Source organism: Opisthocomus hoazin, chromosome 8, assembly GCF_030867145.1.
Source record: "Opisthocomus hoazin isolate bOpiHoa1 chromosome 8, bOpiHoa1.hap1, whole genome shotgun sequence".
Classification (NCBI taxonomy): Eukaryota; Metazoa; Chordata; class Aves; order Opisthocomiformes; family Opisthocomidae; genus Opisthocomus; species Opisthocomus hoazin.
The window spans coordinates 23,936,091-24,007,716 of record NC_134421.1 but is presented as its reverse complement, the minus strand read 5'-3'; the positions used below and the strand labels follow the sequence as shown (position 1 = coordinate 24,007,716).

At 47.8% G+C, this 71,626-nt stretch overlaps 1 protein-coding gene across 1 annotated transcript; it reads right to left on the bottom strand.

Annotated features, from left to right (window-relative positions):
• Positions 1–43,801: 43,801 nt before the first annotated feature.
• Positions 43,802–71,143, bottom strand: EPYC (epiphycan). The gene is made up of 7 exons (XM_075428666.1): positions 70,879–71,143; positions 68,571–68,751; positions 55,402–55,552; positions 52,497–52,655; positions 47,526–47,728; positions 45,906–46,001; positions 43,802–44,355 (listed from the first exon to the last, which is right to left on the bottom strand). The coding sequence occupies exons 2-7, from the start codon at positions 68,736–68,738 to the stop codon at positions 44,185–44,187; spliced, it is 948 nt and encodes a 315-aa protein (XP_075284781.1). The 5' UTR covers positions 68,739–68,751; positions 70,879–71,143; the 3' UTR covers positions 43,802–44,184.
• Between the last annotated feature and the right edge of the window lie 483 nt (positions 71,144–71,626).

The window sequence follows — 71,626 nt, the reverse complement described above, 5'->3', positions numbered from 1 at the left end:
GTCACAAACAGGCCCCGCTGGTTCCACCAGGCAGGGTGGCAGGCAGCCTGTCACTTGGCCCCCAGCCCACCTCAGGTGAAGACCCTCTGCGGGACCGCAAGGTGTCAGCATGGGGCGGGCAAGCTACAAGGCTCCAACCCAGCCCTCCCAGGTAAACGGCCCCCACGGGAACAGGGATGCTGTCCTCGCTGCAGAGCCAGACCCCAGCAGGAGAGGAGACCGCCCCTGGCACAGCCCGTCCAGCCACACCACACCGCCGGCCGCGGTCACTCCTGCGCAGCACGAGGAGGCACAGCAAGCGGAGGGCGGTGGGAACCGGCAAGGGCAGCGGCGGCAGCTGCAGCCAGAGAACAGGCCCCGCTTGCTCCATCGGCACAACAGGGCTGGCAGGAGACAAAGACGACGGCAGCGACAGCAGCGCAGGAGAAAATGGTGTATCAACAGAAAGGACAAGCTCGGGCAACAGGAGAGAGAGAAAGACCTCACGGATCAGGACACTCGTGCGCCTTCCTCCAACGGCTGTGGGAGGCAGCATGGCCAGCCGAAGTGTCCTGTGCATGGGCAACTACAACAAAAACGCACCAAGGTCCTCCACCAAGACCAGGCCAGTGGCCAAGAGGAAACGCTGCTCTGGAACGTGAAGAAGGGCTGCTGGGTCACAACCCTGTGCATGCCGGCAGCGATGCTGAGAGAGGCAAGCGTGCGCCTCCGCCCCATGAACATGGCAGGGTACTGCTTGCCAGGGATGTGCACGCCCCACAACACCAGCCAGTACATCATGGACCAGCATGAGAACGTGGGGTGGAATGTAGAGGAAGCAGCAGCGGCAATGTGCGGGGGAAGCAGAAACTGCAGCACTCCAGTTGAAGACCTCCTTCTCACAGGTCCTGTCCCTTCCATGGCCCAGGAGAGTGAAGGTGCATCTCCAGAGGAGGAAGAGGAGGAGAGCACACAGCCTGCCCGCCAAGACTAGAAGTGCCAAGACGATATTTACCCTGAAACCTAAAGCGGAGTGACAGCACAAGGAAAGCATCTGACTTGTAACACCATCAGCTATTAAGAGCAGGCAAGCTCTTGACATTCAATTTCCTAAATAAATATGTATCTTCTCTTCTAACTCGGCTGCCTACTGCCTAGTGATTCACACACACTGAGACAGGCTGGCAGAATAAGAAGCAGACAACCAAAAAGGTTAGCATTGCTTATGCCAAAGTGCTCAAAATTGCTACCCCAGAGATTTGTATTTTAGAGACCCTCTGCTCCGCTCAAGTACATATGTCCTATTCTGGAAGCCTTTTGAGTACGTTACTATGTTCTACTGAAAACAGAGGGCCTTACTAGACCATTTATACCAAAAACCCCCAACATATATTTAAGCACACTTTCGAATGAAGGCTGTTTTTGGACACAGAAAAAAGAAAGAGTATTTGTTAGGTGAATATACTTTTTGATATAAACAGACACTAAAACATGCTTATCCATGGCTAAAGTGTGAATTAGCATATATACGTATATACATTGTATAATAGAAGCAAAATAAATGCAGTTCCAAAATAGGAGAAAAAGCACAAAAAATCCTATTTGGGGCACAGCAGTCCAGTCACAGACCACACACCTCGACCTGTCGTGAATGCTCGTGCCATTTTCCTTTAACCAAAGGTCAGGAAGAGAAAGGGGGTTGCTGATATCCCCTAGCTTCACTTTTTAAGGTGACTGGAACTACAGCCATGGGAACCTTCACGAATATACTAGTATTTACATCTCAGGGTGAAAGAATCATATATGTCTACTAGCAGTCACAAGAGAAAAGCAGTATTCAAAAACTCTTGGCTTACGAGGCTGCTTAAGAGAGAATGATACTGACGTGGGTAGGGATTTTAAAGGTGGAGAAGACAAAATAGAGTTAGTAGGAAAGGCTGTGTCTCTGACCTTTATAATTGTGTGTCCTGGGGTTGGCCAGGACAGGGTTAATTTTCGCCAGAATCCATGAAGGGACACAGCTGGGCGGGCTGACCCCACCTGGCCAAACAGAGCAGGGTATACCACACCATGTGCCGTCGACGATGCTGGGTTCTGGTTGGGGGGGAGCTGGGCAGCGGGAACTCACTCGCGGCTCAGGCAGTGAGAGTTCTGTGTTCCACTGTTTTGTTTTGTGTATTCTCCTTATCTGTATCGTTGTTGTTACTTTTCCCTTTGTCTGCTGTTCTGTTAAACTGCCCTTATCCCGACCCACCAGTTTCTGCCTGTTTCTTTCCATTCTCCTCCGCACCCTGGCGGGGGGAGGGGCGGCCGTGTGGCAATTTGTTGCCGGCCGCAGCCAAACCATAACATTAAATTTGGCGTCCAAGCGTGGGGCGGGGAAAACAGCAGGGCTGAGCTGCGTGTGTTAAAACAGCTTTCTTAGATTTTGTTAAATTTTGTTATATGCATTTACTGTGTTAGTTAAATAGTCGCCAGTAAAAATGTTTCTGACTTTGATCAAATGTCTGTGCTACGTAAACTCTTACTTGCTGTATGTGTTCGTTGCTGTGCTCTTTATTACCTCGGGGAAAAAGATCAGGATGACGATTTTGCTGTAGGAACCTCCTGGACCGTGCATGTCTAGCTGTGTGGTCTTCCCAGCTGATGTCAGGGTGGTTGAAGTCCCCCATGAGAACCAGGGCCTGTGACTGTGAGGCTGCTTGCAGCTGCCTGTAGAAGGCCTCATCAACTTCCTCCTCCTGGTCAGGTGGCCTGTAGTACACACCCACAGTATCACACAGAATCACAGAATCACAGAATGGTAGGGGTTGGAAGGGACCTCTGTGGGTCATCTAGTCCAACCCTCCTGCCGAAGCAGGGTCACCTACAATAGGTTGTAGAGGACCTTGTCCAGGCGGGTCTCGAATATCTCCAGAGAAGGAGACTCCACCACCTCCCTGGGCAGCCTGTTCCAGTGCTCCGTCACCCTCAGAGTGAAGAAATTCTTCCTCATATTCAGACGGAACTTCCTGTGCTTCAGTTTGTGCCCATTGCCCCTTGTCCTGTCGCTGGGCATCACTGAAAAGAGCTTGGCCCCATCCTCCTGACGCACACCCTTCAGATATTTGTAAGCATTTATAAGGTGCCCTCGCAGCCTTCTCTTCTTCAGGCTGAACAAGCCCATCTCCCTCAGTCTCTCCTCATAGGAGAGATCTTCCAGTCCCCTCACCATCCTTGTAGCCCTCCGCTGGACTCTCTCCAGTAGCTCTTCATCTTTCTTGCACTGGGGAGGCCAGAACTGGACACAGTACTCCAGATGAGGCCTCACTAGGGCAGTGTAGAGGGGAAGGAGAACCTCCCTCCACCTGCTGGCCACACTCCTCTTGATGCATCCCAGAATGCCATTGGCCTTCTTGGCAGCCAGGGCACACTGCTGGCTCATGGTTAACCTGTCGTCCACTAGGACACCCAGGTCCCTCTCCGCACAGCTGCTCTCCAGCAAGTCCGCCCCAAGCCTGTACTGAGGCATGGGCTTGTTCCTCCCCTGTGCAGGACCCTGCATTTGCCCTTGTTGAACCTCATCAGGTTCCTCTCTGCCCAACCCTCCAGCCTGTCCAGGTCACGCTGAATGGCAGCACAGCCTGCTGGTGTATCCACCACACCTCCCATTTGGGTGTCATCAGCAAACTTGCTGAGGGTACACTCTGACTCTTCATCCATGTCGTTGATGAAGAAGTTGAACAAGGCTGGGCCCAGTACTGACCCTTGGGGGACACCACTAGTTACCGGCCTCCAACTAGACTCAGCGCCGCTGATGACAACCCTCTGAGCTCTGCCATTCAGCCAGTTCTCAATCCACCTCACCGACCACTCATCCAGCCCACACTTCCTGAGCTTCCCTAGGAGGATATCATGGGAGACTGTGTCGAAAGCCTTGCTGAAGTCTAGATAGACAACATCTGCGGCTCTCCCTTCACCTACCCAGCCAGTCATGTCATCATAGAAAGCTATCAGATTGGTCAGGCATGATTTCCCCTTGGTGAATCCATGCTGACTACTCCTGATAACCTTCTTTTCCTCCACTTGCTTGTTGATGACCTCCAGGATAAGCTGCTCCATCACCTTTCCTGGGATGGAGGTGAGGCTAACCGGCCTGTAGTTCCCTGGGTCCTCCTTCTTGCCCTTTTTGAAGATTGGAGTGACATTGGCCTTTCTCCAGTCCTCAGGCACCTCTCCTGTCCTCCAGGACCTCTCAAAGATGATGGAGAGTGGCTCAGCAATGACATCCGCCAGCTCCCTCAGCACTCGTGGGTGCATTCCATTGGGGCCCATGGACTTGTGGACGTCCAGATCGCTTAAGCGATCCCTCACACAGTCCTCCTCGACCAAGGCAAAGTCATCCTCTCTGTGGGCCTCCTCTCTTATCTCCGGGGCCTGGGATTCCTGAGGGCCTGCCTTGGCACTGAAGACTGAAGCAAAGAAGGCATTCAGTAGCTCTGCCTTCTCTGCATCCTCCGTCGCCAGGACACCCGCCTCATTCAGCAGCGGCCCCACATTGTCCCTAGCCTTCCTTTTGCTGCTGATGTAGTTGAAGAAGCCCTTCTTGTTGTTTTTGACATCCCCTGCCAGCTTCAATTCCAGGTGGGCCTTGGCCTTCCTCGTCGCATCCCTGCATGCTCTGACCACATTCCTGTATTCTTCCCAAGTGGCCTGCCCCTCTTTCCACATTCCATGGACCTTTCTCTTCCACCTGATCTCTGCTAGAAGCTCCTTGTTTAACCATGCAGGTCTCCTGCCTCCTTTGCTCCATTTCTTTCTCAGGGGGATGCACCGCTCCTGAGCATGGAGGAAGTGACGTTTAAAGAGCGACCAGAACCCTTGAACCCCCCTGCCTTCGAGAGCCCTGGCCCACGGGATTTCTGCCAGTAGCTCCTTGAAGAGGCCAAAGTTAGCCCTCCTGAGGTCCAAGGTTTTGATCCTGCTTATCGCCATGCTTCCTCCACGCAGGATCCTGAACTCGACCATTTCGTGGTCACTGCAGCCGAGTCTACCTCCGACCTTCACATCCTCCACCAGTCCCTCCTTGTTTGTTAATACAAGGTCCAGCAGCACGCCTTTCCTTGTTGGTTCCTCCACCACTTGCATCAGAAAGTTATCATCGATGCTCTGTAGGAACCTCCTGGATAGCGCCTGCCTAGCTGTGTGGTCTTCCCAGCTGATGTCAGGGTGGTTGAAGTCTCCCATGAGAACCAGGGCCTGTGACTGTGAGGCTGCTTGCAGCTGCCTGTAGAAGGCCTCATCAACCTCCTCCTCCTGGTCAGGTGGCCTGTAGTACACACCCACCGTAATGTCACCTGTATGAACCTGTCCCTTTATTCTAACCCACAAGCTCTCAACGTGTTCCTTATCTGCGCCCAGGCCAAGCTCAATGCATTCCAGTTGCTCCCTCACATACAGAGAAACTCCACCACCTCTCCTTGTTGGCCTGTCTTTCCTAAAGTGTCTGTAGCCATCCATGAGAGCATGCCAGTCATGCGAGTTGTCCCACCACGTTTCTGTGACAGCGACCAAGTCGTAGCCGTCCTGCTGTACAATGGCTTCCAGCTCCTCCTGTTTATTGCCCACGCTACGTGCGTTGGTAAAGACACACTTGAGCTGGGCTGTCAATCTCACCCCTGACCCTGGCACGCCAAGCCTGGGCTCATCCCTAGTGAGGTGGGCGATGTCCCCTTCCCCCTTCGAACCTAGTTTAAAGCCCTCTCAATGAGCCCAGCCAGCTCGTGGCCAAGAATCCTTTTTCCCCTTTGAGATAGCTGCACTCCGCCTGTCGCCAGCAGGCCCGGTGCTGTGTACACCTCCCCATGATCAAAGAAGCCAAAATTTGACCGATGGCACCAGTCCCTGAACCATCGGTTAACCAGGTGAGTTTTCCTGCCCCTTTCAGTGCTGTTCCCTGCCACTGATGGGATGAAGGAAAACACCACCTGTGCCCCTGATCCCTCAACCAGTCGCCCCAGTGCCCTGAAGTCCCTTTTGATGGCCTTGGGACTTCTCTCTGCAATCTCGTCCCCGCCAACCTGCATTACCAAGAGGGGGTAATAATCAGAAGGCCGCACCAGACCAGGGAGCTTCTTAGCAACATGCCTAACCCGGGCCCCAGGGAGGCAGCGGACTTCCCTGTGGGATGGGTCCGGTCGGCAGATCGGGCCCTCTGTTCCCCTCAGAAGGGAATCGCCTGTGACAATTACCCTCCTTTTTTTCTTAGCCGAGGCAGTCATAATACATGGGGCTCACTGACTCGTCCTAGGCAACCCCCTGGATGGAGCTTCACCCATGTCTTCTGTGGCCAGTCCCTCACATTCCAGAGCCCCGTATCTGTTGCTTAAGGGTAATGGGGCAGGTGAGGGAGGCCGGGAGGGGATTTGCTTGCCACCCCGAGCAGGGACCCGTTTCCATTCCCCCCCATCTCTGAGGGCCCCTCTTTCTGCTCGGTGGCAAGAGGGTAGGGGGTTCTCTGCTTCTCGTGGAGCCGCCTCCTGCTGCCTCTGCCTCTGCCTCTGCCTCTGCCTCAGGGAGGGCAGGGTGCGGCTCCACCAGCCCATCTCGCTCTCACACTACTGGATGCTCCTCAACCTCTCCACTTCCTCTTTCAGCTCTGCCACCAGGCCGAGCAGATCATTCACCTGCTCGCACCGAACACAGCTGCTCTCTCTGCTGTCCTCCGGTACGAGTGCCAGGCTCAGGCACTCCCTGCAGCAGAGACCTGGACACGGGTGTCCTTGGGCGGGGCCTCCGTCTGGGTCCCCACACTCCTTCGAGCAACAGCTTTCCCACGAGCAGTAACCGCAGTTAGAATATCTCCTGGATGGGCGATGCCCACCACTTCAGCAGCCCGGAGGGGGGGCAGCGCCCTGCCCGCTCGCCTTCCCCGCGCGAGCCGCCCGCGCGAGCTGCCGCGCCGCTCCCCGGCTGCTGCGCCGCCTCTGTCCGCCCGCGCTCGCCGGGGGCCGCTCTTTCACGCGGGGGTTTGGCCGCTGTCGCACTCGACTCCGCCCGGCTGAGTCAGAGCTGCCGCTCGCCGGCAACTCCCGCTTCCCCGCTCGGGGGGCGCGGCGGCGGGGCTGGGGTCTGCTGTCTCTCTCGGCGCTTTTGCCGCCTCGCCGCTGCGGGGTTGCCACCGGAGAAAGGGTCCCTCGGCGCGAGCCTCCGCTCCAGAGCCCTTCGCCTGCAGTGGCTTCAACACCTGTCTTCAACCTAGTTGTCTTTTATAAAGCTTTTTCTCTCGCTTTAGCGGACTATTTCTTTATTTATTTGTTCTGTAGCCCCGGAAGCCAACAGCAGAGATGCTACAAACAGCACCTGCTGTGATGTAAGTACAGGACGTATAGAAAGTGAATCTTGAGATAGGCCTGCTATCCATCTTGCTACCTTTCACAACAAAAGGACAGGAATGAATTTCAACAGATGATGTGAAGGACTGGATGCAGGATTTTGAGTCAGGAGAGCGAGAAAGGCTTTTTGGCCATGCTGACTTTCTGTGCGAGCTTGTGAAAGTTGCTTAGTCCCTCTGCATCTTTCTCTGCCACGTGGCTAGAATAACACTCACTCACTTTTACCAGGTGCTTTGAGGCAAGCGAAAATTAGGACTGACTGACACTGAAGCTAGACCTGGCCTGGGGCCTGGGCTTATGCAGGCGAGAGGCAGAGATGCGCTCTGTCCCCCCTGCTGGCTGAGGTCACAAAGGCTGGTTGCCTTGTCACAGCCACCACGCCCGTGTCACAAACAGGCCCCGCTGGTTCCACCAGGCAGGGTGGCAGGCAGCCTGTCACTTGGCCCCCAGCCCACCTCAGGTGAAGACCCTCTGCGGGACCGCAAGGTGTCAGCATGGGGCGGGCAAGCTACAAGGCTCCAACCCAGCCCTCCCAGGTAAACGGCCCCCACGGGAACAGGGATGCTGTCCTCGCTGCAGAGCCAGACCCCAGCAGGAGAGGAGACCGCCCCTGGCACAGCCCGTCCAGCCACACCACACCGCCGGCCGCGGTCACTCCTGCGCAGCACGAGGAGGCACAGCAAGCGGAGGGCGGTGGGAACCGGCAAGGGCAGCGGCGGCAGCTGCAGCCAGAGAACAGGCCCCGCTTGCTCCATCGGCACAACAGGGCTGGCAGGAGACAAAGACGACGGCAGCGACAGCAGCACAGGAGAAAATGGTGTATCAACAGAAAGGACAAGCTCGGGCAACAGGAGAGAGAGAAAGACCTCACGGATCAGGACACTCGTGCGCCTTCCTCCAACGGCTGTGGGAGGCAGCATGGCCAGCCGAAGTGTCCTGTGCATGGGCAACTACAACAAAAACGCACCAAGGTCCTCCACCAAGACCAGGCCAGTGGCCAAGAGGAAACGCTGCTCTGGAACGTGAAGAAGGGCTGCTGGGTCACAACCCTGTGCATGCCGGCAGCGATGCTGAGAGAGGCAAGCGTGCGCCTCCGCCCCATGAACATGGCAGGGTACTGCTTGCCAGGGATGTGCACGCCCCACAACACCAGCCAGTACATCATGGACCAGCATGAGAACGTGGGGTGAAATGTAGAGGAAGAAGCAGCGGCAATGTGCGGGGGAAGCAGAAACTGCAGCACTCCAGTTGAAGACCTCCTTCTCACAGGTCCTGTCCCTTCCATGGCCCAGGAGAGTGAAGGTGCATCTCCAGAGGAGGAAGAGGAGGAGAGCACACAGCCTGCCCGCCAAGACTAGAAGTGCCAAGACGATATTTACCCTGAAACCTAAAGCGGAGTGACAGCACAAAGAAAGCATCTGACTTGTAACACCATCAGCTATTAAGAGCAGGCAAGCTCTTGACATTCAATTTCCTAAATAAATATGTATCTTCTCTTCTAACTCGGCTGCCTACTGCCTAGTGATTCACACACACTGAGACAGGCTGGCAGAATAAGAAGCAGACAACCAAAAAGGTTAGCATTGCTTATGCCAAAGTGCTCAAAATTGCTACCCCAGAGATTTGTATTTTAGAGACCCTCTGCTCCGCTCAAGTACATATGTCCTATTCTGAAAGCCTTTTGAGTACGTTACTATGTTCTACTGAAAACAGAGGGCCTTACTAGACCATTTATACCAAAAACCCCCAACATATATTTAAGCACACTTTCGAATGAAGGCTGTTTTTGGACACAGAAAAAAGAAAGAGTATTTGTTAGGTGAATATACTTTTTGATATAAACAGACACTAAAACATGCTTATCCATGGCTAAAGTGTGAATTAGCATATATACGTATATACATTGTATAATAGAAGCAAAATAAATGCAGTTCCAAAATAGGAGAAAAAGCACAAAAAATCCTATTTGGGGCACAGCAGTCCAGTCACAGACCACACACCTCGACCTGTCGTGAATGCTCGTGCCATTTTCCTTTAACCAAAGGTCAGGAAGAGAAAGGGGGTTGCTGATATCCCCTAGCTTCACTTTTTAAGGTGACTGGAACTACAGCCATGGGAACCTTCACGAATATACTAGTATTTACATCTCAGGGTGAAAGAATCATATATGTCTACTAGCAGTCACAAGAGAAAAGCAGTATTCAAAAACTCTTGGCTTACGAGGCTGCTTAAGAGAGAATGATACTGACGTGGGTAGGGATTTTAAAGGTGGAGAAGACAAAATAGAGTTAGTAGGAAAGGCTGTGTCTCTGACCTTTATAATTGTGTGTCCTGGGGTTGGCCAGGACAGGGTTAATTTTTGCCAGAATCCATGAAGGGACACAGCTGGGCGGGCTGACCCCACCTGGCCAAACAGAGCAGGGTATTCCATACCATGTGCCGTCGACGATGCTGGGTTCTGGTTGGGGGGGAGCTGGGCAGCGGGAACTCACTCGCGGCTCAGGCAGTGAGAGTTCTGTGTTCCACTGTTTTGTTTTGTGTATTCTCCTTATCTGTATCGTTGTTGTTACTTTTCCCTTTGTCTGCTGTTCTGTTAAACTGCCCTTATCCCGACCCACCAGTTTCTGCCTGTTTCTTTCCATTCTCCTCCGCACCCTGGCGGGGGGAGGGGCGGCCGTGTGGCAATTTGTTGCCGGCCGCAGCCAAACCATAACATTAAATTTGGCGTCCAAGCGTGGGGCGGGGAAAACAGCAGGGCTGAGCTGCGTGTGTTAAAACAGCTTTCTTAGATTTTGTTAAATTTTGTTATATGCATTTACTGTGTTAGTTAAATAGTCACCAGTAAAAATGTTTCTGACTTTGATCAAATGTCTGTGCTACGTAAACTCTTACTTGCTGTATGTGTTCGCTGCCGTGCTCTTTATTACCTCGGGGAAAAAGATCAGGATGACGATTTTGCTGTAGGAACCTCCTGGACTGTGCATGCCTAGCTGTGTGGTCTTCCCAGCTGATGTCAGGGTGGTTGAAGTCCCCCATGAGAACCAGGGCCTGTGACTGTGAGGCTGCTTGCAGCTGCCTGTAGAAGGCCTCATCAACTTCCTCCTCCTGGTCAGGTGGCCTGTAGTACACACCCACAGTATCACACAGAATCACAGAATCACAGAATGGTAGGGGTTGGAAGGGACCTCTGTGGGTCATCTAGTCCAACCCTCCTGCCGAAGCAGGGTCACCTACAATGGGTTGTAGAGGACCTTGTCCAGGCGGGTCTCGAATATCTCCAGAGAAGGAGACTCCACCACCTCCCTGGGCAGCCTGTTCCAGTGCTCCGTCACCCTCAGAGTGAAGAAATTCTTCCTCATATTCAGACGGAACTTCCTGTGCTTCAGTTTGTGCCCATTGCCCCTTGTCCTGTCGCTGGGCATCACTGAAAAGAGCTTGGCCCCATCCTCCTGACGCACACCCTTCAGATATTTGTAAGCATTTATAAGGTGCCCTCGCAGCCTTCTCTTCTTCAGGCTGAACAAGCCCATCTCCCTCAGTCTCTCCTCATAGGAGAGATCTTCCAGTCCCCTCACCATCCTTGTAGCCCTCCGCTGGACTCTCTCCAGTAGCTCTTCATCTTTCTTGCACTGGGGAGCCCAGAACTGGACACAGTACTCCAGATGAGGCCTCACTAGGGCAGTGTAGAGGGGAAGGAGAACCTCCCTCCACCTGCTGGCCACACTCCTCTTGATGCATCCCAGAATGCCATTGGCCTTCTTGGCAGCCAGGGCACACTGCTGGCTCATGGTTAACCTGTCGTCCACTAGGACACCCAGGTCCCTCTCCGCACAGCTGCTCTCCAGCAAGTCCGCCCCAAGCCTGTACTGAGGCATGGGCTTGTTCCTCCCCTGTGCAGGACCCTGCATTTGCCCTTGTTGAACCTCATCAGGTTCCTCTCTGCCCAACTCTCCAGCCTGTCCAGGTCACGCTGAATGGCAGCACAGCCTGCTGGTGTATCCACCACACCTCCCATTTGGGTGTCATCAGCAAACTTGCTGAGGGTACACTCTGACTCTTCATCCATGTCGTTGATGAAGAAGTTGAACAAGGCTGGGCCCAGTACTGACCCTTGGGGGACACCACTAGTTACCGGCCTCCAACTAGACTCAGCGCCGCTGATGACAACCCTCTGAGCTCTGCCATTCAGCCAGTTCTCAATCCACCTCACCGACCACTCATCCAGCCCACACTTCCTGAGCTTCCCTAGGAGCATATCATGGGAGACTGTGTCGAAAGCCTTGCTGAAGTCTAGATAGACAACATCTGCGGCTCTCCCTTCACCTACCCAGCCAGTCATGTCATCATAGAAAGCTATCAGATTGGTCAGGCATGATTTCCCCTTGGTGAATCCATGCTGACTACTCCTGATAACCTTCTTTTCCTCCACTTGCTTGTTGATGACCTCCAGGATAAGCTGCTCCATCACCTTTCCTGGGATGGAGGTGAGGCTAACCGGCCTCTAGTTCCCTGGGTCCTCCTTCTTGCCCTTTTTGAAGATTGGAGTGACATTGGCCTTTCTCCAGTCCTCAGGCACCTCTCCTGTCCTCCAGGACCTCTCAAAGATGATGGAGAGTGGCTCAGCAATGACATCCGCCAGCTCCCTCAGCACTCGTGGGTGCATTCCATTGGGGCCCATGGACTTGTGGACGTCCAGATCGCTTAAGCGATCCCTCACACAGTCCTCCTTGACCAAGGCAAAGTCATCCTCTCTGTGGGCCTCCTCTCTTATCTCCGGGGCCTGGGATTCCTGAGGGCCTGCCTTGGCACTGAAGACTGAAGCAAAGAAGGCATTCAGTAGTTCTGCCTTCTCTGCATCCTCCGTCACCAGGACACCCGCCTCATTCAGCAGCGGCCCCACATTGTCCCTAGCCTTCCTTTTGCTGCTGATGTAGTTGAAGAAGCCCTTCTTGTTGTTTTTGACATCCCCTGCCAGCTTCAATTCCAGGTGGGCCTTGGCCTTCCTCGTCGCATCCCTGCATGCTCTGACCACATTCCTGTATTCTTCCCAAGTGGCCTGCCCTTCTTTCCACATTCCATGGACCTTTCTCTTCCACCTGATCTCTGCTAGAAGCTCCTTGTTTAACCATGCAGGTCTCCTGCCTCCTTTGCTCCATTTCTTTCTCAGGGGGATGCACCGCTCCTGAGCATGGAGGAAGTGACGTTTAAAGAGCGACCAGAACCCTTGAACCCCCCTGCCTTCGAGAGCCCTGGCCCACGGGATTTCTGCCAGTAGCTCCTTGAAGAGGCCAAAGTTAGCCCTCCTGAGGTCCAAGGTTTTGATCCTGCTTATCGCCCTGCTTCCTCCACGCAGGATCCTGAACTCGACCATTTCGTGGTCACTGCAGCCGAGTCTACCTCCGACCTTCACATCCTCCACCAGTCCCTCCTTGTTTGTTAATACAAGGTCCAGCAGCACGCCTTTCCTTGTTGGTTCCTCCACCACTTGCATCAGAAAGTTATCATCGATGCTCTGTAGGAACCTCCTGGATAGCGCCTGCCTAGCTGTGTGGTCTTCCCAGCTGATGTCAGGGTGGTTGAAGTCTCCCATGAGAACCAGGGCCTGTGACTGTGAGGCTGCTTGCAGCTGCCTGTAGAAGGCCTCATCAACCTCCTCCTCCTGGTCAGGTGGCCTGTAGTACACACCCACCGTAATGTCACCCTTGTGAGGCTGTCCCTTAATTCTAACCCATAAGCTCTCAACTCCTTCTTCATCTGCCCCCAGGCAAAGCTCAATGCATTGCAGTTGCTCCTTCACAAATAGAGCAACTCCACCACCTCTCCTTGTTGGCCTGTCTTTCCTAAAGAGTCTGTAGCCATCCATGAGAGCATGCCAGTCATGCGAGTTGTCCCACCACGTTTCTGTGACAGTGACCAAGTCGTAGCCGTCCTGCTGTAAAATGGCATCCAGCTCCTCCTGTTTATTGCCCATGCTACGTGCGTTGGTAAAGACACACTTGAGCTGGGCTGTCAATCTCACCCCTGACCCTGGCACGCCAGGCCTGGGCTCATCCCTAGTGAGGTGGGCGATGTCCCCTTCCCCCTTCGAACCTAGTTTAAAGCCCTCTCAATGAGCCCTGCCAGCTCGTGGCCAAGAATCCTTTTTCCCCTTTGAGATAGCTGCACTCCGCCTGTCGCCAGCAGGCCCGGTGCTGTGTACACCTCCCCGTGATCAAAGAAGCCAAAATTCGACCGATGGCACCAGTCCCTGAGCCATCGGTTAACCAGGTGAGTTTTCCTGCCCCTTTCAGTGCTGTTCCCTGCCACTGATGGGATGAAGGAAAACACCACCTGTGCCCCTGATCCCTCAACCAGTCGCCCCAGTGCCCTGAAGTCCCTTTTGATGGCCTTGGGACTTCTCTCTGCGATCTCGTCCCCGCCAACCTGCATTACCAAGAGGGGGTAATAATCAGAAGGCCGCACCAGACCAGGGAGCTTCTTAGCAACATGCCTAACCCGGGCCCCAGGGAGGCAGCGGACTTCCCTGTGGGATGGGTCCGGTCGGCAGATCGGGCCCTCTGTTCCCCTCAGAAGGGAATCGCCTGTGACAATTACCCTCCTTTTTTTCTTAGCCGAGGCAGTCATAATACATGGGGCTGACTGACTCGTCCCAGGCAACCCCCTGGATGGAGCTTCACCCATGTCTTCTGTGGCCAGTCCCTCACATTCCAGAGCCCCGTATCTGTTGCTTAAGGGTAATGGGGCAGGTGAGGGAGGCCGGGAGGGGATTTGCTTGCCACCCCGAGCAGGGACCCGTTTCCATTCCCCCCCATCTCTGAGGGCCCCTCTTTCTGCTCGGTGGCAAGAGGGTAGGGGGTTCTGTGCTTCTCGTGGAGCCGCCTCCTGCTGCCTCTGCCTCTGCCTCTGCCTCAGGGAGGGCAGGGTGCGGCTCCACCAGCCCATCTCGCTCTCACACTCCTGGATGCTCCTCAACCTCTCCACTTCCTCTTTCAGCTCTGCCACCAGGCCGAGTAGATCATTCACCTGCTCGCACCGAACACAGCTGCTCTCTCTGCTGTCCTCCGGTACGAGTGCCAGGCTCAGGCACTCCCTGCAGCAGAGACCTGGACACCGGTGTCCTTGGGCGGGGCCTCCGTCTGGGTCCCCACACTCCTTCGAGCAACAGCTTTCCCACGAGCAGTAACCGCAGTTAGAATATCTCCTGGATGGGCGATGCCCACCACTTCAGCAGCCCGGAGGGGGGGCAGCGCCCTGCCCGCTCGCCTTCCCCGCGCGAGCCGCCCGCGCGAGCTGCCGCGCCGCTCCCCGGCTGCTGCGCCGCCTCTGTCCGCCCGCGCTCGCCGGGGGCCGCTCTTTCACGCGGGGGTTTGGCCGCTGTCGCACTCGACTCCGCCCGGCTGAGTCAGAGCTGCCGCTCGCCGGCAACTCCCGCTTCCCCGCTCGGGGGGCGCGGCGGCGGGGCTGGGGTCTGCTGTCTCTCTCGGCGCTTTTGCCGCCTCGCTGCTGCGGGGTTGCCACCGGAGAAAGGGTCCCTCGATGCGAGCCTCCGCTCCAGAGCCCTTCGCCTGCAGTGGCTTCAACACCTGTCTTCAACCTAGTTGTCTTTTATAAGGCTTTTTCTCTCACTTTAGCGGACTATTTCTTTATTTATTTATTCTGTAGCCCCGGAAGCCAACAGCAGAGATGCTACAAACAGCACCTGCTGTGATGTAAGTACAGGACGTATAGAAAGTGAATCTTGAGATAGGCCTGCTATCCATCTTGCTACCTTTCACAACAAAAGGACAGGAATGAATTTCAACAGATGATGTGAAGGACTGGATGCAGGATTTTGAGTCAGGAGAGCGAGAAAGGCTTTTTGGCCATGCTGACTTTCTGTGCGAGCTTGTGAAAGTTGCTTAGTCCCTCTGCATCTTTCTCTGCCACGTGGCTAGAATAACACTCACTCACTTTTACCAGGTGCTTTGAGGCAAGCAAAAATTAGGACTGACTGACACTGAAGCTAGACCTGGCCTGGGGCCTGGGCTTATGCAGGCGAGAGGCAGAGATGCGCTCTGTCCCCCCTGCTGGCTGAGGTCACAAAGGCTGGTTGCCTTGTCACAGCCACCACGCCCGTGTCACAAACAGGCCCCGCTGGTTCCACCAGGCAGGGTGGCAGGCAGCCTGTCACTTGGCCCCCAGCCCACCTCAGGTGAAGACCCTCTGCGGGACCGCAAGGTGTCAGCATGGGGCGGGCAAGCTACAAGGCTCCAACCCAGCCCTCCCAGGTAAACGGCCCCCACGGGAACAGGGATGCTGTCCTCGCTGCAGAGCCAGACCCCAGCAGGAGAGGAGACCGCCCCTGGCACAGCCCGTCCAGCCACACCACACCGCCGGCCGCGGTCACTCCTGCGCAGCACGAGGAGGCACAGCAAGCGGAGGGCGGTGGGAACCGGCAAGGGCAGCGGCGGCAGCTGCAGCCAGAGAACAGGCCCCGCTTGCTCCATCGGCACAACAGGGCTGGCAGGAGACAAAGACGACGGCAGCGACAGCAGCGCAGGAGAAAATGGTGTATCAACAGAAAGGACAAGCTCGGGCAACAGGAGAGAGAGAAAGACCTCACGGATCAGGACACTCGTGCGCCTTCCTCCAACGGCTGTGGGAGGCAGCATGGCCAGCCGAAGTGTCCTGTGCATGGGCAACTACAACAAAAACGCACCAAGGTCCTCCACCAAGACCAGGCCAGTGGCCAAGAGGAAACGCTGCTCTGGAACGTGAAGAAGGGCTGCTGGGTCACAACCCTGTGCATGCCGGCAGCGATGCTGAGAGAGGCAAGCGTGCGCCTCCGCCCCATGAACATGGCAGGGTACTGCTTGCCAGGGATGTGCACGCCCCACAACACCAGCCAGTACATCATGGACCAGCATGAGAACGTGGGGTGGAATGTAGAGGAAGCAGCAGCGGCAATGTGCGGGGGAAGCAGAAACTGCAGCACTCCAGTTGAAGACCTCCTTCTCACAGGTCCTGTCCCTTCCATGGCCCAGGAGAGTGAAGGTGCATCTCCAGAGGAGGAAGAGGAGGAGAGCACACAGCCTGCCCGCCAAGACTAGAAGTGCCAAGACGATATTTACCCTGAAACCTAAAGCGGAGTGACAGCACAAGGAAAGCATCTGACTTGTAACACCATCAGCTATTAAGAGCAGGCAAGCTCTTGACATTCAATTTCCTAAATAAATATGTATCTTCTCTTCTAACTCGGCTGCCTACTGCCTAGTGATTCACACACACTGAGACAGGCTGGCAGAATAAGAAGCAGACAACCAAAAAGGTTAGCATTGCTTATGCCAAAGTGCTCAAAATTGCTACCCCAGAGATTTGTATTTTAGAGACCCTCTGCTCCGCTCAAGTACATATGTCCTATTCTGGAAGCCTTTTGAGTACGTTACTATGTTCTACTGAAAACAGAGGGCCTTACTAGACCATTTATACCAAAAACCCCCAACATATATTTAAGCACACTTTCGAATGAAGGCTGTTTTTGGACACAGAAAAAAGAAAGAGTATTTGTTAGGTGAATATACTTTTTGATATAAACAGACACTAAAACATGCTTATCCATGGCTAAAGTGTGAATTAGCATATATACGTATATACATTGTATAATAGAAGCAAAATAAATGCAGTTCCAAAATAGGAGAAAAAGCACAAAAAATCCTATTTGGGGCACAGCAGTCCAGTCACAGACCACACACCTCGACCTGTCGTGAATGCTCGTGCCATTTTCCTTTAACCAAAGGTCAGGAAGAGAAAGGGGGTTGCTGATATCCCCTAGCTTCACTTTTTAAGGTGACTGGAACTACAGCCATGGGAACCTTCACGAATATACTAGTATTTACATCTCAGGGTGAAAGAATCATATATGTCTACTAGCAGTCACAAGAGAAAAGCAGTATTCAAAAACTCTTGGCTTACGAGGCTGCTTAAGAGAGAATGATACTGACGTGGGTAGGGATTTTAAAGGTGGAGAAGACAAAATAGAGTTAGTAGGAAAGGCTGTGTCTCTGACCTTTATAATTGTGTGTCCTGGGGTTGGCCAGGACAGGGTTAATTTTCGCCAGAATCCATGAAGGGACACAGCTGGGCGGGCTGACCCCACCTGGCCAAACAGAGCAGGGTATTCCATACCATGTGCCGTCGACGATGCTGGGTTCTGGTTGGGGGGGAGCTGGGCAGCGGGAACTCACTCGCGGCTCAGGCAGTGAGAGTTCTGTGTTCCACTGTTTTGTTTTGTGTATTCTCCTTATCTGTATCGTTGTTGTTACTTTTCCCTTTGTCTGCTGTTCTGTTAAACTGCCCTTATCCCGACCCACCAGTTTCTGCCTGTTTCTTTCCATTCTCCTCCGCACCCTGGCGGGGGGAGGGGCGGCCGTGTGGCAATTTGTTGCCGGCCGCAGCCAAACCATAACATTAAATTTGGCGTCCAAGCGTGGGGCGGGGAAAACAGCAGGGCTGAGCTGCGTGTGTTAAAACAGCTTTCTTAGATTTTGTTAAATTTTGTTATATGCATTTACTGTGTTAGTTAAATAGTCGCCAGTAAAAATGTTTCTGACTTTGATCAAATGTCTGTGCTACGTAAACTCTTACTTGCTGTATGTGTTCGTTGCTGTGCTCTTTATTACCTCGGGGAAAAAGATCAGGATGACGATTTTGCTGTAGGAACCTCCTGGACCGTGCATGTCTAGCTGTGTGGTCTTCCCAGCTGATGTCAGGGTGGTTGAAGTCCCCCATGAGAACCAGGGCCTGTGACTGTGAGGCTGCTTGCAGCTGCCTGTAGAAGGCCTCATCAACTTCCTCCTCCTGGTCAGGTGGCCTGTAGTACACACCCACAGTATCACACAGAATCACAGAATCACAGAATGGTAGGGGTTGGAAGGGACCTCTGTGGGTCATCTAGTCCAACCCTCCTGCCGAAGCAGGGTCACCTACAATAGGTTGTAGAGGACCTTGTCCAGGCGGGTCTCGAATATCTCCAGAGAAGGAGACTCCACCACCTCCCTGGGCAGCCTGTTCCAGTGCTCCGTCACCCTCAGAGTGAAGAAATTCTTCCTCATATTCAGACGGAACTTCCTGTGCTTCAGTTTGTGCCCATTGCCCCTTGTCCTGTCGCTGGGCATCACTGAAAAGAGCTTGGCCCCATCCTCCTGACGCACACCCTTCAGATATTTGTAAGCATTTATAAGGTGCCCTCGCAGCCTTCTCTTCTTCAGGCTGAACAAGCCCATCTCCCTCAGTCTCTCCTCATAGGAGAGATCTTCCAGTCCCCTCACCATCCTTGTAGCCCTCCGCTGGACTCTCTCCAGTAGCTCTTCATCTTTCTTGAACTGGGGAGCCCAGAACTGGACACAGTACTCCAGATGAGGCCTCACTAGGGCAGTGTAGAGGGGAAGGAGAACCTCCCTCCACCTGCTGGCCACACTCCTCTTGATGCATCCCAGAATGCCATTGGCCTTCTTGGCAGCCAGGGCACACTGCTGGCTCATGGTTAACCTGTCGTCCACTAGGACACCCAGGTCCCTCTCCGCACAGCTGCTCTCCAGCAAGTCCGCCCCAAGCCTGTACTGAGGCATGGGCTTGTTCCTCCCCTGTGCAGGACCCTGCATTTGCCCTTGTTGAACCTCATCAGGTTCCTCTCTGCCCAACTCTCCAGCCTGTCCAGGTCACGCTGAATGGCAGCACAGCCTGCTGGTGTATCCACCACACCTCCCATTTGGGTGTCAGAAGCAAACTTGCTGAGGGTACACTCTGACTCTTCATCCATGTCGTTGATGAAGAAGTTGAACAAGGCTGGGCCCAGTACTGACCCTTGGGGGACACCACTAGTTACCGGCCTCCAACTAGACTCAGCGCCGCTGATGACAACCCTCTGAGCTCTGCCATTCAGCCAGTTCTCAATCCACCTCACCGACCACTCATCCAGCCCACACTTCCTGAGCTTCCCTAGGAGGATATCATGGGAGACTGTGTCGAAAGCCTTGCTGAAGTCTAGATAGACAACATCTGCGGCTCTCCCTTCACCTACCCAGCCAGTCATGTCATCATAGAAAGCTATCAGATTGGTCAGGCATGATTTCCCCTTGGTGAATCCATGCTGACTACTCCTGATAACCTTCTTTTCCTCCACTTGCTTGTTGATGACCTCCAGGATAAGCTGCTCCATCACCTTTCCTGGGATGGAGGTGAGGCTAACCGGCCTCTAGTTCCCTGGGTCCTCCTTCTTGCCCTTTTTGAAGATTGGAGTGACATTGGCCTTTCTCCAGTCCTCAGGCACCTCTCCTGTCCTCCAGGACCTCTCAAAGATGATGGAGAGTGGCTCAGCAATGACATCCGCCAGCTCCCTCAGCACTCGTGGGTGCATTCCATTGGGGCCCATGGATTTGTGGACGTCCAGATCGCTTAAGCGATCCCTCACACAGTCCTCCTCGACCAAGGCAAAGTCATCCTCTCTGTGGGCCTCCTCTCTTATCTCCGGGGCCTGGGATTCCTGAGGGCCTGCCTTGGCACTGAAGACTGAAGCAAAGAAGGCATTCAGTAGCTCTGCCTTCTCTGCATCCTCCGTCACCAGGACACCCGCCTCATTCAGCAGCGGCCCCACATTGTCCCTAGCCTTCCTTTTGCTGCTGATGTAGTTGAAGAAGCCCTTCTTGTTGTTTTTGACATCCCCTGCCAGCTTCAATTCCAGGTGGGCCTTGGCCTTCCTCGTCGCATCCCTGCATGCTCTGACCACATTCCTGTATTCTTCCCAAGTGGCCTGCCCCTCTTTCCACATTCCATGGACCTTTCTCTTCCACCTGATCTCTGCTAGAAGCTCCTTGTTTAACCATGCAGGTCTCCTGCCTCCTTTGCTCCATTTCTTTCTCAGGGGGATGCACCGCTCCTGAGCATGGAGGAAGTGACGTTTAAAGAGCGACCAGAACCCTTGAACCCCCCTGCCTTCGAGAGCCCTGGCCCACGGGATTTCTGCCAGTAGCTCCTTGAAGAGGCCAAAGTTAGCCCTCCTGAGGTCCAAGGTTTTGATCCTGCTTATCGCCCTGCTTCCTCCACGCAGGATCCTGAACTCGACCATTTCGTGGTCACTGCAGCCGAGTCTACCTCCGACCTTCACATCCTCCACCAGTCCCTCCTTGTTTGTTAATACAAGGTCCAGCAGCACGCCTTTCCTTGTTGGTTCCTCCACCACTTGCATCAGAAAGTTATCATCGATGCTCTGTAGGAACCTCCTGGATAGCGCCTGCCTAGCTGTGTGGTCTTCCCAGCTGATGTCAGGGTGGTTGAAGTCTCCCATGAGAACCAGGGCCTGTGACTGTGAGGCTGCTTGCAGCTGCCTGTAGAAGGCCTCATCAACCTCCTCCTCCTGGTCAGGTGGCCTGTAGTACACACCCACCGTAATGTCACCCTTGTGAGGCTGTCCCTTAATTCTAACCCATAAGCTCTCAACTCCTTCTTCATCTGCCCCCAGGCAAAGCTCAATGCATTGCAGTTGCTCCTTCACATATAGAGCAACTCCACCACCTCTCCTTGTTGGCCTGTCTTTCCTAAAGAGTCTGTAGCCATCCATGAGAGCATGCCAGTCACGCGAGTTGTCCCACCACGTTTCTGTGACAGTGACCAAGTCGTAGCCGTCCTGCTGTAAAATGGCATCCAGCTCCTCCTGTTTATTGCCCACGCTACGTGCGTTGGTAAAGACACACTTGAGCTGGGCTGTCAATCTCACCCCTGACCCTGGCACGCCAAGCCTGGGCTCATCCCTAGTGAGGTGGGCGATGTCCCCTTCCCCCTTCGAACCTAGTTTAAAGCCCTCTCAATGAGCCCCGCCAGCTCGTGGCCAAGAATCCTTTTTCCCCTTTGAGATAGCTGCACTCCGCCTGTCGCCAGCAGGCCCGGTGCTGTGTACACCTCCCCGTGATCAAAGAAGCCAAAATTCGACCGATGGCACCAGTCCCTGAGCCATCGGTTAACCAGGTGAGTTTTCCTGCCCCTTTCAGTGCTGTTCCCTGCCACTGATGGGATGAAGGAAAACACCACCTGTGCCCCTGATCCCTCAACCAGTCGCCCCAGTGCCCTGAAGTCCCTTTTGATGGCCTTGGGACTTCTCTCTGCGATCTCGTCCCCGCCAACCTGCATTACCAAGAGGGGGTAATAATCAGAAGGCCGCACCAGACCAGGGAGCTTCTTAGCAACATGCCTAACCCGGGCCCCAGGGAGGCAGCGGACTTCCCTGTGGGATGGGTCCGGTCGGCAGATCGGGCCCTCTGTTCCCCTCAGAAGGGAATCGCCTGTGACAATTACCCTCCTTTTTTTCTTAGCCGAGGCAGTCATAATACGTGGGGCTGACTGACTCGTCCCAGGCAACCCCCTGGATGGAGCTTCACCCATGTCTTCTGTGGCCAGTCCCTCACATTCCAGAGCCCCGTATCTGTTGCTTAAGGGTAATGGGGAAGGTGAGGGAGGCCGGGAGGGGATTTGCTTGCCACCCCGAGCAGGGACCCGTTTCCATTCCCCCCCATCTCTGAGGGCCCCTCTTTCTGCTTGGTGGCAAGAGGGTAGGGGGTTCTGTGCTTCTCGTGGAGCCGCCTCCTGCTGCCTCTGCCTCTGCCTCTGCCTCAGGGAGGGCAGGGTGCGGCTCCACCAGCCCATCTCGCTCTCACACTACTGGATGCTCCTCAACCTCTCCACTTCCTCTTTGAGCTCTGCCACCAGGCCGAGTAGATCATTCACCTGCTCGCACCGAACACAGCTGCTCTCTCTGCTGTCCTCCGGTACGAGTGCCAGGCTCAGGCACTCCCTGCAGCAGAGACCTGGACACGGGTGTCCTTGGGCGGGGCCTCCGTCTGGGTCCCCACACTCCTTCGAGCAACAGCTTTCCCACGAGCAGTAACCGCAGTTAGAATATCTCCTGGATGGGCGATGCCCACCACTTCAGCAGCCCGGAGGGGGGGCAGCGCCCTGCCCGCTCGCCTTCCCCGCGCGAGCCGCCCGCGCGAGCTGCCGCGCCGCTCCCCGGCTGCTGCGCCGCCTCTGTCCGCCCGCGCTCGCCGGGGGCCGCTCTTTCACGCGGGGGTTTGGCCGCTGTCGCACTCGACTCCGCCCGGCTGAGTCAGAGCTGCCGCTCGCCGGCAACTCCCGCTTCCCCGCTCGGGGGGCGCGGCGGCGGGGCTGGGGTCTGCTGTCTCTCTCGGCGCTTTTGCCGCCTCGCCGCTGCGGGGTTGCCACCGGAGAAAGGGTCCCTCGGCGCGAGCCTCCGCTCCAGAGCCCTTCGCCTGCAGTGGCTTCAACACCTGTCTTCAACCTAGTTGTCTTTTATAAAGCTTTTTCTCTCGCTTTAGCGGACTATTTCTTTATTTATTTGTTCTGTAGCCCCGGAAGCCAACAGCAGAGATGCTACAAACAGCACCTGCTGTGATGTAAGTACAGGACGTATAGAAAGTGAATCTTGAGATAGGCCTGCTATCCATCTTGCTACCTTTCACAACAAAAGGACAGGAATGAATTTCAACAGATGATGTGAAGGACTGGATGCAGGATTTTGAGTCAGGAGAGCGAGAAAGGCTTTTTGGCCATGCTGACTTTCTGTGCGAGCTTGTGAAAGTTGCTTAGTCCCTCTGCATCTTTCTCTGCCACGTGGCTAGAATAACACTCACTCACTTTTACCAGGTGCTTTGAGGCAAGCGAAAATTAGGACTGACTGACACTGAAGCTAGACCTGGCCTGGGGCCTGGGCTTATGCAGGCGAGAGGCAGAGATGCGCTCTGTCCCCCCTGCTGGCTGAGGTCACAAAGGCTGGTTGCCTTGTCACAGCCACCACGCCCGTGTCACAAACAGGCCCCGCTGGTTCCACCAGGCAGGGTGGCAGGCAGCCTGTCACTTGGCCCCCAGCCCACCTCAGGTGAAGACCCTCTGCGGGACCGCAAGGTGTCAGCATGGGGCGGGCAAGCTACAAGGCTCCAACCCAGCCCTCCCAGGTAAACGGCCCCCACGGGAACAGGGATGCTGTCCTCGCTGCAGAGCCAGACCCCAGCAGGAGAGGAGACCGCCCCTGGCACAGCCCGTCCAGCCACACCACACCGCCGGCCGCGGTCACTCCTGCGCAGCACGAGGAGGCACAGCAAGCGGAGGGCGGTGGGAACCGGCAAGGGCAGCGGCGGCAGCTGCAGCCAGAGAACAGGCCCCGCTTGCTCCATCGGCACAACAGGGCTGGCAGGAGACAAAGACGACGGCAGCGACAGCAGCGCAGGAGAAAATGGTGTATCAACAGAAAGGACAAGCTCGGGCAACAGGAGAGAGAGAAAGACCTCACGGATCAGGACACTCGTGCGCCTTCCTCCAACGGCTGTGGGAGGCAGCATGGCCAGCCGAAGTGTCCTGTGCATGGGCAACTACAACAAAAACGCACCAAGGTCCTCCACCAAGACCAGGCCAGTGGCCAAGAGGAAACGCTGCTCTGGAACGTGAAGAAGGGCTGCTGGGTCACAACCCTGTGCATGCCGGCAGCGATGCTGAGAGAGGCAAGCGTGCGCCTCCGCCCCATGAACATGGCAGGGTACTGCTTGCCAGGGATGTGCACGCCCCACAACACCAGCCAGTACATCATGGACCAGCATGAGATCGTGGGGTGGAATGTAGAGGAAGCAGCAGCGGCAATGTGCGGGGGAAGCAGAAACTGCAGCACTCCAGTTGAAGACCTCCTTCTCACAGGTCCTGTCCCTTCCATGGCCCAGGAGAGTGAAGGTGCATCTCCAGAGGAGGAAGAGGAGGAGAGCACACAGCCTGCCCGCCAAGACTAGAAGTGCCAAGACGATATTTACCCTGAAACCTAAAGCGGAGTGACAGCACAAGGAAAGCATCTGACTTGTAACACCATCAGCTATTAAGAGCAGGCAAGCTCTTGACATTCAATTTCCTAAATAATTATGTATCTTCTCTTCTAACTCGGCTGCCTACTGCCTAGTGATTCACACACACTGAGACAGGCTGGCAGAATAAGAAGCAGACAACCAAAAAGGTTAGCATTGCTTATGCCAAAGTGCTCAAAATTGCTACCCCAGAGATTTGTATTTTAGAGACCCTCTGCTCCGCTCAAGTACATATGTCCTATTCTGAAAGGCTTTTGAGTACATTACTATGTTCTACTGAAAACAGAGGGCCTTACTAGACCATTTATACCAAAAACCCCCAACATATATTTAAGCACACTTTCGAATGAAGGCTGTTTTTGGACACAGAAAAAAGAAAGAGTATTTGTTAGGTGAATATACTTTTTGATATAAACAGACACTAAAACATGCTTATCCATGGCTAAAGTGTGAATTAGCATATATACGTATATACATTGTATAATAGAAGCAAAATAAATGCAGTTCCAAAATAGGAGAAAAAGCACAAAAAATCCTATTTGGGGCACAGCAGTCCAGTCACAGACCACACACCTCGACCTGTCGTGAATGCTCGTGCCATTTTCCTTTAACCAAAGGTCAGGAAGAGAAAGGGGGTTGCTGATATCCCCTAGCTTCACTTTTTAAGGTGACTGGAACTACAGCCATGGGAACCTTCACGAATATACTAGTATTTACATCTCAGGGTGAAAGAATCATATATGTCTACTAGCAGTCACAAGAGAAAAGCAGTATTCAAAAACTCTTGGCTTACGAGGCTGCTTAAGAGAGAATGATACTGACGTGGGTAGGGATTTTAAAGGTGGAGAAGACAAAATAGAGTTAGTAGGAAAGGCTGTGTCTCTGACCTTTATAATTGTGTGTCCTGGGGTTGGCCAGGACAGGGTTAATTTTCGCCAGAATCCATGAAGGGACACAGCTGGGCGGGCTGACCCCACCTGGCCAAACAGAGCAGGGTATTCCATACCATGTGCCGTCGACGATGCTGGGTTCTGGTTGGGGGGGAGCTGGGCAGCGGGAACTCACTCGCGGCTCAGGCAGTGAGAGTTCTGTGTTCTACTGTTTTGTTTTGTGTATTCTCCTTATCTGTATCGTTGTTGTTACTTTTCCCTTTGTCTGCTGTTCTGTTAAACTGCCCTTATCCCGACCCACCAGTTTCTGCCTGTTTCTTTCCATTCTCCTCCGCACCCTGGCGGGGGGAGGGGCGGCCGTGTGGCAATTTGTTGCCGGCCGCAGCCAAACCATAACATTAAATTTGGTGTCCAAGCGTGGGGCGGGGAAAACAGCAGGGCTGAGCTGCGTGTGTTAAAACAGCTTTCTTAGATTTTGTTAAATTTTGTTATATGCATTTACTGTGTTAGTTAAATAGTCGCCAGTAAAAATGTTTCTGACTTTGATCAAATGTCTGTGCTACGTAAACTCTTACTTGCTGTATGTGTTCGCTGCCGTGCTCTTTATTACCTCGGGGAAAAAGATCAGGATGACGATTTTGCTGTAGGAACCTCCTGGACCGTGCATGTCTAGCTGTGTGGTCTTCCCAGCTGATGTCAGGGTGGTTGAAGTCCCCCATGAGAACCAGGGCCTGTGACTGTGAGGCTGCTTGCAGCTGCCTGTAGAAGGCCTCATCAACTTCCTCCTCCTGGTCAGGTGGCCTGTAGTACACACCCACAGTATCACACAGAATCACAGAATCACAGAATGGTAGGGGTTGGAAGGGACCTCTGTGGGTCATCTAGTCCAACCCTCCTGCCGAAGCAGGGTCACCTACAATAGGTTGTAGAGGACCTTGTCCAGGCGGGTCTCGAATATCTCCAGAGAAGGAGACTCCACCACCTCCCTGGGCAGCCTGTTCCAGTGCTCCGTCACCCTCAGAGTGAAGAAATTCTTCCTCATACTCAGACGGAACTTCCTGTGCTTCAGTTTGTGCCCATTGCCCCTTGTCCTGTCGCTGGGCATCACTGAAAAGAGCTTGGCCCCATCCTCCTGACGCACACCCTTCAGATATTTGTAAGCATTTATAAGGTGCCCTCGCAGCCTTCTCTTCTTGAGGCTGAACAAGCCCATCTCCCTCAGTCTCTCCTCATAGGAGAGATCTTCCAGTCCCCTCACCATTCTTGTAGCCCTCCGCTGGACTCTCTCCAGTAGCTCTTCATCTTTCTTGAACTGGGGAGCCCAGAACTGGACACAGTACTCCAGATGAGGCCTCACTAGGGCAGTGTAGAGGGGAAGGAGAACCTCCCTCCACCTGCTGGCCACACTCCTCTTGATGCATCCCAGAATGCCATTGGCCTTCTTGGCAGCCAGGGCACACTGCTGGCTCATGGTTAACCTGTCGTCCACTAGGACACCCAGGTCCCTCTCCGCACAGCTGCTCTCCAGCAAGTCCGCCCCAAGCCTGTACTGAGGCATGGGCTTGTTCCTCCCCTGTGCAGGACCCTGCATTTGCCCTTGTTGAACCTCATCAGGTTCCTCTCTGCCCAACTCTCCAGCCTGTCCAGGTCACGCTGAATGGCAGCACAGCCTGCTGGTGTATCCACCACACCTCCCATTTGGGTGTCATCAGCAAACTTGCTGAGGGTACACTCTGACTCTTCATCCATGTCGTTGATGAAGAAGTTGAACAAGGCTGGGCCCAGTACTGACCCTTGGGGGACACCACTAGTTACCGGCCTCCAACTAGACTCAGCGCCGCTGATGACAACCCTCTGAGCTCTGCCATTCAGCCAGTTCTCAATCCACCTCACCGACCACTCATCCAGCCCACACTTCCTGAGCTTCCCTAGGAGCATATCATGGGAGACTGTGTCGAAAGCCTTGCTGAAGTCTAGATAGACAACATCTGCGGCTTTCCCTTCACCTACCCAGCCAGTCATGTCATCATAGAAAGCTATCAGATTGGTCAGGCATGATTTCCCCTTGGTGAATCCATGCTGACTACTCCTGATAACCTTCTTTTCCTCCACTTGCTTGTTGATGACCTCCAGGATAAGCTGCTCCATCACCTTTCCTGGGATGGAGGTGAGGCTAACCGGCCTCTAGTTCCCTGGGTCCTCCTTCTTGCCCTTTTTGAAGATTGGAGTGACATTGGCCTTTCTCCAGTCCTCAGGCACCTCTCCTGTCCTCCAGGACCTCTCAAAGATGATGGAGAGTGGCTCAGCAATGACATCCGCCAGCTCCCTCAGCACTCGTGGGTGCATTCCATTGGGGCCCATGGACTTGTGGACGTCCAGATCGCTTAAGCGATCCCTCACACAGTCCTCCTCGACCAAGGCAAAGTCATCCTCTCTGTGGGCCTCCTCTCTTATCTCCGGGGCCTGGGATTCCTGAGGGCCTGCCTTGGCACTGAAGACTGAAGCAAAGAAGGCATTCAGTAGCTCTGCCTTCTCTGCATCCTCCGTCACCAGGACACCCGCCTCATTCAGCAGCGGCCCCACATTGTCCCTAGCCTTCCTTTTGCTGCTGATGTAGTTGAAGAAGCCCTTCTTGTTGTTTTTGACATCCCCTGCCAGCTTCAATTCCAGGTGGGCCTTGGCCTTCCTCGTCGCATCCCTGCATGCTCTGACCACATTCCTGTATTCTTCCCAAGTGGCCTGCCCCTCTTTCCACATTCCATGGACCTTTCTCTTCCACCTGATCTCTGCTAGAAGCTCCTTGTTTAACCATGCAGGTCTCCTGCCTCCTTTGCTCCATTTCTTTCTCAGGGGGATGCACCGCTCCTGAGCATGGAGGAAGTGACGTTTAAAGAGCGACCAGAACCCTTGAACCCCCCTGCCTTCGAGAGCCCTGGCCCACGGGATTTCTGCCAGTAGCTCCTTGAAGAGGCCAAAGTTAGCCCTCCTGAGGTCCAAGGTTTTGATCCTGCTTATCGCCCTGCTTCCTCCACGCAGGATCCTGAACTCGACCATTTCGTGGTCACTGCAGCCGAGTCTACCTCCGACCTTCACATCCTCCACCAGTCCCTCCTTGTTTGTTAATACAAGGTCCAGCAGCACGCCTTTCCTTGTTGGTTCCTCCACCACTTGCATCAGAAAGTTATCATCGATGCTCTGTAGGAACCTCCTGGATAGCGCCTGCCTAGCTGTGTGGTCTTCCCAGCTGATGTCAGGGTGGTTGAAGTCTCCCATGAGAACCAGGGCCTGTGACTGTGAGGCTGCTTGCAGCTGCCTGTAGAAGGCCTCGTCAACCTCCTCCTCCTGGTCAGGTGGCCTGTAGTACACACCCACAGTAATGTCACCCTTGTGAGGCTGTCCCTTAATTCTAACCCATAAGCTCTCAACTCCTTCTTCATCTGCCCCCAGGCAAAGCTCAATGCATTGCAGTTGCTCCTTCACATATAGAGCAACTCCACCACCTCTCCTTGTTGGCCTGTCTTTCCTAAAGAGTCTGTAGCCATCCATGAGAGCATGCCAGTCATGCGAGTTGTCCCACCACGTTTCTGTGACAGTGACCAAGTCGTAGCCGTCCTGCTGTAAAATGGCATCCAGCTCCTCCTGTTTATTGCCCATGCTACGTGCGTTGGTAAAGACACACTTGAGCTGGGCTGTCAATCTCACCCCTGACCCTGGCACGCCAAGCCTGGGCTCATCCCTAGTGAGGTGGGCAATGTCCCCTTCCCCCTTCGAACCTAGTTTAAAGCCCTCTTAATGAGCCCCGCCAGCTCGTGGCCAAGAATCCTTTTTCCCCTTTGAGATAGCTGCACTCCGCCTGTCGCCAGCAGGCCCGGTGCTGTGTACACCTCCCCGTGATCAAAGAAGCCAAAATTTGACCGATGGCACCAGTCCCTGAGCCATCGGTTAACCAGGTGAGTTTTCCTGCCCCTTTCAGTGCTGTTCCCTGCCACTGATGGGATGAAGGAAAACACCACCTGTGCCCCTGATCCCTCAACCAGTCGCCCCAGTGCCCTGAAGTCCCTTTTGATGGCCTTGGGACTTCTCTCTGCGATCTCGTCCCCGCCAACCTGCATTACCAAGAGGGGGTAATAATCAGAAGGCCGCACCAGACCAGGGAGCTTCTTAGCAACATGCCTAACCCGGGCCCCAGGGAGGCAGCGGACTTCCCTGTGGGATGGGTCCGGTCGGCAGATCGGGCCCTCTGTTCCCCTCAGAAGGGAATCGCCTGTGACATTTACCCTCCTTTTTTTCTTAGCCGAGGCAGTCATAATACGTGGGGCTGACTGACTCGTCCCAGGCAACCCCCTGGATGGAGCTTCACCCATGTCTTCTGTGGCCAGTCCCTCACATTCCAGAGCCCCGTATCTGTTGCTTAAGGGTAATGGGGCAGGTGAGGGAGGCCGGGAGGGGATTTGCTTGCCACCCCGAGCAGGGACCCGTTTCCATTCCCCCCCAACTCTTAGGGCCCCTCTTTCTGCTCGGTGGCAAGAGGGTAGGGGGTTCTCTGCTTCTCGTGGAGCCGCCTCCTGCTGCCTCTGCCTCTGCCTCTGCCTCTGCCTCAGGGAGGGCAGAGTGCGGCTCCACCAGCCCATCTCGCTCTCACACTCCTGGGTGCTCCTCAATCTCTCCACTTCCTCTTTCAGCTCTGCCACCAGGCCGAGTAGATCATTCACCTGCTCGCACCGAACACAGCTGCTCTCTCTGCTGTCCTCCGGTACGAGTGCCAGGCTCAGGCACTCCCTGCAGCAGAGACCTGGACACCGGTGTCCTTGGGCGGGGCCTCCGTCTGGGTCCCCACACTCCTTCGAGCAACAGCTTTCCCACGAGCAGTAACCCCAGTTAGAATATCTCCTGGATGGGCGATGCCCACCACTTCAGCAGCCCGGAGCGGGGGGCAGCGCCCTGCCCGCTCGCCTTCCCCGCGCGAGCCGCCCGCGCGAGCTGCCGCGCCGCTCCCCGGCTGCTGCGCCGCCTCTGTCCGCCCGCGCTCGCCGGGGGCCGCTCTTTCACGCGGGGGTTTGGCCGCTGTCGCACTCGACTCCGCCCGGCTGAGTCAGAGCTGCCGCTCGCCGGCAACTCCCGCTTCCCCGCTCGGGGGGCGCGGCGGCGGGGCTGGGGTCTGCTGTCTCTCTCGGCGCTTTTGCCGCCTCGCCGCTGCGGGGTTGCCACCGGAGAAAGGGTCCCTCGGCGCGAGCCTCCGCTCCAGAGCCCTTCGCCTGCAGTGGCTTCAACACCTGTCTTCAACCTAGTTGTCTTTTATAAGGCTTTTTCTCTCGCTTTAGCGGACTATTTCTTTATTTATTTGTTCTGTAGCCCCGGAAGCCAACAGCAGAGATGCTACAAACAGCACCTGCTGTGATGTAAGTACAGGACGTATAGAAAGTGAATCTTGAGATAGGCCTGCTATCCATCTTGCTACCTTTCACAACAAAAGGACAGGAATGAATTTCAACAGATGATGTGAAGGACTGGATGCAGGATTTTGAGTCAGGAGAGCGAGAAAGGCTTTTTGGCCATGCTGACTTTCTGTGCGAGCTTGTGAAAGTTGCTTAGTCCCTCTGCATCTTTCTCTGCCACGTGGCTAGAATAACACTCACTCACTTTTACCAGGTGCTTTGAGGCAAGCGAAAATTAGGACTGACTGACACTGAAGCTAGACCTGGCCTGGGGCCTGGGCTTATGCAGGCGAGAGGCAGAGATGCGCTCTGTCCCCCCTGCTGGCTGAGGTCACAAAGGCTGGTTGCCTTGTCACAGCCACCACGCCCGTGTCACAAACAGGCCCCGCTGGTTCCACCAGGCAGGGTGGCAGGCAGCCTGTCACTTGGCCCCCAGCCCACCTCAGGTGAAGACCCTCTGCGGGACCGCAAGGTGTCAGCATGGGGCGGGCAAGCTACAAGGCTCCAACCCAGCCCTCCCAGGTAAACGGCCCCCACGGGAACAGGGATGCTGTCCTCGCTGCAGAGCCAGACCCCAGCAGGAGAGGAGACCGCCCCTGGCACAGCCCGTCCAGCCACACCACACCGCCGGCCGCGGTCACTCCTGCGCAGCACGAGGAGGCACAGCAAGCGGAGGGCGGTGGGAACCGGCAAGGGCAGCGGCGGCAGCTGCAGCCAGAGAACAGGCCCCGCTTGCTCCATCGGCACAACAGGGCTGGCAGGAGACAAAGACGACGGCAGCGACAGCAGCGCAGGAGAAAATGGTGTATCAACAGAAAGGACAAGCTCGGGCAACAGGAGAGAGAGAAAGACCTCACGGATCAGGACACTCGTGCGCCTTCCTCCAACGGCTGTGGGAGGCAGCATGGCCAGCCGAAGTGTCCTGTGCATGGGCAACTACAACAAAAACGCACCAAGGTCCTCCACCAAGACCAGGCCAGTGGCCAAGAGGAAACGCTGCTCTGGAACGTGAAGAAGGGCTGCTGGGTCACAACCCTGTGCATGCCGGCAGCGATGCTGAGAGAGGCAAGCGTGCGCCTCCGCCCCATGAACATGGCAGGGTACTGCTTGCCAGGGATGTGCACGCCCCACAACACCAGCCAGTACATCACGGACCAGCATGAGAACGTGGGGTGGAATGTAGAGGAAGCAGCAGCGGCAATGTGCGGGGGAAGCAGAAACTGCAGCACTCCAGTTGAAGACCTCCTTCTCACAGGTCCTGTCCCTTCCATGGCCCAGGAGAGTGAAGGTGCATCTCCAGAGGAGGAAGAGGAGGAGAGCACACAGCCTGCCCGCCAAGACTAGAAGTGCCAAGACGATATTTACCCTGAAACCTAAAGCGGAGTGACAGCACAAGGAAAGCATCTGACTTGTAACACCATCAGCTATTAAGAGCAGGCAAGCTCTTGACATTCAATTTCCTAAATAATTATGTATCTTCTCTTCTAACTCGGCTGCCTACTGCCTAGTGATTCACACACACTGAGACAGGCTGGCAGAATAAGAAGCAGACAACCAAAAAGGTTAGCATTGCTTATGCCAAAGTGCTCAAAATTGCTACCCCAGAGATTTGTATTTTAGAGACCCTCTGCTCCGCTCAAGTACATATGTCCTATTCTGAAAGGCTTTTGAGTACATTACTATGTTCTACTGAAAACAGAGGGCCTTACTAGACCATTTATACCAAAAACCCCCAACATATATTTAAGCACACTTTCGAATGAAGGCTGTTTTTGGACACAGAAAAAAGAAAGAGTATTTGTTAGGTGAATATACTTTTTGATATAAACAGACACTAAAACATGCTTATCCATGGCTAAAGTGTGAATTAGCATATATACGTATATACATTGTATAATAGAAGCAAAATAAATGCAGTTCCAAAATAGGAGAAAAAGCACAAAAAATCCTATTTGGGGCACAGCAGTCCAGTCACAGACCACACACCTCGACCTGTCGTGAATGCTCGTGCCATTTTCCTTTAACCAAAGGTCAGGAAGAGAAAGGGGGTTGCTGATATCCCCTAGCTTCACTTTTTAAGGTGACTGGAACTACAGCCATGGGAACCTTCACGAATATACTAGTATTTACATCTCAGGGTGAAAGAATCATATATGTCTACTAGCAGTCACAAGAGAAAAGCAGTATTCAAAAACTCTTGGCTTACGAGGCTGCTTAAGAGAGAATGATACTGACGTGGGTAGGGATTTTAAAGGTGGAGAAGACAAAATAGAGTTAGTAGGAAAGGCTGTGTCTCTGACCTTTATAATTGTGTGTCCTGGGGTTGGCCAGGACAGGGTTAATTTTCGCCAGAATCCATGAAGGGACACAGCTGGGTGGGCTGACCCTACCTGGCCAAACAGAGCAGGGTATTCCATACCATGTGCCGTCGACGATGCTGGGTTCTGGTTGGGGGGGAGCTGGGCAGCGGGAACTCACTCGCGGCTCAGGCAGTGAGAGTTCTGTGTTCTACTGTTTTGTTTTGTGTATTCTCCTTATCTGTATCGTTGTTGTTACTTTTCCCTTTGTCTGCTGTTCTGTTAAACTGCCCTTATCCCGACCCACCAGTTTCTGCCTGTTTCTTTCCATTCTCCTCCGCACCCTGGCGGGGGGAGGGGCGGCCGTGTGGCAATTTGTTGCCGGCCGCAGCCAAACCATAACATTAAATTTGGTGTCCAAGCGTGGGGCGGGGAAAACAGCAGGGCTGAGCTGCGTGTGTTAAAACAGCTTTCTTAGATTTTGTTAAATTTTGTTATATGCATTTACTGTGTTAGTTAAATAGTCGCCAGTAAAAATGTTTCTGACTTTGATCAAATGTCTGTGCTACGTAAACTCTTACTTGCTGTATGTGTTCGCTGCCGTGCTCTTTATTACCTCGGGGAAAAAGATCAGGATGACGATTTTGCTGTAGGAACCTCCTGGACTGTGCATGCCTAGCTGTGTGGTCTTCCCAGCTGATGTCAGGGTGGTTGAAGTCCCCCATGAGAACCAGGGCCTGTGACTGTGAGGCTGCTTGCAGCTGCCTGTAGAAGGCCTCATCAACTTCCTCCTCCTGGTCAGGTGGCCTGTAGTACACACCCACAGTATCACACAGAATCACAGAATCACAGAATGGTAGGGGTTGGAAGGGACCTCTGTGGGTCATCTAGTCCAACCCTCCTGCCGAAGCAGGGTCACCTACAATAGGTTGTAGAGGACCTTGTCCAGGCGGGTCTCGAATATCTCCAGAGAAGGAGACTCCACCACCTCCCTGGGCAGCCTGTTCCAGTGCTCCGTCACCCTCAGAGTGAAGAAATTCTTCCTCATACTCAGACGGAACTTCCTGTGCTTCAGTTTGTGCCCATTGCCCCTTGTCCTGTCGCTGGGCATCACTGAAAAGAGCTTGGCCCCATCCTCCTGACGCACACCCTTCAGATATTTGTAAGCATTTATAAGGTGCCCTCGCAGCCTTCTCTTCTTCAGGCTGAACAAGCCCATCTCCCTCAGTCTCTCCTCATAGGAGAGATCTTCCAGTCCCCTCACCATTCTTGTAGCCCTCCGCTGGACTCTCTCCAGTAGCTCTTCATCTTTCTTGAACTGGGGAGCCCAGAACTGGACACAGTACTCCAGATGAGGCCTCACTAGGGCAGTGTAGAGGGGAAGGAGAACCTCCCTCCACCTGCTGGCCACACTCCTCTTGATGCATCCCAGAATGCCATTGGCCTTCTTGGCAGCCAGGGCACACTGCTGGCTCATGGTTAACCTGTCGTCCACTAGGACACCCAGGTCCCTCTCCGCACAGCTGCTCTCCAGCAAGTCCGCCCCAAGCCTGTACTGAGGCATGGGCTTGTTCCTCCCCTGTGCAGGACCCTGCATTTGCCCTTGTTGAACCTCATCAGGTTCCTCTCTGCCCAACTCTCCAGCCTGTCCAGGTCACGCTGAATGGCAGCACAGCCTGCTGGTGTATCCACCACACCTCCCATTTGGGTGTCAGAAGCAAACTTGCTGAGGGTACACTCTGACTCTTCATCCATGTCGTTGATGAAGAAGTTGAACAAGGCTGGGCCCAGTACTGACCCTTGGGGGACACCACTAGTTACCGGCCTCCAACTAGACTCAGCGCCGCTGATGACAACCCTCTGAGCTCTGCCATTCAGCCAGTTCTCAATCCACCTCACCGACCACTCATCCAGCCCACACTTCCTGAGCTTCCCTAGGAGCATATCATGGGAGACTGTGTCGAAAGCCTTGCTGAAGTCTAGATAGACAACATCTGCGGCTCTCCCTTCACCTACCCAGCCAGTCATGTCATCATAGAAAGCTATCAGATTGGTCAGGCATGATTTCCCCTTGGTGAATCCATGCTGACTACTCCTGATAACCTTCTTTTCCTCCACTTGCTTGTTGATGACCTCCAGGATAAGCTGCTCCATCACCTTTCCTGGGATGGAGGTGAGGCTAACCGGCCTCTAGTTCCCTGGGTCCTCCTTCTTGCCCTTTTTGAAGATTGGAGTGACATTGGCCTTTCTCCAGTCCTCAGGCACCTCTCCTGTCCTCCAGGACCTCTCAAAGATGATGGAGAGTGGCTCAGCAATGACATCCGCCAGCTCCCTCAGCACTCGTGGGTGCATTCCATTGGGGCCCATGGACTTGTGGACGTCCAGATCGCTTAAGCGATCCCTCACACAGTCCTCCTCGACCAAGGCAAAGTCATCCTCTCTGTGGGCCTCCTCTCTTATCTCCGGGGCCTGGGATTCCTGAGGGCCTGCCTTGGCACTGAAGACTGAAGCAAAGAAGGCATTCAGTAGCTCTGCCTTCTCTGCATCCTCCGTCACCAGGACACCCGCCTCATTCAGCAGCGGCCCCACATTGTCCCTAGCCTTCCTTTTGCTGCTGATGTAGTTGAAGAAGCCCTTCTTGTTGTTTTTGACATCCCCTGCCAGCTTCAATTCCAGGTGGGCCTTGGCCTTCCTCGTCGCATCCCTGCATGCTCTGACCACATTCCTGTATTCTTCCCAAGTGGCCTGCCCCTCTTTCCACATTCCATGGACCTTTCTCTTCCACCTGATCTCTGCTAGAAGCTCCTTGTTTAACCATGCAGGTCTCCTGCCTCCTTTGCTCCATTTCTTTCTCAGGGGGATGCACCGCTCCTGAGCATGGAGGAAGTGACGTTTAAAGAGCGACCAGAACCCTTGAACCCCCCTGCCTTCGAGAGCCCTGGCCCACGGGATTTCTGCCAGTAGCTCCTTGAAGAGGCCAAAGTTAGCCCTCCTGAGGTCCAAGGTTTTGATCCTGCTTATCGCCCTGCTTCCTCCACGCAGGATCCTGAACTCGACCATTTCGTGGTCACTGCAGCCGAGTCTACCTCCGACCTTCACATCCTCCACCAGTCCCTCCTTGTTTGTTAATACAAGGTCCAGCAGCACGCCTTTCCTTGTTGGTTCCTCCACCACTTGCATCAGAAAGTTATCATCGATGCTCTGTAGGAACCTCCTGGATAGCGCCTGCCTAGCTGTGTGGTCTTCCCAGCTGATGTCAGGGTGGTTGAAGTCTCCCATGAGAACCAGGGCCTGTGACTGTGAGGCTGCTTGCAGCTGCCTGTAGAAGGCCTCATCAACCTCCTCCTCCTGGTCAGGTGGCCTGTAGTACACACCCACCGTAATGTCACCCTTGTGAGGCTGTCCCTTAATTCTAACCCATAAGCTCTCAACTCCTTCTTCATCTGCCCCCAGGCAAAGCTCAATGCATTGCAGTTGCTCCTTCACATATAGAGCAACTCCACCACCTCTCCTTGTTGGCCTGTCTTTCCTAAAGTGTCTGTAGCCATCCATGAGAGCATGCCAGTCATGCGAGTTGTCCCACCATGTTTCTGTGACAGTGACCAAGTCGTAGCCGTCCTGCTGTAAAATGGCATCCAGCTCCTCCTGTTTATTGCCCATGCTACGTGCGTTGGTAAAGACACACTTGAGCTGGGCTGTCAATCTCACCCCTGACCCTGGCACGCCAAGCCTGGGCTCATCCCTAGTGAGGTGGGCGATGTCCCCTTCCCCCTTCGAACCTAGTTTAAAGCCCTCTCAATGAGCCCCGCCAGCTCGTGGCCAAGAATTCTTTTTCCCCTTTGAGATAGCTGCACTCCGCCTGTCGCCAGCAGGCCCGGTGCTGTGTACACCTCCCCGTGATCAAAGAAGCCAAAATTCGACCGATGGCACCAGTCCCTGAGCCATCGGTTAACCAGGTGAGTTTTCCTGCCCCTTTCAGTGCTGTTCCCTGCCACTGATGGGATGAAGGAAAACACCACCTGTGCCCCTGATCCCTCAACCAGTCGCCCCAGTGCCCTGAAGTCCCTTTTGATGGCCTTGGGACTTCTCTCTGCGATCTCGTCCCCGCCAACCTGCATTACCAAGAGGGGGTAATAATCAGAAGGCCGCACCAGACCAGGGAGCTTCTTAGCAACATGTCTAACCCGGGCTCCAGGGAGGCAGCGGACTTCCCTGTGGGATGGGTCCGGTCGGCAGATCGGGCCCTCTGTTCCCCTCAGAAGGGAATCGCCTGTGACAATTACCCTCCTTTTTTTCTTAGCCGAGGCAGTCATAATACATGGGGCTGACTGACTCGTCCCAGGCAACCCCCTGGATGGAGCTTCACCCATGTCTTCTGTGGCCAGTCCCTCACATTCCAGAGCCCCGTATCTGTTGCTTAAGGGTAATGGGTCAGGTGAGGGAGGCCGGGAGGGGATTTGCTTGCCACCCCGAGCAGGGACCCGTTTCCATTCCCCCCCATCTCTTAGGGCCCCTCTTTCTGCTCGGTGGCAAGAGGGTAGGGGGTTCTCTGCTTCTCGTGGAGCCGCCTCCTGCTGCCTCTGCCTCTGCCTCTGCCTCTGCCTCAGGGAGGGCAGGGTGCGGCTCCACCAGCCCATCTCGCTCTCACACTACTGGATGCTCCTCAACCTCTCCACTTCCTCTTTCAGCTCTGCCACCAGGCCGAGCAGATCATTCACCTGCTGGCACCGAACACAGCTGCTCTCTCTGCTGTCCTCCGGTACGAGTGCCAGGCTCAGGCACTCCCTGCAGCAGAGACCTGGACACGGGTGTCCTTGGGCGGGGCCTCCGTCTGGGTCCCCACACTCCTTCGAGCAACAGCTTTCCCACGAGCAGTAACCGCAGTTAGAATATCTCCTGGATGGGCGATGCCCACCACTTCAGCAGCCCGGAGGGGGGGCAGCGCCCTGCCCGCTCGCCTTCCCCGCGCGAGCCGCCCGCGCGAGCTGCCGCGCCGCTCCCCGGCTGCTGCGCCGCCTCTGTCCGCCCGCGCTCGCCGGGGGCCGCTCTTTCACGCGGGGGTTTGGCCGCTGTCGCACTCGACTCCGCCCGGCTGAGTCAGAGCTGCCGCTCGCCGGCAACTCCCGCTTCCCCGCTCGGGGGGCGCGGCGGCGGGGCTGGGGTCTGCTGTCTCTCTCGGCGCTTTTGCCGCCTCGCCGCTGCGGGGTTGCCACCGGAGAAAGGGTCCCTCGGCGCGAGCCTCCGCTCCAGAGCCCTTCGCCTGCAGTGGCTTTAACACCTGTCTTCAACCTAGTTGTCTTTTATAAGGCTTTTTCTCTCGCTTTAGAGGACTATTTCTTTATTTATTTGTTCTGTAGCCCCGGAAGCCAACAGCAGAGATGCTACAAACAGCACCTGCTGTGATGTAAGTACAGGACGTATAGAAAGTGAATCTTGAGATAGGCCTGCTATCCATCTTGCTACCTTTCACAACAAAAGGACAGGAATGAATTTCAACAGATGATGTGAAGGACTGGATGCAGGATTTTGAGTCAGGAGAGCGAGAAAGGCTTTTTGGCCATGCTGACTTTCTGTGCGAGCTTGTGAAAGTTGCTTAGTCCCTCTGCATCTTTCTCTGCCACGTGGCTAGAATAACACTCACTCACTTTTACCAGGTGCTTTGAGGCAAGCGAAAATTAGGACTGACTGACACTGAAGCTAGACCTGGCCTGGGGCCTGGGCTTATGCAGGCGAGAGGCAGAGATGCGCTCTGTCCCCCCTGCTGGCTGAGGTCACAAAGGCTGGTTGCCTTGTCACAGCCACCACGCCCGTGTCACAAACAGGCCCCGCTGGTTCCACCAGGCAGGGTGGCAGGCAGCCTGTCACTTGGCCCCCAGCCCACCTCAGGTGAAGACCCTCTGCGGGACCGCAAGGTGTCAGCATGGGGCGGGCAAGCTACAAGGCTCCAACCCAGCCCTCCCAGGTAAACGGCCCCCACGGGAACAGGGATGCTGTCCTCGCTGCAGAGCCAGACCCCAGCAGGAGAGGAGACCGCCCCTGGCACAGCCCGTCCAGCCACACCACACCGCCGGCCGCGGTCACTCCTGCGCAGCACGAGGAGGCACAGCAAGCGGAGGGCGGTGGGAACCGGCAAGGGCAGCGGCGGCAGCTGCAGCCAGAGAACAGGCCCCGCTTGCTCCATCGGCACAACAGGGCTGGCAGGAGACAAAGACGACGGCAGCGACAGCAGCGCAGGAGAAAATGGTGTATCAACAGAAAGGACAAGCTCGGGCAACAGGAGAGAGAGAAAGACCTCACGGATCAGGACACTCGTGCGCCTTCCTCCAACGGCTGTGGGAGGCAGCATGGCCAGCCGAAGTGTCCTGTGCATGGGCAACTACAACAAAAACGCACCAAGGTCCTCCACCAAGACCAGGCCAGTGGCCAAGAGGAAACGCTGCTCTGGAACGTGAAGAAGGGCTGCTGGGTCACAACCCTGTGCATGCCGGCAGCGATGCTGAGAGAGGCAAGCGTGCGCCTCCGCCCCATGAACATGGCAGGGTACTGCTTGCCAGGGATGTGCACGCCCCACAACACCAGCCAGTACATCATGGACCAGCATGAGAACGTGGGGTGGAATGTAGAGGAAGCAGCAGCGGCAATGTGCGGGGGAAGCAGAAACTGCAGCACTCCAGTTGAAGACCTCCTTCTCACAGGTCCTGTCCCTTCCATGGCCCAGGAGAGTGAAGGTGCATCTCCAGAGGAGGAAGAGGAGGAGAGCACACAGCCTGCCCGCCAAGACTAGAAGTGCCAAGACGATATTTACCCTGAAACCTAAAGCGGAGTGACAGCACAAGGAAAGCATCTGACTTGTAACACCATCAGCTATTAAGAGCAGGCAAGCTCTTGACATTCAATTTCCTAAATAATTATGTATCTTCTCTTCTAACTCGGCTGCCTACTGCCTAGTGATTCACACACACTGAGACAGGCTGGCAGAATAAGAAGCAGACAACCAAAAAGGTTAGCATTGCTTATGCCAAAGTGCTCAAAATTGCTACCCCAGAGATTTGTATTTTAGAGACCCTCTGCTCCGCTCAAGTACATATGTCCTATTCTGGAAGCCTTTCGAGTACGTTACTATGTTCTACTGAAAACAGAGGGCCTTACTAGACCATTTAAACCAAAAACCCCCAACATATATTTAAGCACACTTTCGAATGAATGCTGTTTTTGGACACAGAAAAAAGAAAGAGTATTTGTTAGGTGAATATACTTTTTGATATAAACAGACACTAAAACATGCTTATCCATGGCTAAAGTGTGAATTAGCATATATACGTATATACATTGTGTAATAGAAGCAAAATAAATGCAGTTCCAAAATAGGAGAAAAAGCACAAAAAATCCTATTTGGGGCACAGCAGTCCAGTCACAGACCACACACCTCGACCTGTCGTGAATGCTCGTGCCATTTTCCTTTAACCAAAGATCAGGAAGAGAAAGGGGGTTGCTGATATCCCCTAGCTTCACTTTTTAAGGTGACTGGAACTACAGCCATGGGAACCTTCACGAATATACTAGTATTTACATCTCAGGGTGAAAGAATCATATATGTCTACTAGCAGTCACAAGAGAAAAGCAGTATTCAAAAACTCTTGGCTTACGAGGCTGCTTAAGAGAGAATGATACTGACGTGGGTAGGGATTTTAAAGGTGGAGAAGACAAAATAGAGTTAGTAGGAAAGGCTGTGTCTCTGACCTTTATAATTGTGTGTCCTGGGGTTGGCCAGGACAGGGTTAATTTTCGCCAGAATCCATGAAGGGACACAGCTGGGCGGGCTGACCCCACCTGGCCAAACAGAGCAGGGTATTCCATACCATGTGCCGTCGACGATGCTGGGTTCTGGTTGGGGGGGAGCTGGGCAGCGGGAACTCACTCGCGGCTCAGGCAGTGAGAGTTCTGTGTTCTACTGTTTTGTTTTGTGTATTCTCCTTATCTGTATCGTTGTTGTTACTTTTCCCTTTGTCTGCTGTTCTGTTAAACTGCCCTTATCCCGACCCACCAGTTTCTGCCTGTTTCTTTCCATTCTCCTCCGCACCCTGGCGGGGGGAGGGGCGGCAGTGTGGCAATTTGTTGCCGGCCGCATCCAAACCGTAACAAGGATGAGGAGCAAATGGAATGAAATTGCTAGAGTCTCAGCGTGAAGATAAATGTAGCTAGAGAGTGAGACTGCTGGGATTTTGCTGCTCTCCCTCTGCTTTTCAGCAAGACAGGAGAGAACATGAATAGTTTCTCTGTGCTCTCAACTCTGCTTTGTTCCTCTCTTCTTCATCGCGTCGCTCCATATCCTGTCCTTGCTTCACCTCACCTCCTTCCTCCCAACTGCATCCCCTGCTTGGTTCTCAGCTGTTCTTTGGCAGCACAGTTCCCTCTATTGCGTTATATCCTGTGACCCTTTGAAAGTTTTTATCCATTTTTTCTGCCTTGGTAGGCAAGTCACTCATGCAAACCAAGGAATTCTTTTGCTTACACCTTCATTTGCTGGAGGGGAATGAGCTTCACAATCAGAATGTGAAGGAACCAGTGGAGGTTGACATTCATACATGCATCTTACAGGTAACGAAAGACATCTGGGTGTGAAAATAACTGTTCTGTAGGAATCTCATGTTCATGTTAATTAGATTACCATAAAATGTTGCAACAAAGAGTCTTTCTTTTTTCCTGATCTTTTCTCAGTATCGATTGTTTTCTGACTGTTTGCTTGATTTATGTGATAGTGTTGGGCTAACTACACTGTTACAGCCAGTTCTGGGGAGTTCTGCTTACCTGCTAGACACTGGAAAAACACTGTGCTTGAGCTGGAGTGTAACATAATGTCCGCACCTACGTTAACCACATGAACTTGACTAGCTAGTTCTCTTTGGAAGTCCTTGGAGATAAATTTACACTGCAGTACTAGGAGTCTTTTAGGAATAAGCTTGCCTGTATGGTACTGGCCACATCTGTGAGAGCTCCGAAAGATGTGTTAATATTGCAGGCAGTAGATTAGGCATTGTTCAACCTGTCTGTGTATCGGGGACATGAGTGCGTAGAGGTTTAAACCCAACACAGGATCATGGTTGATTTTTAAACTGTGCCCCATAGTCTGCCTAAAGCTTGTGTCTGAAGCTCACACAGGCATATGCCAAAGTGATGCAGATGCACAGAAAGTGATGGTGACTGCAAACTCTGTCTGGTATGTAGAAAGTAACGCATATGTACCCTAAGAGATCATAACCTTCTGGAGACAGTGTCCACTATCAGTGCAACACACAGACAGAGACAGAGATTTCAAAGAAAACAGCATTCCAACAGAACAAGTAATGTTTTTTGTCCTCAATATTAGTTTTGATTTAATTGACAGAACAATATAAAGCTTCTTATTACATATTGACAGGACAGGGAAGCTGAGTCCTAGAGGAAGGACAAAGCACTGCAGATTCTGTGTATTTAAGCTTGTGTTGCACATTGTTCCTGTGACCACTAAACACAGTCCCATAGGTTCAGATTTTAGGCCTGAGATAAAGACTGTAGCTTGGAAGGTTTTTTTTTTTAAAGATCCTTAACCTTTTAGTTACTGTTAGAGAAAAGAGAAGTCAGGGGTGGAAGACGAAATATCATCTCAGCTCTAAGTGCATGTATCTGAGAAAAACTTTTCTTTGGAGGGAAATGCTAAAATGAAGATAGCTGCTGTTTGTTCTGTGTAAGTGTCTGAAAGCAAAGAAATTTTTTTGTAAACAGTAGTGAAGGGTCCAGCTACTATGTTTTGGGTTTTTTTGTTTTGCCTATCTAGGTTTCAAGTAAGACTGCCAAACTGGTAGAGATATGGTCATAGAGGTACAGTCACTGTAGCCTGCTCAGTTTCTTCAACTCTGACTGTAGCCTGGCTGAGGCTGTTGTGTACAAACCTGCTGTCATGCTCTCAGTGTGTTCTCTTCTAGAAAGTGGCAATGAGGGTGAAGAATGTAGTCTCTCTGACCAGTTGCCATTAATTGGCCGGACAGAAATTTAGCAAATCAGTTGCACTTATGCTTTAAATGAGCATGTATGTTCAGTTAGATGAAAGGGAACTTTGACATTAAACAGATGTCAACCTGTGCAAGTGGAAGGATTCGTTATGTTTTGTGGGGACTATTTTTGGCTAAGTCTATCATCAAACCTTTATCACAGAAGATGTGCGGATGTTATTTGCTGCTTGTCACTGTAGACCAGAATAAGCAAGTACCTACGCTGTATGTAGTGGATCTTTTCTGGGGTCTTTCTCCCTAGAAAAATATATTAAAGCTCCCCCACAAAAGGAGGAGAGTGGTTAAAGCTATCCAAAGGGAGGGAATTACCTAATCTTTGACTGGTAAGGCTCTTCAATAGTAAAGCAGAAAAGGTTGGTGAAATTGTTTCAAATAATTGGAAACTGAGCCTTGGCTCCACAAGGACATTTGTGACTTGGGTCTCTGAATTCTCGTCTTTAGTATAGTGAACTGCAATATTTTGCATGACTGTGGAAATATATCAAGGGGAGATTTTTCCACTTACTGTGCAGAATAAAGTTTAGTATTTCTGAAATATGTTATTTTACATGAGATTTTTATTAGCCAAATAATCTAGCAGTCAAGTTTATCAAAGATACAGAAGACAGCTTTAGACCTCATCAGCATTACAAAGACCAATTATTACTGCAAAGTTATAATGGTAGTAAAGTTTATGTACTTTTGAGGGTAATTTGATACAAGTTTAATCTCTGTATTTCATGATCGATTCAAGGAAAGATTTTGTTTGCTAAAGAAAACGTGCTTTTTGGAATACTGCTAGAACTTTTCCAAAATGAAGGGATGTGTAAGGAAAGAAGTAGAAAAATGGATGTGTCTCTTAATATTTAATTAAATGAAAAGGGGATAAATATTCAATTGTGTACACATATTTTTTTTTTATTTCTTTGTTTACTATGTTAAAGTTATATTTTAACATAGAAAATTAATTAACATTAGAATTTGTACATTAGGTCTAAATAATTCAGCATAAAATTTTGCATTTACATTGACTTTTTTTGCCTTCAGTACAGCTTTTGTAGTAAAATATTTTTCTTGATATTACCATACAAGTTACGGTTGGGTAGATAATCGAGTAGTCTTTTAGCAATTCATATTATTCTTTGTATCTCAGTAATTTATGTCATTATTAATAGAAATATGTCTGAAATTAATGAGATTTGAAAAAATACCTCTTTCTTAGTGTAGCAGTGACTTAATAATTTGTCTTTAAAGATTCTTATAGCGTATGACAGTATTGGCTTCTGTCACAGCTTAGATGAGGTTACCAACTGGTAAACGGGGTAGACACATGTATGCATAAGGTGTTTTGCTCAGGTTGATGGGATTACCGTCCAGTCTGATGTCTTCAAGAGCCCTACGTACATAAGTAAAATCTTTCATTTTGCAGAAGGTGTCTTCATGCATCTCTTGAATGTTGTTGTTCTAAAAAAAAAGAAAAAGCTATCAGAATAGTTGCCTGAAAGCAGTTTTTTACTCTTTGAAGAACAATTTATGGGTATATTTTCAGTTCCTAGAGAGACACTTGTTTGAAACCAAGGGACCAGACTGTGGCTGCAAGTCATCAACAGAGAAATGTCCCAATCAGGGGAAAATTTCTTGGCCAGTGCAAAGCTTCAAAACTGAGTAACTCAAACCATGTAGCAGAGACAGGCTTTGCAGGAGGGACCTGGTAGAGGTATAGAGCGTTTTCATTTCCGGGATCATACTGAAGAGCCTTATTAACGCAAACTGGAACCAGCATGGGGCAGTCCAAAAATCACAGAATCATAATTATCACCCTGACAGCTTGATACGTCTCAGCCTACAAAGGCACAAATCTGCAATTTGATCTGTGACAAATTTCTTTCCTCCAGGCCCTCTCACATTAGCTTGACCCTCATCTGTATATATACAGGTAAAATTGAATGCTTTAGGTTTTATTGCTTTGAAGTAAATTCCTTTTATATGCCTTATCTTCACTGAGCTTTTCTTGAAATGAACCATTTTCAATGATGAATTGCAAAAATACAATATCGTTGGAAATTGAGACTACGAAGGTCATGTCCTAAAATGAGGGCTGTCTGAAAATTCTTCCATTCCTTTGCTAGCCAGGAATTGATGTGGAAAAAATCCAGCTCACTAGCTTTGGCCTGTAGCACATATAGCACTGAATATTTAATTTACAGGCATGGGAAGGTGAAAAAAATAGTCAGCTATCAGACAGAATATTTCTATAGATTTATTTATTGAAAGATACAAGTCAAATTATGTACGGTACATCAGGACATTTATTCAAAGCTTTTTTACAGTATTATGTAATAAACATAAACTTCTGATAATCAAAACTGGGCATTGGTACAAGAGGAGATAAAGGGAAAGAAGAAGAGGTGGAAAAGGTTAAAAGGAAGAAGTCAAAAACAAAGGTATAGGTAAAAGCAAATACCTAGAAAAAAAACCCTGAAAATATTTTAAAAATACCCAAATTAGGAACACAGAAAGATGATGGATGGGATGTTCCAACACAGTCAAAAGGAAAAGTTTGGCTGAAAAAATGTTAGCAACTGAGAACGACATTTATTAAGAGAATGAAATGCACTGATATAGATACAATCAATATATAAAGTAATTTTCTTTGAGTATCTAAAAGCATTCCTGCTGGAAGATTTGTGTGAGGGATTTCTGTCTTTGAAGTCACACTAAAGTTGTTCTTGACAGCTGTGAACCTAACTTTAATCTGTACTAACAATAAATCTAGAATTTTATGTATGAAAAATATTGTATTACAAATTATAATAAATAATGCTTGGCTGAGCTAATTTCTACATCTTTCAAATACTACATTCAGTAGTTAACTGTATGTTTCCAATAGTTAGTTTAGTTAACTAAGTACACTTTCGAGAAAACAGAAGAAACAAAACAAGACAATAGTTACCCTTTCCAGTTTTACTTACAGTTAGAACATGATATATAGAGCCATTGCTTTTGTAGCCTACCTGAAGATGAAGAGCTTGAAGGCTTTCAGGGAGCGGCAATGGAATGTGATCCAAGTTATTGTCAGTGATGTAAAGATGTTGCAGTTCATGCAGATCCTAGAGGATTGAAGGAAAAAGGCAAGGGGGAAATGACAGACATTTTTTAAAATCTCTAGCAAGTAAGTTTGAAATCTGTCACCGCAATGAGCACCGCTGGATACTAACACATTTTGTTTCATCATGATATGGTTGCAAAGGCAGAAATTCAAAGACAGTGCTGAATTTTCATTTGCACAGACTGGGAGGTGTTACTGTTAAAGATTAGGTGTTTGGAATAAAATAAAGGAAAAAAATTCTTTGAAATATCTAGAGAATTAATAATTAGAGATGTGATTTCAATGATGTTCTAAAGTGAAAATACTGCCTTACCCAGTCATTGTACAGAAAGGCTTCCTATTCTGTCTGGTTTTGTGCTTCTGTGAAAAGCTTACTCAGTTTTGCACAAGTATATTGATGCTGAAGCAAATTATAACTACATAAGAAATGCCTGAGCTAAAAATAAATTTCTCATTCTATTTGAAAAGGTAAATAATTTTCTCCCTTGACTTAGCGGAAGAAGCATCTTCATCTGATAATTATAATAATAATAATAAGATACAAACTTGGCTAGGTCAATAAGGCTTAGTAGAACCTAATTTTTACACACACAAATTAACATGGTCCATAACTACTACTTTGAGTGCAGTGTCCTAGTTAATTCGTACTGACAGGAGTCTGAGATATTAGGGTGAAGGTTCTTGGCAAATATGGAAGATAAAGGCTGAGACTCCTTCGTGGCTAAAATAAGCAGAGTGCAGAAGAGAAGTGTGCTAGACCAGACTCTCGATCTGGGGGATGGATTTTTGCCCATCATTCCTAATCCCAACATCTGCCTTGTGTTGGGCTAGGAGAAAATATATGATTCAGTAACTGCTGTTGGTTTCTGCATTAAGAAGCTCTCTTCGAAAAGAGGGATCCAGAGATGGCTGGTTACAACTACCCTCTTAGATGCAACTGAATAGTGCATATGAGCCAGGTCTAATGTAGGACACTAGCCTATATTCTAAAAGAACTACAGATTTCATATGCAATTAGGGGCAGTCTGTGGCTGCTTCTCCCCACCAGATTTCTTGAGGAAGGATGATCACTCAGAGGTTCCTATTTCCCTGCCTTTCAAGGTGGAAAGAAAGTATATACATTTAATGAATACTCTAGCAAGTTCCCATGTACATACACGGCAGAGCAAGTCTGAAGCAGTGGCAGCCATAGCTTTGCCCTTCCTCGTTGCCTGCTTGTGAGGGAACATCAAGCAGCTTCCTGGAGTCCTGCTAGTCATGTGGTTAATTTGTTCATAGTTACAAACATAGCATCCCATCGCTCGTCTTGTGTGGATCTTTGTAAAGAATAATAAAAATGGTTTTCATGTCCAGCTGATAGTGCGTATACATCTTGCTCAATCTTAATAGATTGCCCAGGAACCAGCACAGTCATGGTGCCTATAATCTTAATGGTTTTGCTACTGTAGGGGGACTCTTGGGATCCTCTTCTGACCACATCATTTGGAGAGAGAAAGAAAAGGTTTTTCCATCAAACCAGACTTACTTTAAATGCTTCATTACGTATTCCCTTGCGACCAAGCCTGTTCTTACTAACATCAATGAATATTAAGGTAGATGGTAACTCAGGGAGTTGTTTTATCCTGTTGTCACGAAGTACCAGCTCCTCAAGTTGGGGCAATCTCCAGAAGGCATCTTCATGGATCTCTGATATAAAGTTTGCAGACAGATCAATCCTCTTTAAATTGTCTGACAGAGAAATAAGATACAAAAAGCATGTAAGAATGTATTTCCTGAATGTTTTAAAAAAGAAGGCAAATGGGTTTTTAAATTACAGATGAAGTGTCTTCAATAAGATCCATTCCTGACGCACTATGTGACAGCTCTGTCTCTCTGTATATAATGTAATAATCTGTATTCGAACAGTTATCCTAAGGAAGGTGACCCATATCTCTTTCTCATCCTGTTTAGAACTGCCTGGGTCATTCTTCAAACATCTTTCAGTGAAAGATTTTAAAGCTAATAGTTTTAAAATTTCTGTCTGTTCTGGGAATCTTTTAAATGGTTTTCTTTTGAAAAAAAAAATTTAAAGGGAAGTAAACATTCTTTACCACCTTGTTCTGCATGTTTCTTCACTTTTAACATTTTCCTACATGTAAAAAATTTGGTGTATGGACATTTTGCTAAAATGCACTCAAACATATTTTTGAAAAAAAAACCAAAACTTATTTTTGACAGAAGAGAATAATGTCTAAATATTAATGCATTAAGTTTAAGTACATTATTTTGTAGCTTACTTCTATTTTCCACCCAGAATGTTTTTCATTATTATTTTATTTTATTATATTATTATTTTTGTGCTAGCAGTATATTTTGGCCTCAATGCATTTTCTCTCTTCTTAGTATTTATTCCTCTTAGGTGTTTTATATACCAATTGTGTTCCTTCCCAACCTTCATTTTGATTTGAGCAAGCCAAAGCCTTATAGTTTTATTTCATAAAAGGATCTTTGTATTCACAGAATCACAGAATAGTAGGGGTTGGAAGGGACCTCTGTGGGTCATCTAGTCCAACCCCCCTGCCGAAGCAGGGTCACCTACAGCAGGCCGCACAGGACCCCGTCCAGGCGGGACTTGAATATCTCCAGAGAAGGAGACTCCACAACCTCCCTGGGCAGCCTGTTCCAGTGCTCCATCACCCTCAGAGGGAAGAAGTTCCTCCTCATGTTCAGACGGAACTTCCTGTGCCTCAGTTTGTGCCTGTTGCCTCTTGTCCTGTCACTGGGCACCACTGAAAAGAGCTTGTCCCCATCCTCCTGACACCCACCCTTCAGATATTTGTAGGCATTTATAAGGTCCCCTCGCAGCCTTCTCTTCTTCAGGCTGAACAAGCCCAGTTCCCTCAACCTCTCCTCGTAGGGGAGATGCTCCAGTCCCCTCACCATCCTTGTAGCCCTCCGCTGGACTCCCTCCAGTAGCTCTTCATCTTTCTTGAACTGGGGAGCCCAGAACTGGACACAGTACTCCAGATGAGGCCTCACCAGGGCAGTGTAGAGGGGAAGGAGAACCTCCCTCGTCCTGCTGGCCACACTCTTCTTGAGGCACCCCAGGATCCCATTGGCTTTCTTGGCAGCCAGGGCACACTGCTGGCTCATGGTTAACCTGTCGTCCACCAGGACACCCAGGTCCCTCTCCGCACAGCTGCTCTCCAGCAGGTCCACCCCAAGCCTGTACTGGTGCATGAGGTTGTTCCTCCCCAGGTGCAGGACCCTGCACTTGCCCTTGTTGAACCTCAGCTTTCCAGCCTATCCAGGTCATGCTGAATGGCAGCACAGCCTGCTGGTGTATCTACCACACCTCCCAGTTTGGTGTCGTCAGCAAACTTGCTGAGGGTACATTCTAACTCTTCATCCAGGTCGTTGATGAAGAAGTTAAACAAGACTGGGCCCAGTACTGACCCTTGGGGGACACCACTTGTCACCAGCCTCCAACTAGACTCAGCGCCGCTGATGACAGCCCTCTGAGTTCTGCCATTCAGCCAGTTCTCTATCCACTTCACCGACCACTCATCCAGCCCACACTTCCTCAGCTTCCCTAGGAGGATATCATGGGAGACTGTGTCGAAAGCCTTGCTGAAGTCGAGGTAGACAACATCCACGGCTCTCCCTTCGTCTACCCAGCCAGTCATGTCATCGTAGAAAGCTATCGGATTGGTCAGGCATGATTTCCCTTTGGTGAATCCATGCTGACTACTCCTGATAACCTTCTTTTCTTCCACTTGCTTCATGATGGCCTCCAGGATAAGCTGCTCCATCACCTTTCCCGGGATGGAGGTGAGGCTGACCGGCCTGTAGTTCCCTGGGTCCTCCTTCTTGCCCTTTTTGAAGATTGGAGTGACATTGGCCTTTCTCCAGTCCTCGGGCACCTCTCCTGTCCTCCAGGACCTCTCAAAGATGATGGAGAGTGGCTCAGCAATGACATCCGCCAGCTCCCTCAGCACTCGTGGGTGCATTCCATCGGGGCCCATGGATTTGTGGACGTCCAGATTGCTTAAGCGATCCCTCACACAGTCCTCCTCAACCAAGGGAAAGTCGTCCTCTTTGTAGGCTTCTTCTTTTACCTCCCGGGCTTGGGATTCCTGAGGGCCAGTCTTAGCACTGAAGACTGAAGCAAAGAAGGCATTCAGTAGCTCTGCCTTCTCCGTATCCTCCGTCACCAGGACACCCGCCTCATTCAGCAGCGGCCCCACATTGTCTCTAGCCTTCCTTTTGCTGCTGATGTAGTTGAAGAAGCCCTTCTTGTTGTTTTTGACATCCCCTGCCAGCTTCAATTCCAGGTGGGCCTTGGCCTTCCTCGTCGCATCCCTGCATGCTCTCACCACGTTTCTGTACTCTTCCCAAGTGGCCTGTCCCTCTTTCCACATTCCATGGACCTTTCTCTTCTGCCTGATCTCCGCTAGAAGCTCCTTATTTAACCATGCAGGTCTCCTGCCTCCTTTGCTCGATTTCTTTCTCAGGGGGATGCATTGCTCCTGTGCATGGAAGAAGTGTTGTTTAAAGAGCGACCAGCACTCATGGACCCCCCTTCCTTCGAGAGCCCTGGCCCATGGGATTTCTGCCAGTAGCTCCTTGAAGAGGGCAAAGTCAGCCCTCCTGAGGTCCAGGGATTTGATCCTGCTTATCGCCCTGCTTCCTCCACGCAGGATCCTGAACTCGACCATTTCATGGTCACTGCAGCCGAGTCCACCTCCAACCTTCACATCCTCCACCAGTCCCTCCTTGTTTGTTAACACGAGGTCCAGCAGCGCACCTTTCCTTGTTGGTTCCTCCACCACTTGCATCAGAAAGTTATCATCGATGCTCTGTAGGAACCTCCTGGATTGCGCCTGCCTAGCTGTATGGTCTTCCCAGCTGATGTCAGGGTGGTTGAAGTCCCCCATGAAAACTAGGGCCTGTGACTGTGAGGCTGCTTGCAGCTGCCTGTAGAAGGCCTCGTCAACCTCCTCCTCCTGGTCAGGTGGCCTGTAGTATACACCCACCGTAATGTCACCCTTGTGAGGCTGTCCCTTAATTCTAACCCACAAGCTTTCAACTCATTCCTCATTGGCCCCCAGGCCAAGCTCAATGCATTCCAGTTGCTCCCTCACATATAGAGCAACTCCCCCTCCTCTCCTTGTTGGTCTGTCTTTCCTAAAGAGTCTGTAGCCATCTATGACAGCATGCCAGTCATGCGAGTTGTCCCACCACGTTTCTGTGATGGCGACCAAGTCGTAGCCGTCCTGCTGTACAATGGCTTCCAGCTCCTCCTGTTTATTGCCCATGCTACGTGCGTTGGTGTAGACACACTTGAGCTGGGCTGTCAATCTCACCCCTGACCCTGGCATTCCAAGCCTAGGCTCATCCCTAGTGAGCTGGGCAATATCCCCTTCCCCCTTCGAACCTAGTTTAAAGCCCTCTCAATGAGCCCCGCCAGCTCGTGGCCAAGAATTCTTTTTCCCCTTTGTGATAGGTGAGTTCCACTTGTTGCCAGCAGGCCCGGTGCTGTGTACACCTCCCCATGATCAAAGAAGCCAAAATTTGACCGATGGCACCAGTCCCTGAGCCACCTGTTAACCAGGTGAGTTTTCCTGCCCCTTTCAGTGCTGTCCCCTGCCACTGATGGGATGGAGGAAAACACCACCTGTGCCCCTGATCCCTCAACCAGTCGCCCCAGTGCCCTGAAGTCGCTTTTGATGGCCTTGGGACTTCTTTCTTCTATCTCGTCCCCTGAATTATTGTAGTAGCCTTTGTTGGCACTGATTCCACGCTTCTCATTATGAATTCAATAAGCGTTAGTTACACAAAGGTAGTTTTAAAACAAAAAACAAAGAATACGACTTGATATTCAGGCTAGTGAGTGTATAACAGTCCTCATCCCTAAAAAGGATAGGCTTAATACCTCCTGAAAAATCGGGTATCTTTAAGAATATCAGGTAGGAAATGTGAAAATATAAGCTCCCTAAATAACCAGCTTTGGCTAGTTTTAGGCCACAAATGATTTTAGATTAGCAGTTTTCTTTTTCTGAAGATTTTCCTAGATAATTCTGGAGTAAAACAATGAACATACAGTTTAAAGGCAAAATTTAAAGGTAAAATTCCTTTCACACATATACTTTGCAAATATTTGAAAATATGTCTACCTGACAACTTGTCCTGTTTAGGAAAACAGTACTTTCTAATATGCTACTCATGTTCCAAGAGGTTTGGATGTTTTTCTACCCTTCTGAAGTTGATTACAAGTAGCAGCAAAAAGAGAAATAAATGTTGTTATTTCTAATAATTCAAAAATTTGTCAGAAAATGTGCATTTGGAGTATTGACTTTTACGCTCAAAAGTAGGAAACCACTTTTGCACATGTGCGATTATGTGCATAATCCTATTGTCATGAAACACTGCATAAAATGAATCACTGTGTCTTAGATTAGTATAAAAGAGGAATAATAGAAATTAAAGCTAATTCCAACAGTATGACTATCCATACTTAAATTAGCAAAGTCATTTCTGTTGATCTTCCTGATTCTGTTGTAGCGTGAGTAGAAATACATGGTTTTCTTAGGCAATGGTGGAACAGCATCAAGCTCGTGATCGTCACAGTAGACTGTGGTCCTTAGGCATGTACACAAAAGGCAAGTGGGAAGACCTATCAAAGAATTTAAAAGAAAACAGTTTGTTACAAAAAAAGGTACAAAAATGATATGTAAATTACTGCAATGAAATGCTCGCCTAAGCACATAATGATAAGATTTTGTCGATGATAAATTTCATTCCCATTCTTTATTGATCACCACATCAAGTAACTGCAAGCACAAAGTGATTAAATTCTGCTGAAAACTACTTTTTTTCTGCCTATGCCTATTAGAAGGTCATTGAACTCACTTCTCTGACACAGTGTTTCTCAGACTATAACAACAGAATATTAGGTGACAGGAGCCAACCGAAGATCAATTTCCCCCTAAGTTGGCAAGTGTGCACTTCCATTTAGATGGAGAAATAACAGCTGATGACTGAAACTTGTTATGATTTCCCAAGTTTGGTTCTGTAAATAGTACTTCTGAATAATTTGTAAGGAAATTAATATTTTCCTACAGAGATATGGAGAAGAACCTCAATTTCTTCTGCATGTTGTTTAATTATATTTTCTGATTCAGAAATTCAGCATCATGAAAAATTTCTCTATCAGTCTGAGTTAAGGTAACTTAAAGACCATATAAAAAAAATGTTTTGTTGCCACCAGAATTTAATGAAAATGAAAAATTAAGTCATTGCATCTCAGTCGCAAGACTGCATAAATATAGTGAATTCAGAAGTTTCTGTTGATGATACTGTTCAAATTTAGTGAGAATTACGACACAGAGTCATTTTTCTGAATGTAATTTTCAGTAGAAAAGTTAATAGTTGCTATTTGCATTGAATTTTTGATACATCTGTTCTTTGATTATGGGTATAAATCAGCATATATGTTTCTCATCTTTTACTCCCATAGAAATATTTCTGTGTTTCATGTTTTCCTCCTCCTTGTAGCAGATGGCTGGTTGATTGTTCTGCTTACTTTATAAAATAGTATCATAATTAATGAGTATGAAAATGTTTTTCTTGCAGAAGAACTTTTTTCTCCAGATTGATTGTAGCTACATGGAAGATTTGACTTGTTAATCTGTGTCAATTACCAACAGGCAGCAGTAATTAACTGAAGTGTGGGCTACATATGTGGTATCTTTTCAGGCAAAACTAAAGAATCAGTGACAAGAATACACTTTTATTTGAGAACCTTTACTTGGGCATCCAGGAATAACATATCTGGAGAGATAAGAGTCTTTTTATACTTCCCTTAACGTCCTCCACAGGACATTTTAAATTAGCTACAGCGAACAAGTCTCACACAGGGGAAAAATAAATTGTTACACCTTGAACCATTCCAGCAAATCTAGGCCTAAATTAATGCAGAGTTCAGGATGGCTGACATTTTTTCAAAATATTGCAACATAGTACAGGAAGAGAGTTTCCCCTTCCGTCCTATTTTTGATCTTGGAGGAGTGGTATTTATCACCTGTGGCTGGTGTAGACTGAAAAAGGACAGAGGTATTGGAAAGATTCAAGAAGATATCAACAAGAAAAATGAACTTGGCTTGAAGTTCCTGAGTCTTGTGGTCTTCTACCCGGTACCAAGCCAAGAACGGCAGCAACATCTGACAGGAAAATATGTTGCTGAAAAAAGATAAAGACACAAAAAAATCTGATTTGATATGTTACAGCCTTGAGCCTCTCATGCATATCTTTAGTTGATGCATTAGTTGGTTTGCGTTCAGTGCTCAAAAATGTTGACAAATAGAGAATTCATAATATGTAATATTTATGTGAAGTGTTTTGTAACATCCTACAGCTTTCAAAATTCAAGGAAATTGTGTGGTGTTTTCAGAGCTCTCCTGGGAAATTCTCATTTCCATTTTTATTTGTTTTGACATCAGTGTATTTTTTTTGCCTGGCTTACTAGTAGTATGTATAAAAGCAAGACTAAAAATGATTAATTTCTCTTAGTTGAACACACAACTTTGGAAGCATGTGCTTTTTTTTTTTTTTCATTTCCATTTCATTTGTCTTCTATGGCACTCAGTTATAGTGTTAGGCATAGTAAAAATAGTCTTTTCCTGTTGTTTTTTGTTGACCATCATAGAACATAAAGACCCATCACAGCAGTGGATAACTCTAGTGAGCTTCAACTACCAGACTTTAGAGTATCTGCTAACAAATGTCAATTATTAATATCACATCATTAACATCATATGTTTGTGTGGGAGAGGGACAGATTGTGTTTTATAATTTTAATTCCCCTGTGAGATGCAGAGAGTTCTTATTTCAATATAGCTAGTCAGAAGAACAGAAAATCAGCTTCACCAAAATTTCTAAATAGTTCCCTTTCCTTCAGTTTCACATTTTCTAGCTTTCACAGTCAAACATTGTTCAATATTTTAGTTATATTTTGTATGGACACATTTATAAGAATAGTGTAACAGATCAGTATAAAATAAAGCTAGTGGGTAATGATATTGAAGTCTAAGTCAATAAAAAAGTACTGGTAGTGTTTGCCAACCATTAGCAAATTTTCCTGATGTTGCAAGTGTTTAAGTGTTAATAAAATTCTATTTGAAAACAATCTTCATTGGCACACAGTTATTTTCATAGTGAAATAGCATGGAAACATTTTAACTAGGCACCTATCTGACTTCAGAGCATTCAAGATAGGCGTGTTATACCTCTCCACAGTAAGAGAGGTATAGAAATTATATACCTCTTCTTCAGTAAGAGAAGTAGACATTCATGAGCAAGCAAAGTGGGCTCACACAAAAGCAAAGCTACACACACAGAACTAATTTCTTTTTCCTACTAACCATCTTGAGTTTGAGGTCCAAGAACCCCAGACCCCTGTGCTGAAGATCCGTCAATTAGTTTTGGTGTTGATGCTTCCTCCTCAGGTTCTTCTGTCAATGGTGCAGAAGAGTAACGTTCTTGGATTACAGAAGGTGCTGTCCCAATCTCTCTCTAGTGAAAATTAAGAGGGAACAGAAAATGTTACTGTTTACTTCCACTGGCAGCTGTTTCTCTTCCCGTTATTCCTCTTCTCCCACTAGAGGTCATATATGTTCTGAGGTTTAGTGCTTGAGCTGCATTTCATCCGTCAGCTGTAACGAAATCTGATGATGTGTAAACAGTTCATGAAACTCCAACATGCTTATTCACTTTTTGTCTCGGTGTTTTAAATGTTTTGTTATATGCACACGTGCATGCACGCTGCGTCTACTTCATTAGTGAGAATATATATTAACAAAATGATTTTTCCACATTCGTTTAAATTAGATTTGTGATAAAAATTGATATATTCTCTGTGACAAGTGTAAATTTGCAGTGAAGTGTCAAAAAGATGCAAGTCATTTGATGATAAAATCGTAAATTATACCAGCATAAATCCAAACCCAAGGTAGCTCTGCAGGCTTTGTTTTAAGAACACTAACATGCTTTAAAGATCTTATCTAAGAATCCTGAAGTCTAAGTTACACATAGTACTTGAGAATATGTTGGTAGTGGTTTTGTCAATTTTTTTTCTGACTCTGAATAACAAAACACTCTGGTTAGCTTAATGCATCAGTGACTGCATTATACATTATGAAAAATGAAGAATGTAAATACAAAATGTTAGATAAAATCACAATTTAGAAAAATACTATAAAATTTGGCAGATCCTTTCATGGAACTAAAAAACTTATTTTTTCTTCTCCACTCAACATAATTAGTCAAAATACTGAATTTTATGGTGTTAAGCTGAATTCTAAAGATGCTTTCTGTTGATTTTGCTATAAGACAGCTTCGGGATAAAAATGGAGATGTGGCAATTTTATTGTGTAATATCACCCTTCATTAAAAGAGTACTGCAGACTTGCCAGACTTGCTGCAGAGGGGCCTACGTTTGCAAAGGGGAGGAGTGGTTTCATGTAATCAATCTAGACACTGAGAATGCACTCTAGTTGTGTGACCTTTGCAAGTTACTTTACCACTGTATCTTGATTTCCCCAGGTGTAATAGTATTATTTGACCAACTCAGGGCCTCCTTTGAAAATGCATTTTATATATTTTTTTTAAATCCCTGACAATAAATTAGTGTCCTTATTGGGCTTTGCATGTCTGAGGTACTGTTTAAAAGTTGGGTAATACGTTCACCCCTGTTGGTGCTGCACCCCTGTGCTGCGGTTAACACTCCTTATCCAATATCTAAGGTATGATCGAAGTAAGAATATTGTCATGGTATCTTCATCTGAAGTGCAAAGGCACGGAAGCCTAAGATTATGTGTTAATAAATATTTTGCTCCACTATAGCCTTCTAGCACACCACCACCAAGAAACCATTGAATCCCAAGTTTTTCACCTGACCAAACATCTCCTGTTTTGAGATTAGCCCCCACCTACTGCTGGCTTTGCTGACCCCATGGAGAACTGGTTGTTGAAATCACACACGCTAGTGTTCGTAAATTCTAGTTGTAAAAGACAGGTAAAAGTAGATTGCATTCAGACCCGACAGGAGGTTAGGATTTTTCAAATTAGCCTTTCTATGTAGACCATACAAGTTAAAGGAACTAACACACCTGAGATCTATGTTCCAAGCACTAGTAAAGCTTTTGCTATATTCTAATCTCTGTTTGAATTTCTTAGCTTAACTATATAATATTCAGCAAATATAGTTATTTTTGTCTTGTTAGTCCTGGATAGAGTAGATTTTAAACATATTTATGTGAAATACCTATATACATTCATATTACCATATCACATATTACCATATATACATTCAAAACAGTTTCTCTGGATCTTGCAGTGTAGCTGTATTTCATTACTAGTAGTATTAAACACTATGATACTGGACAGCCTGAGAACACCTAAATCATCACCTAAAACCCACTCTTTTGCAGATAAACAATTTGGCTGAAGTTATGTAGTGGCCATAGGTTCACATATTTTGCATCAATTAGTTTCACTGAAGACAGAGAATATGGAAGCAATGGAAAACCAGGAAGCATTCTGCACCTCACAGACTCAGATTTTGACTAAGCACACTTCAGGTTCTCCGTGTACTCTTTAGCTGCATTCCAATAAGCCATAGATACTATTACTGAGTAGGGTTTATAGATAAAAATGCCCTTATACGGTTACTGGGATCAGAACTTTGCAAAACGCATGGTGATCAAGTGAGCAAAATGAACTTCAGCTGAACTATGACTGAGTCACCTGCTGGTGTAAGTAAACGTAAGGATGTACCTTATTGCCTTGTGCAGACAAATACACAATGTTCCCATCTGCAGCACTGACAGTACGACAGCTTAAGCAGGAATGGACTTGGGGACAAATCAAAAGGAGACTTTGGGAACAAAGGAAATGGGACAGATGTTCTCTGAATGGAGGAGCCTAGAGGGAGAGATGCATTCCAGACTTATTGACCCAGGGTAATACTGCACTAAAGTGCTTGCACATGTGGTCTACTTCTTCACCATTTTTGTGGAAATCAGGTAAGAGTTCCTGTCCTGAACTTTGGAATAAAATCCAGAGATTTTGAGACCTATTAACAGCTTTGAATGCAGCTTTTGTGGCAATTCTACTGAAAATAATATTCTGGAGAAGAGCGTTTTCAAGATACAGTTTGTAAATAGGGTTCAGAGCTTAGATAATGTTCCTTTCACTTGTCATGGGATTTGGGTCTTCTACACTGACAGCCACTTTCTGAATATTTGAGGGCATACTCTATGGAACATACTAGCTTGGGATTTGGGATTTGCTTTATGCTTTCTCAGGTGTTCTTAGTTGATTAATCACAGTAGCTGTTGGGTACAAAAGCAGAGGTATTACCTTCTGGTAAATCAGTTTCTAGACTGCTTTCTCTCTCTCTTTTGTTACACCATATTATCTAGTTTTGGAGATGCAAGGTTGAAAGCCTCCCCAGTTTCCTTTCCAGTATGCTAAATCTGGGTTCTAGAGAAACCATTTCAAGCAATTAGTGTCAATATCTGTTCAGTCTCCTGCACCAGGTGTGACTGTCATAAAAAATATCAATTATTACAGTGAATTTTATGATGTTGCCATTAGACACTGGTAACAGTGTAGGAGTTCACTGATACATGTGTATTACATACCAGACCCAAAGCATTAGCAGTATTTGCTCTCTGTATGTAGGTTAGGCTTCAGCTAGTAACCTAAAGGTAAAAGTCTGTTTCCCATTGTCAGTCATCTGACCCATGCAGCTTTCTGTTTTTTAAATGTTTGATAAATCACACAAGATTGTAACAAGACAAAGATGTTTCTTGGATGATACACTGTACAGAATGATCCTTCATCTTCCAGATGTTTTTTTTTATTTTTGGCAACATGCACTTTACTAAAAAATTGAAATGGAAATTATTCTGTATCACTTCATGGTATTACTCTCTATAGGGTTTTCTGGGGTTAGAGGGTAGAGTTGTATTTCCTTTGCTACTCTCAGTAATAATCTTTATGAAAAATCACAAAGCAGGAAGAATATTTTAGAGAAATACTATAAAGCAAGTTTCTCTTTGCCAATAGTTGCAAGTTTTCAAATCATAATCAGCCTTTCAAGCCAGATTTAATACATGACATAAAAAAGCACTGAAAGGGAATCACATGACCTACCTTTAGCCACCTAACTTCATGGTTAATAGTTACCCTACTCTGTCTTTGGAATCAATCAAGAGATTTAGAGAATACCAGTGCAGAATATTACCCACAGAACATGCTGTAAGCAGAGTAATATCTTTCCTAAGATTACATGGAGTATCTATTTTTTCCCCTCTAAAATGTATCCAGTGTGACTACATTTACAAAGGATACTGCTTAATGTAGAAGGGCAATTTAGAGGCACCTTCAGATGAGGATGTTACAAAAGTCAAGAGCAAAAAAATCTGAACATAACTATGAGCGATAAAACACAATTGGTAAAAGGTAACTCATAACTTTAGGCATCTAGTCTACGCTAGTAACCTTTCACAGTCAGCAGAGAACGAGACAAAACTTCTGAAAAGCAGCTCCAGCCACTGACCACTGAGCTCTTTAGTTCTCTGTCTCTCACAACTGGCTGAAAAGGAAGTGAGACAAACAAAAATGTCTTTAAGGTTTGAAATGGCTCAGGAGGCTAAGCTGTGAAAAAAAAAGGTGAGATGAAAGAGTATCTGTGGGCTAGGAGTCAGTAGATGTGGAGCAGAATAGAAATGTAGATAAGAGTAATATATATGAGGATTTTGCACACACAAAATTTATGCAAAGTAATACAATACAGAAAATAAAGAGATTTAAAGATGTAAATGGCAATGCTGGAAGCCATCACTTGCCACGTTGTACTTCTGAGATGGTGTAAATCCAGTGGCAGATGTTTTGTCTGTTGTTTTATGTCTACATCTTCTAGGATCAAAGTTGATATATTATGTGTAATAAATTTAAATCCACAGAAGAATCTGAAGTGTGTCCTGTTTCAGTGTTTCTTTTACTGCAAAAATATAATTAAAAACACAAACAAAACTTCAGAACTTAAAAAGAAACATTATAAACCTGAAGGGACAGTTGTACCACACACTGACCCATCAAAAGCAACTAGTTGCCTTCACAGCTGTTCTGAAACTACCACAAGCTTACAAGAAACCATCTAATTGTGGTAGAGGTTTTTGGTTTGTTTTCCCTTCCAAAAGTGGCTTATCCTTGTTTCTTCTTGAATTTTGCATTTAAGATCTTCTTTTCTCCTATTGTTGTGTCTTAAAAATAAATAGATCTGTGTGCCATAGCATGTTAGTGCAATAACTACTTAGACTGCAAAATCTGCAGCTCAGATTAACTGTCATTTTCTTGTACAGAGCTACATAAAGAAGTTGTGTGGAGAAATTAGTGTAATAAAACTCCAGGAGATCTTGTGGAAAAGGAAGGTGATATTTGTTTGGAAGGAAGAAAGTGCTGAGGACAGGGTATGGGTGTGATGCATTTCCTGCCACTGGGAGGGTCATTCTGCATCAGAACAGGCACTGCTACGCAACTCTAAAAATAAGGAACAACAATATAAAAAAAGATCTCCTTTTATATATAAAAAATAGTCTCCTTCTCTGGAGATATTCAAGACCCGCCTGGACAAGGTCCTCTACAACCTACTGTAGGTGATCCTGCTTCAGCAGGAGGGTTGATCTAGGTGACCCACAGAGGTCCCTTCCAACCCCTACCATTCTGTGATTCTGTGATTCTGTGATTCTATGAATATTAATAATGGAACATTTTTTTCCGCATATGAATTTTTTGTACTTCCTAGATTTGTTGAACATGTGATCTGAACTCTATGTCCAGGACTGACAGCTGAAGCTTTTTTATCTGCAGCTATTTCCCCTTCTATTAAAAAGGGCTAAGTTGGGAGTGGAAGTTGAAAAGCAGAAATTGGAAGCTGGTTCAATCTTAGATCTCCTGTAAAGAAAGCCAGAGTCAAAATCAGTCTTGAGAAATAACATTCAAAGTAAATTTTCAATCCCCATATTTCTGTGATGTCACAGTAGGGATTGCATGCTATGATATATTTACAATTACTTGCAGTACCATTTATATACTATATTTTTCTTTAAACAAAGCAAAGCAAAACAAAACAAAAAAGGTACAAGTTATCAAAAAAACCTATGCTGATACTAGTGCACAGTCCACCAAGTCTGTAAACATGAACAAGATACTAGGTTGCACTGAAGAATCTAGAGAATGATATTCAGTGACGTTTTACTTCGCTAACTTAGGTGCCTGATACGTATTGTGCAGCTAAGGATTCAGGCAGCAGTTTCATTAGGGCTTTACAGATGTGCATGTTCCAAAGAATTTAGTGAGCTATCTGTCTCACGCTTAAGGCTGTGTGTGTAGAGAATGTGGCATTCCTGCACCTAAGTAATTCAAAGAACCCATCTTCTAAATTTGCACACCTGTTTTACTCCAGTTCAGATGAAAACAAAGGTGCTGATTCTCCATTTGTCCAGGAAGCAAGAGAGCTGAGATAGAAGTTGCTAACCTGAGGAGGCTGGCACCCCAAAAACCTCTCTTCCAGAAGACATCCTAACCACCAAATGGGGGCCAGAGGCAAGTCGGGATGAGATGTGGAAACAAAGCCAAAATACATCCAAAGAGGCAAAACTCATGGCAGGAGGAGAACCAGCCAAAGGAAACATGATTATGTAGCCTAACATGAAAGGAACTGAGACCTGGGACCTTTTCAAAGGATTATTAAAATCTCATGCATTAGACAATTACTAAACATGAACAAAGATAGAAATTACTTCGAGCAGACTCAGGGCAGAACCACAACACTCCTTCTCTGAGCTGTGTACCAAACCGCGCTCTGGATCCTGTTTTGATTGGCTCTAAAATTATACTTATCTTAAGTGATTTTAAAATGGAATAGAAATGCATGTTATTTAGCTTAACAGTGTTCAGAGAAAATGTATAGCCATGGGTACAATTTAGGAATTTGGGGTAATTTTCTAAAATATCTTTACCCTTGTTTCATACCCCACGTCAGTGGGGATGATGCACATTGCTTTTTCCTGGAAGAAGCCACAAAACTGGAACTCTGGGGAAAAAATAAACATTTAACTGACCAGGAAAATTGAGGTAGGAAGCATCTATTGTAAAAGGTCTATGTAATCTCACGGTGGAGTTTCAGCTGTCACCTCTCTCACACGAATTTCAAACGTTGTGATAGTTACTTTTAAGCAATGAGCCCAAGATGGACCAATTTACATGTTTTCAGACCAGGACAACTACTTAGTGAATCTTACCCAGTCTGAGGCAAGAAGAATCACAGAATCACAGAATCACAGAATAGTAGGGGTTGGAAGGGACCTCTGTGGGTCATCTACTCCAACCCTCCTGCTGAAGCGGGGTCACCTACAGCAGGCTGCACAGGACCTTGTCCAGGCGGGTCTTGAATATCTCCAGAGAAGGAGACTCCACAACATCCTTGGGCAGCCTGTTCCAGTGCTCCGTCACCCTCAGAGGGAAGAAGTTCCTCCTCATGTTCAGACGGAACTTCCTGTGCCTCAGTTTGTGCCCATTGCCCCTCGTCCTGTCACCGGGCACCACTGAAAAGAGCTTGACCCCATCCTCCTGACACCCACCCTTCAGATATTTATAAGCATTTATAAGGTCCCCTCGCAGCCTTCTCCTCTTCAGGCCGAACAAGCCCAGCTGCCCCAACCTCCCCTGTAGGGGAGATGTACCCCGTAGGGGAGATGTCCCAGCCCCCTCACCATCCCCGCAGCCCTCCGCCGGACTCCCTCCAGTAGCTCCCCATCTGGATGCAGTTAGTCTGTTCAGCTAAGGTAGTGGTAACTAATGGCACATCTGGTATCAGACTTTTAGGTGCTAAAGAATGTCTTAGCCAGTGCACATATTCTTTATGACATTTCAGGTAGCTCAGTGGGTGAGACAAGCTCTTCTTAGATTGTTGTGCTAGAACTTGGGGACTAACACATTATTTCAAATCCATCCTTTTCTTCTTGTGGTATCTCTGTTATTTGTTTTTGCTATATGACAAAGCAGTTGAAATATTACTCAGATATTTCATGACTAGTTTGTATTTCATGGAAAAGTTCACGTTTTATGAAGACATCTGTGTGGAAGCATAAGGAATCAGTTATGAACAGCCAAGTGAAGGTAAGAGCAGTAGTCAAAGCCTTTCTGAAAAAGTAGAAAATTTCCTGTTTGGGGATAGATCTTCAAATGGAAAATTTATTTCTCTTATCACCTATGTAGTTATCTCACTTCTACATTACTAGTACCAATTTATAAGTTTTTTAAAAAGTAAGTTTATATAATGTGTTCTGAAAAGTCATTGCATATCCACCTTGAAGTCTTATTTAATAAGATACCTGCCACAAAGATAGAAACAGCAATGTAGGCTTCTCTCAGCTCTGCAGAATGGCAAGAGGGAGTTCTTGCACGAGATCCGTCTTCAAGTGTGTTATGGTAACAACAGAGATGCTTTGCATGTATGTGCACATATGTATAACTGAATGTGTGTGTATGACTCGAGTTCTGAGCTTTGTGCAGGCACTCTAATACCCTGTTATCAGTTTGATTCAAATACAACAAGCTAATGCAGCGTCAAATATTAGGTTTTCACGGTGCTTGTTTCTGATTATTTAGTGGATTGTACTTTCCACCTCACCTGTTCTGTGTATGCAGACCCAGACCAACCCGTATTCAACTCCCTTCTTTTGCTGTTTATTCAGAGCTAGGACAGCTCCCTTGCTTCTCAGCCTCACTGAGAGCTTAATTTATTGATGAATATATTATTTTGATGCCCCTATATTTTTGCTCCTTATTTTTCTAATTTAGCTTTTCCTACCTGAAGTAAAATGGACTGGTTATGTTTAACAGGCACTGTAATCAAAAGTTTGCAATACGACTTTATTAGGCACTAGTAGCTGATGTACATAGGAATCTCTCTCTACAATTTATTTTTCTCACACACTGTTCAAACAAAGTTTTAGTTTAAAAGAGGCAAAAACTCTGAGCCTTCAGCAAGAAGCTTACACCAGCTTCTTGCTTTTACCAGCAAGAAGCTTACACAAGAATGCCTTTGAAAGTCTGGCTTAATTGTATCCATTTTAAAGAAGGAAATCTGACTTTGCAGAGCAGTTGGGACAATGAAGACCCAGTCTTGAATGGGGCCTCTGGACCCTATTGTGATATAAATATTCATTGAAGATCGTACTGAAACTTACTGTGAAGAAAAGGGGCAATACAGCAGCTGATGTTTATACTGTTGTAGCTGTCAGTTTCAGAAGATAAATCCAACACAAAGCTTGAACGTTACCTTACAGCCTTACAGTGACACTTCTTTGCTGCTTCTTTTTCCTTTAGGATTTTGGAATTTCTGCGTTGGTAATAGGTTTTTCTTTTACATTGCTTTTTTTTACCATTATCTGTGAAGGAGTTGATACTGTTCTCTCTAAAGTCTCTATACACAATTTATTTCTGAGTGGTATAATATTTAAGTTTTTTTCAGTAACAATTTCCCTTTGGATGCAAAACTTTAGCTAGGTCTTTCATGTCTCACTAACCTGGGAACTTGGAAACCACAGATTTTATAGACCAGATTTGACCCATCTAATACATGACAATACATAACTTTGATTGAGGATTCAATACAATTCTCCCAAGTAATTTTCAACTGCAAGTATTTTCCCCATGCAGAATCTTTGCATTAAAAATGTGTTCCATGTACACATATTGAATACAATGAAAAAAATGCAAGAAATGTTATCAGGCAATACTAGATAACCTCTGATTTCTATTGTTAAGTAACTTTTCCATACCTTAATATTACTCTAAAATCTACGAGAAAAACTGACAGATTTCAAGTGGAAAAACGTCAACAGCCATTATCTATATAAAACATTCTTGTAAAAAATATTTGCAAGCCAAAGAAGTGAGTGTGTATGTACACATGTATACACTTCATTTTTGGCATACGTACTTCACAAGAGGAAATACTCTCAGAGTATGAGAAGTAGAAAGGAAGTCATGGACTTGGACTCAGACACTCTTAATCAACCTTATTAAGCTAAAACTTTGGTGCTAAGCCTGAGACAGGTGCCCAAAGTTACTCGAGGAAGATAGGTGTATTAGATCTGACTGGGATGGAGTTAACTTTCCCTATAGCAGTCCTCATAGTGCTGTACGTTGCATTTGTAGCCATAATGGTGTTGATAACACCCAATGTTTTGGCTACTGCTGAGCAGTGCTCATGCAGCATCAAGGCGGTCTCCCGAACCCCTTTCCCCACCCCAAGGCTGGTAGGCTGGGGGTGGGCAAGAGGGAGGGAGGGAACATAGCTAGGGCAGCTGACCCCAACTGACCAAACGGGTATTCCATACCATACGGCGTCATGGTCATATGGGTATGAGAGTGCTTGTATGGATATGCTCATACAGATTGCGGGGGGGCCCTTCGTTATTAAGGTGTTTGTCTTCCGAAGCAACTGCTACATGCACTGGGGCCCTACTTCCCAGGAAGTGTTTGGATATCACCTGCTGATGGGAAGTGGAGAATAGATCTTTTTGCTTTGCTTTACTTTGCTTCTGCACATAACCTTTGCTTTTCTTCATTAAACTGCCTGTATCTAGACTCATGAGTTTTTAATCTTAATTTCTCCTCCTATACCTTTGAAGAGGGGGAGTGAGAAGGCGGCTTGACAGGCACCAGGCAGCCAGCCAAGGTCAACCAACAACAGTAGATATTCCAAGAGAATGATTCATACTCATCTTGGAGGATGGTCTTGGGATGCAACACCTAATTTTAGCCAGATAGAAGGGGTGGGAGGAATCCATCCCTAATTACCTCTAGGTCTTTCCTCATTTTGGTGGTTACACACTGAATGAGTGTTTACAGTACCCAATAGGTAACGTTCTGAAAAGGACATACTGACAGGTGCTTTAGTTCAATTCCTTAATACGTACAGGTGCCTAATTCCCATTTAAATGAATAGGAGCAACACACTGAATGCATCTGAAGTCCTGCTGAAAATCAGTTGAACACACAACCTTGGAAAAGTTTGCTTTTCTAAAAATGTGTTAAACAGAATGATTTGGTTTTGCACATAATTGAATTTTAAAATCTTAAATTGAAGACAGCAACAACAGAAAATGCTCTTTCATTTTTTTCTGTAGCATTTCAGAAGGTTGAAGATATGATTCAGAGTTCTCTAAAAGGAAATGCAGGCCTTAAATCAAACCCTAAAGAGTTACTGCATACAGGCTAGATCTAATGAAAGCCTGCTGTTTGACTGGGTCTCTGTGGTATTGCTCATCATTTAAGCTATGCATAATAAAAACTAACCTGTGACCTTGCATAAATACTGGGGTTTACACAAAGAACCGCTTGTGTAGTTCACATCTTTACAATAACAGGATTGTAGGGAGGAAAGTCGTAAGGACCATCAAGAAATCAAATGTATTCTGTTTAAAACCTGAGTGACGTCACTAATATTCAGTGTGTAAAAGAACTTGCAAGACTGGTATACATATCTATAAAAGCTGCTGGATTTCTACAGCACTGACCCCTGAGATCTCCTTTGTTTAGGGGAATTGTGAATGCTTAAGTTTCTTTTGGGTAACATTATCCTCATGGTAAGAGGAATGTAAGCAAAAAAGATTTTGGCTAAACATCTAGGAAAAAAGGCTCTCACAGGGAGGTCCATCCATATGCAAAGTAACATTCCTTCCAACTGCTATGATGAATGACCTTCACTTGATGAATTTTAAGAAGGCTGTTTGAAAAGCTCAGTAATGGGAGACAATCCTGCTCTGGAAAAGAGGCTTACAAGACAAAATGAAAAGACTTTTGGGACTCTGTCTATTCCACACTTCCCTAAAGAAAGCAACCTGTGATAGGACCTGTTGCATCTTTTCTTGTTGGGTGCAGTATTGATCATCCTGAATTTTCCTTTCAGCTGGAAAAGAGCCACAGGAGTCTTGCCTCATCTCTATCCTTCACTCAGAAACTTGGAAAGGGACTACCCTATGCTTCACTGTCAAATGAATTCACAGAGAGCGCGTAGCACAGGAGAGTTCCACGTAACATTCGTTGCATTACTAAGAAATCTGTTATTCTAATGAGAATATCTTGGTGGCAAGGCACATATGAAATAGCCTCTCCCATTTCTGATAAGGAAACTGTTTCTGTAGGACTGATAAAGCCTTCATTTTTCAGAGCGAAGAAAGACATTAGTGAATATGAAATAGAGAGTACAAATATCTAGTGACTAAAAGTGGGGGTGACTTTGTCAGCAAAAAAACTGAAATGCATCAGTAAGTAAAGAGCTTTGATTTTGCATGACACAGGGAAGCATGCCAAAGGCAAAGTAATTTCTCTGCAGCAAGGTTTTCAGTCCTTCTTAGATGTGAAAATTTATTTCCTCCAAATTGTAACGTTCTGATCTTAGTGAAAACTTTGAAATGATTTTTGTGTCTTCAGTTCACTAGTTTTGGGATATATTTATTCTTAAATTGTCTCTGTCCTTTGATTTCAAGGCTGCTATCCAATTTTGATCTCACTTTGATGAAAGACTAGTTCCTGTCTCCTGCTGCAATCATGAATCACTCAAAGGAATGAATTTTCATGAATTATGCCCTGGTATGTGAAAAAATACTAAAATATTTTGAGTAATAGAGAAGAAACCATATTATTATTTCAATGTTGTATTTTTCTCTCAACTTCTTATCGCACTCGATCCTGAATCATACAGTCCATATATCACCTTCAGGGAAGTTGTGTCCACGTCTAAGGAGCAGAGTGGAATTAAAATTAATGTAGGCTTTTAGCATTGTAGAGAAACACAGGAATGTAGGAAGGGAAGGAGGCATGTAAATCAACAAATGGGGTCCCTTGCTTGTACAAGAAACACATCTCACTATCTCATACTGTAACAATTTAAATAGTTTTTCTTCAGCAATCTTACTTCTCTGTTTTTCAGTTCAAGTGCTTTTCCTTCTCAACTTCCTTCTGCCTATTTTCCTAACAGAAGTAGAAACCACTCACATTTATAGCCTGAAATACTCGTATTGAGCATATCTATTACTATAAGAAATAACCTCAGGAAAGTGCATTTTACAAGCTCATATAATGGGAAATGTTTGATGTCCTATCTCAGCTGCCTCTGTGTCTCATCCAGACAGATAAATCGCAAGGAATATCTCCAACAGAATTTGTGGCGATGCAAGGAGACCTAAGGGAAGCATGGTACCTTTCACCTGCCCTCAAAGATTACCACCAAAAACCTAATCAGGAAATATTTCGGCCACATTTGTAGATTAGGGAAAAGGTGAATGAACTACAGTGTGTTATTAGCACAGCAAACTGGTGATCAGCCAAAGGCAGTAGCAACCACATGAGTAGATTTGTCTGATAAATACTTTCTTGGCCAACAAAAACTCATCAGTAGACACTGCATTTATGCACTTTGGAAAGACAGAATAAATGAAGTTCTGGTTACCTCTGATTGGTCAGACTGCTCGTTTTCATCATAGACAAATGGGTGAGGCAGCTCTCCAAGCTGTATGTCATAGAACTCAGAATCATAAATTGTGTTATCAGTGATAGGTGCAGCTCCAACAGACTCAAAGATAAAAAATCCCAGAAAAATATTTACAAAAGTCTGCATTCTGCTTTCTTTTCTGAAAGAGAAGAAAATGGACAAAATGTGGGTAATCCAGTATTTGTAAGACATCTGTGAAAATTTAATCTCACAAATACAGTACTTAGATGTATGCAACAATATTTCTGATGGATAACTCATATTTATTCATGACTCAACGGTTTATTCTGTTTTGCTTCATGAAGAGTCCCTGGATCTGAGAATTTCTGCAGACTGCTATGGCCACACTAATATTTAGACAATTTAGGAAAGACCTATTGAGTTTTATTGGTACAAAAATAAACTGGCCTCAGTGAGATAGTATATGAAAAGGTGAAAGGACTATATATCTTCGTCTTTTTCCGCTTTCATCTAACTTGAACTATTTTCACTGCACCTTTAGAAAAGAAATTTTGAGAAACTAGCCAAAAAAATAAATATTATTTGTGTCTATCATAACAAATAATCTTTTGAAATGTACAGCAATGTAATTTTGTCTTTCTGCATTACCAGGGGAAAAAAAAAATTATTAGAAAGCTTTAGGACCTCTTTCTTTGTTGTCTCTGGATAAGTATAATCAAAATACTTTACACTCAGTAGTTGTTTTGCCAGAATGTAATTTTAATGGGTTGAATGGTGTGGCATATTTGGAATATTACTTCTGCAAAGGTCTGGGGAGCAAAATAAGAAGTAGTCTGTGTCTGCCATATTCCTGTAAGTGACAGGACTCTGCATTCCTTCGTTATTCAATCAGCACCATTTTTAAAGTAGTGAGAAATGTTTACATAGTAGAGTCACTGTTCTCTTTGGAGAATAGAGTTGTAAAACTGAATTATCACCCATTTAAATGTTCCATGTTTTATTAAAATAGTAGAAAATTCACGCTAGGCTTGAACATCAGTGTTTATGCATTCATTATTCCTTGGAAGTGATGTATTCATTATTATCATATGTCTGACACAAGGCTCTATTCAGCATTCTTTACTTACACCTTTATTTGGCCACAGGTCCCACTAATTTCACCAAAAGCACAGACAGTGATAAAGAGCAGTGCATCAGTCTAATTAATTGTACTCCTGATGTGATGCCATAATACACACACTTAAATATTTCATTTTTAAAGTGTAGCTACTTAAAATAGACTACATATAAGAAATGCATGAGACATTTTTTTGAATGTCTGTGCTGAGCAACAAGCTGAATTTTAGATTCATGAAAAGAAGTCTTTATGAAGCTGGTTTAGGCATGAGGATATGAAATTCCTTTGGGGATGGTCAGCAACACAAGGAGTTCATTTTTCCCTCATTTACCTTATTCAAAAAGACTTTTCAGCTGCTGCTGCTGGGAGAAGCTTGAGTCACCTGGGCTTGTCTTTGAGAAGACTTAGTTGAATTGCACCTTTCAGTATTCGTTTCCAATATTACTAAAGGTATTCTGCTTCATTACAAAAAAACTAAATTATATTAAATTAAATAAAAATGGAACCAATCTCTGAAATAAACTGAAGTATACTGGATCCTGGGTTTTTTCTGTCTATATTTTCTGCTGCCTATTTTTGACAGGGTTGTTTTTGGGCTACCTTTTCTTCTGCATGTCATTTATCCCAAATGATTCAGGTAGAAAGGATGTTATCTACTAATGCAAAATGTAATACTAACATTTCTGGTATAATTTTTCCTCAGAATAAACAATCTCTAAATAAAAAATTCCTCATTATTCAAAAATTTTTTTCACTTCACATTGCCTAGAAGTAAAAGGTTTTTAAAGGATATAGGGCTTGATAAGTATTTCAGTTTGTATATATATAGACAAAGCCAGCAACTATAATGATAATATCTGTGAAAAAAGAGTTGTTTACAACTTACTACATTATCTGCACTAACTTGCAGAGTTTTCATGTCTCTGTACTTCCCTTCCATGTAATATATTGGAACACACTGTAATGATATTGGCATCTGCAGTAGCTGTAAGATCAAATATTTTGATGAAGATTATGTTCTCCTCTGACAGGAAGGAACTAAGACATATCCAGGGAAAATAAATAGTCCTCTCAATCTGCAGCCTTTGAATCAGTACTATGCACAATAAAATAAAACAAATACTATAAAAATATTTCCAGCATTAAAAATCCAATTAACTGTTCTAAGAGAGAAGCACCAAAACTTACCTTTAGCTTCCAATCTCTCAAATGGGATGGAGTTACTCAGACTGCAGAGCCAGTGGTATTAGACCCCGACCAATGGCAGTAGCATTCTGGGGCTGTGGGAGGTGGTACAGCTTCTACCCTCAACTGGAGACCTCAGCCCAGGGAGTTTCTCGGACTTCAAATGCCTTTACATTTGATTTTGCTCAGTTGAATTTTAGCAAGGTCAAACCAAGTTTTATTGTAAGCAAATGGCATTTGTATCATGTCACAGCTTTTCACCCCTTTCCCTCAAATTTCTTACTGCTTCTACCACTATACCAATATACCAATAACACTCTCAGCTGCATTCTGGAAACAATCTTTTGGGTGTCCTGATAATGTCAAAATGCATATTTTACAAAATCCAAAATCAAGACTTAAGCAAATTGTATTACATATGAATATTTTTTCCTGTGTGTAACATTTCTATTTTGGGGCTGTCACCATTTTGTGCAGGGCGGCAATAAACAGAGTGTATGTGATAATGTTTAATGAATTTCCATCTGCTGTGGGTATCATCTGGCATGTATTTAGAAGTACTCTTGTTCCCTTTACTTTTCTGTAAGTACTTATGAGGCAATACTCTTAGAATCTACTTTTTCCAGTGTATTTCCTGCTAAAGGGGAAATTCCACTTCCTTAATAGATATGAACTGCTATAATATGCTGCAAATGATAGACATACACTGTCGTATTGTACGTTTTATTGCACCAGAAATAGGTTTTACAAT

Bases quoted from the DNA above. Each gene is read 5' to 3' on its own strand.
- EPYC (XM_075428666.1), bottom strand. From the start codon at position 68,738: ATGCAGACTTTTGTAAATATTTTTCTGGGATTTTTTATCTTTGAGTCT. The intron at 55,553-68,570 runs GTAACCAGAACT...AATTTTCACTAG, and splicing joins AGCAGTCTGACCAATCAGAG to AGAGAGATTGGGACAGCACC. The intron at 52,656-55,401 runs GTTAGTAGGAAA...ATTCTTTGATAG, and splicing joins TGGACCTCAAACTCAAGATG to GTCTTCCCACTTGCCTTTTG.